Genomic DNA, 72,089 nt, shown 5'->3' with positions numbered 1-72,089 from the left:
CATGATATAAGTATGACAATGTGTTTATGGTAATGCTTACCTAACAAATGCAGATGTGATAAATACTCAATGCAGCTTGTAAATGAAACAATCCTTGTCGGATCGAATCCGGATAACTCTCCCGAGAGGCTAGGGACGGTATTCTAAAAACCGTTATGTCACTCTGTAAATGAAACAATCCTATGAATATTTCCCACTCTGTTGGCTAGAGGAGGATAGCTACTGTAGTAGTATACCTAGCATGCATCGGACCAATTCATGTCGTTCACGTACAGAATCTCAACGTAGCGGAACCTACGATGGCCTATGACCTGTGTGTTTTTTTCTCCACAAGTGAATGAAAATATTCCTCGTTGGCAAATATGGACTTCGTACTGTATTCGTTTTTAGCTTATTGTTTTATATGTCAAGTGACAATCGGTTTTCATGTACAATGCTCGTACGAAATAAATGTAACTAATGTATTTTCAAAAAGTTATAAGAGCGAATAAGATGTAGTCTTCGAAAATAAATGGAGCGCGCATTGCGTGATTTATACAGACAAAATTAATGTACATTGCAGTAATATAATTCACATTTTAAAAAGGGGCAATGGATGTTACTGTCAAAATAGTACACCAGCTCACATTATTTGGATACATTCTCATTTACCTGTACGTCATGAAATAACTGCAACGACAAGAACACCAACAACAGAAAATTGACAGTTCACGGTTAGCACCTCATCACTGCAATGCATGACCCCGAATATCCACAGATCTTCAAAACATGAAGAGGTCCCACTTTGTACATTTTGAAATAATCACTCCTACAGCGATGGAGTTGCTATATAAATAGGCTTTGTTCCCCCTTTTCAAAGAACACTTCCACCTGTGTACCATGGAGTGCACTGAATGTGCATGAATGAATTATGTTACATAACTTTCATGAGTGCGTATCCAGTATTTCGTCTCCGTGTATTTCAAAATTTGTTCTGCAATGACCTTTATCTGCCCATGCTCAGACTGCAACCGTCTCACATCCTCTCCCCCCCCCCTCTCTCTCTCTCTCTGTCACTGTCACTCTCAGCCTCTTTCTATTTCTTAATCTAATTTCTCTCTGTCTTTCTCTTTCTCTCCCCACGCTCATCCCCCTCTCTCTCTCTCTCTCTCTACGTCTCTGTACTATTGTGCCTAAGTATACACCGAACAAATTCTATGTCTGTATGCGGGTTCTTTCAGGCACATTATTATGTACTATATTACCCTGCCTTAAAGTGCGGGTTCTTAGAAAATCACAAATATGGCAAATAGCGTATTACTAGAAACTGGTAAGCTAACAGATGGCCATCATGCAAGTTTTAGGTCAACTACATATCGGGTGATTTATAAAAATACAAATAAAACAACCTCCATATAGCATCTAGGATATGCGAGAGATTCGCCGGAAAATAACGATGTTTTAATGCCGTCTCAATATGAACCAACCCTGCCCAAGCAGACGACATTCCATAAAGAATGAACATAATTGCAATGCTTTTATTTCTCAAATTATAATGAGTCTGGTGTATATATATGTGATGGAATTTTACACCATTCAAAAAGGAATATGACCCCCATTCTGATAACTAAATTCTTTTGTTTGTAAAAACACAGGATAGGGGTTAATAAACAATCAAAGAAACCACACTTTCAAATTAAAAAACCTCCGGAATGATAGCATGGACGTCATTTGTTCCCTCTTGAAACCCCGAACGTGCCGCGCGGTGTATGCAGCTGAAAATACAATGGCCTCTTATTTTGTTTACAAGTGACAGATTCCTTTTTTTTTAATCATTGCACTTTACATCAAAATAATACCATGCACGGGGTTTAGAATGAGGCAATAGATTAAACATTTCGCCTGAGGGTAAGAGAAATAACTGAAGAAAAGATAAAAACAGGCACTAAAATTGTGTGAGATGTCATGGGACAATAGGGACTTTTAGATTCGCTCGAAGACATTGTGGATTGCTACGGTTGACGTCCTCTTAATGCACTGCCTTGAATGGACGTCACAGCATTAGTCCACGCAAATCTAAAAGTCCCTATTGTCTGCTTGTGCACATCATGTTCAACATGTGACGTCATATCTCAGCAGCGACCGGAAATCTTTTCAGGTGCTATGTCGGGGATGTATCTAAGCGTTTTGTAATTGTTAATAATCATTACTTCGAATATTTCCAAGCATTGGCTTTTGATATCCTTGGCCAATCAAAGTGTCACCTTTGCAATAATGACATTAATGTTAGTTTTTTAAATCAACGAACCTTCTCTTTAAGAACTTATACCCTCATTGGTAAACATCGGTCTTGTGTTATTAAAGTGCACTCTTCTTTATTTAAATGTTAATTGTTTTCAAAATAAATAAGAATTGATTAAAAAATAAAAATAAAAAGTGACTAGTAGGACCCTATTTTTCATCCCCTTCAACTTGAATACACATTCTCGGCAGTTTCCATCTGTACTGCGTGATAAGTCGCTAAATTAAACGAGGGAGACCTCCTTGGTTACACCGGACGTTGTGAAATTACTATCAAATTGTGTACAAAACTCGCACACAGCGAAACTCCATCACTTGCCTTTCAGTCTAGGAGAGCGTTAGGTGAGGGAAATATATGATGATAAATTTTTCTTAGGGATTGGTAGTCCAAAATCTGGCCGGTGCTTCATATAATATTCCCTTCATTTGATTCGATCCGCCGAAGGTGGCGTTATAAACAAACTCATAATAAAGAAAAAGTATATACGCTCACCAGCCTAGCCTAATTTAATGATTAGCGTCCTGATTTAATGAGAACGTCATCTTCGGCTGGCAGCAGGTAAGTAGGGGAAGGTCGCATATTGCGTTGGTGTGGTGGAGATCAAAATTAAATAGGCCAGATTCTGGACTTATCGATTTTTTTTTTTCTGAAGTCGATGGAGGGTGTGTAAGTTACGTATTAGACCTGTCGGTCGCAAAACTGAAGTCCACTCTTGCATGGTGATTGGAAACACCAGTTATCGAGTAAACACACTATTCGTGTCAAATTCTCCATGACAACCCATCTTCTTCTTCTTCTGATTAAGTCTGCCTCCTTCAGTTGATTGAAGATTCTTGCAAACTATGTGCGTGTGTGTGTTCACCGCAATTTGCGTCCATTTCAGTGCTATTGACATTATAATACATTTTATTTACCAATGTTTACAAGCTTATGTATAGGATGGAGGAAGACTAGCCACTGTCACCGACCGTCTGCAGTCAATTGCGGAAGGCTCACACAGATGGCGCTGCAACAATTTCTGAGGGCAGGGAATTCCAATTCCTTACTTTTCAATTGCCCCCGGTTTCATTAAATCTAACTCAACCCAAACGAAATTGTCCTGTCGGCAAATTCGAAGGTTATTGGCAGTCGACAAAAAAAATGCAGAAAAAAAGGTCGCCAAGCCTTTCTTCGTGAAATCAACTTTAGTGAGATTTCGAAACCCTATATTCATGGTATTCCACAAAAGAAATCATGACGGTGATTACGTAATGCACCATTGTAATTTGTGCACATATCGTAATGGACAATGCTGTGTTCTCCTTGATTGTTTTGCAAACTTTAAACTTCAATTTGGCAACTCTTTTTTCTTGCAATTATATTCACTGAGACGAGTAAAGGCTTGTTCGGACATGGCGCAAAAAAGTCACTTCCCCCCTCGTTTTGTGTGTACGTGTAAATGAATGACAAATGCACGCAACAAAAGTCCTGCGCGTATTCACTGAGCTCTGTGTTATTAGATATATACATAATAGTGCATTACACTTTACATTCATCATTTTAAAAAAATGCCGAAGTTTCGCAGCATGTCTGATTAGAAACTAAAAGATACTTAATCGCTTAGAGAGCAGGCGCCCTCTAAAAATAAATTACAAGAGAAAGGGAGAGAGATAGAGAGAGACAGAGATAGAGAGAGACAGACAGAGAGAGAGACAATGAGAGAGAGAGAAAGAGAGAAAAATAAGATGGCCCGATCAAAGTTCATATTGAACAAACGAACAATATCTACAATCACCATGCAATTCGTTGATTTTATTAGTGTGATTACTTCTCAACTTGAGCTTGGTTGAACAAACACAGGTACGTTGAAGCCCAAACTGCACAAGGCGTACGCTACAGTCCAAAGGTAGGTATATTAAATTACCCTTTCGTTTTTCATACACCTCAACGGTCTAATGTAAAGTGTATATTTAAAACGGTTTAGGCCAATTATTTTTTACAATATGACTGTAATTCGATCGCACTCTTATTTGAGGTGTAGTGAAAACACTTAGTTGATATGTTTGTGGGAGTGTGTATGGGGCAGATGTCTTGTCTGCGTTAGCTGAGTGTGCGTTGAGTATTTACCGTTACTTGTGCACTCTCCAGCTTACTTTGAATTAATCTATTAAAGATAGTTTTGAGAAGCATACATGCCTGTACTCTTAAGTCAGACTAACATTATAATAAACCCCTCTTAAAAAGTTTGGAGACTCAAGTATGATCAATTATATCTCTTTTGTCATGTGATAATTATCGCTTTGCTTAGTATCATTAAACAATACGTTTAACCCTCTTTAAAATGACGCCACATGTGTTATGACTTTGCAGCCATGGAATTAGCAACACATCAGAATAAGGGGCAGGGTCATAAGTGAAAAGTTGCAAAAGGCACTGGTAAGCACTGGTATCGCAATATGGAATTCACTACGCAAATGGGGTATCATTTTAAGGAGGAAAACATACACTCTCCAATGATACTAAACATATAGCGTCGATCAGTGTGCTCTCTATATTCTCGTCCTACCTTATATACCCCTGGGTGTCAACCCATACTGTGGATAAAATGATTTATCTCTTGATTGGTAGACGTGTTTTTTAAAAACCTCTTTTGTTTGTATTGCTTTTAAAGATTCCCCGTGAAAATCATTTTAGGATACTGGTAATAGCTATCAGTCCATGTGTCCCCTTTCCCCTCAGAATGGGGGCAAGCTTTGGTACACCACCCCAGCTTCCTGATATTGAACTGAAAGGGAAGACGATTATAGTCACAGGTGCAAATACTGGTAAGTTAAAGGCATAACTTAAAATCACATTTTCGCATTACAGGTTGATGTTAAAACGTGTATACCATAGAACGGATAAAAACCAAAAACGCTGAGAGTATACAAGACAGAGTAGTAAAATAAATAAGACGTGTATCGGGAGAAAAATGGTTATACGCCTACCGGTATATGAAGCTTGTAATACTTACTTACTTAAGTCGGGTCAACTGCCCAAGATGTGATGGCCTTCCACACATTCCTGTCCAGCATGGCTGCTTTTACCTCTGACAGTTCAAGTCCCGTATCCTTCTTGAGTAGGTCTGTATAGGTAAGAAAGTAATGTTTAATGAAATGGTACAGTATAAAACTCCAAAGTAATTTAACGGATGCAGAAGTTTGTAATGATACAATCATAAAAGAACTATATATATTCCACATAGTCTACGTAAATTAGGATTTGTTTTCTTCCATCAAATGATATAAATCATTATTGTTGTACACTTAAGGACGGTATAAGCGGATTCTTCTTATGTTCACGCTATAGCAAAAACCGTGCTGTGATATATCTAAAACCCCCTAATTTTTTTCTGCTTCTTTCAATAATGAAATCATACTTCTCACCTATAGGAATTGGGTATGAGACAGCGAAGACTCTTGCCCAACTCGGGTCAAAGGTCATTCTAGCATGCCGTTCAGAAGAAAAAGCGAATCAGGTATAATTTTGAAATAATTACTTTGATAACTTTTGTTTAGAGACTTGTATTTTTTTACACTAATAGTGTGTGATTACTTAAAATCATTAATCATAATTTGTTTTTAATTACTGAATAAATGAATTGTTTCAGTCTGCACACATTGGTGAAACATATGAGTATATATAGCTTATAGTCCTATATAAAGTATACACTATTACAAAGAACATAACTATAGAAAGTATACACCATTACAAAGAACATAACTTCCCTTTGGGATCTGTTTTTATGTTATATGTGGATGTTAAAGTAATCATAAAAATGTCTTTCTTTTTAAAAATGTCATTTCTTTGGCAGGCTATACAACGAATGAAAGAGGAACACATCCAAGAAAGGTCCTCGGAGAAAGATGCCAAGATTATTATCAAGGTGAGAAATACTTTCTCTTATACCCCTCTGGTGGTATGGTTATTGTATTGACGATATATTTCGTAAACGATATTCAACAAAAGTGATTGTGTCACGAACAAAGTTCTAAAATATTTGTTTAAAACAAAATTGCACAAGTCGTAGAGAAATGATGAAGGAGGGCATACAATGAAACATTTATAGTTACAACATATTCATGCCATGATCTAGGCAAAACCAAAGAGTATCTCTTTGGCAAAACAACCGACAATTATAATATATTGCCTGAAATTGGAAACAAGTGAGAGCACTCGCAATAATGATAAAACTTATTTCCCAATTTTACTTATACAGGCTGATGAACTTGATGTAGAGTTCATGCCCCTTGACCTCGGGTCATTGGCAAGTACTGTGACCTTTGCTAAGGAGTACAAGGCCAAGGGATATTCTCTCCACGTGCTCCTATGCAACGCTGGAATGGCCTGGGGGCCGGATGGTATGTATCAAGATGTATTATTTCGTCTAGGGTTTAAATCCCAGCCCGACACAATCGTTGTTGTTGTTGTTGTTGGGTTTAGTTTGTTGGCGCTATCTATCGATTTCGATGATTTCCGCCAGGCTAATTGGTGTGAGAGGGCGTCTTGCTCTCTGTTCTGCAGCTCTACTTACGTTTCTGTGATTATGATACTTGCCCGGCCCGGCCTGTGTGAGATAAAGACTTGTCTTGACCTTTGTTATTGGCGTAGTGCAAGGCTATGGAGGATCTTTTGGCAAGACATTTGTCACTCTCCATTCAGGTATAAATGGGTACCTGGCTAGTGCTGGTGTGAAATTTCAGGGCCCTCATGAATAACAGGTTAGTGTGGTGATGAGGTTTCCCGGGCATGCCTTGGTAAACAAAATTATTATCATTTTTATTATCATCATTATTACAATTATTATGACTATTATCATAAGAATGAAATATGTTAGCCAATCAGAAGTACAAATGGTCCACAAACAAAGACCCGTTTTCAAAACCCGTTATTTTAATTGAGTCACAAGGCTTTCATTGCGATTTACCATTGACTTTCCTCAATATCAATGCGCGGCACAGCATAATTACGAGAGTAACCATCGATTACCGGACAAAGAAAGGGAGAGTCAAACATGGAGGGGCTTTCAGGTAGAGCCAAAGAGAGCAAGAGAGAGAGAGAGAGAGAGAGAGAGCTGTAGTTTGTTTATGTGTTGTGGGTGTGTACGATGGAGAAAGGAAGAGACAGAAAGGAATATTTCCTTTTGTTTAAATTATTTATTTTGTATAGTCAAGCAATCTTCATCATGTCATTGCTTACCGTATTGGTGTTGAAGGTAGGTCTTTGTATAATGCCCTCCATTATATTCATTCTTCCATAATCGCAGTGGAAAAAATTGTATCAATGCCACTTATTTGCGACAAACTATAGGTTTGAAACGATGATACTTAAATCAATCTAATAAATACAACCAAATTAAATCAAATCATATATGTTTATGAAAAAAGTAATGTTTATCATTATAATCATCCTCACTTCTAGATAAGTATTTTGTTTTGGTCATTAATATAGAACCAACCGCTGACGGATTCGAGATTCACTTCCAGGTCAACTATCTGTCACACTTCCTGTTGATCCTGTATTTACTTCCGGTGTTGAAGGCGACAGGTAACGATACACGGATCGTTTTAATATCGTCGTTGATGCATCGGTTCTCAAAATGGGACCCTCATGATATACAGTGCTTCAACGAGAAAGATAAGATGACTGTTTATGGAACGACAAAATTATACCAGGTGAGTGTCACGCATATATAAATTGGCGCTCATTGGGAATTCGACACCATTCGGGTGTTAGCCTATAATAACATGTGTTGTCGATCACCAGGATCGAAACAAATTCAGTTTTATATGTCCAACAGGCCTTATGTAATGCTCGTTATTTTCCACTAATGGTCCCATGTGGAAAGATCATGTATTACATTTTCCTCCCCCGAAGACTCTCTGAGAAAGTATTTTATTATTATGAGACTACAGATATTCTGTGTGCAAGATTTCCACCAAGTCTGGTGTCAGTTTACTATGACCTAATGCACATGGAAAGTGATGACCTTCTCCCTTTAAGTGTCATGACCTTAAGAAAATTGTATTCAATAAGTTCAATAAAATAATTCCGGGTTTTACTTCAAGGTCAAGTACAAGGTCAACGAGAACTTACTACTAACTATAAACTAAATCTCCTATTAGGGTACATAGTAATATTAAACTTGTGATTTGCTGGTTAGGCGTCTTGTGTCATATTCGCCTGTGTTCTAAATCTCCCCCGCCAGGTGTATGTATATCTATAACTTAACGATACGAGTACCTAACTCCTTAGACATGTGCATGCAAAATCGAAAGCGAGAGGGAAGTCTTGAGAGTCTTGAACATAATTTATTTAGAGCCCTATCAAATTTCGTCAAATAAACGTGAATTTTTTTAAAGACGAGTTGATGTATGATCATGGATGCAAATATATGTATATATTAGTAAATAGATTACAAAGATTGTCAAGAAATTAATTTTCAATACCCGGCAAATTGTATTACCTAAAGAATATCTTTATGACTTAATTGCCATTGTCGTGCGATTATCTTCATCACCATGAAGCGGCACTTAACTGGAAGAAGTCTCTTAAAATATTGCCTTTGGTTTAGTTTTCTGACCTTTTTTCAATTGTTTTTTCCTCCATAGATTATGCAGATGTTTTCTTTAGCGAGAAGATTGAAGGGGTCAAAGGTCAGCGTGTTTTCTGTTCATCCTGGGGTCGTTGCTACAGAAATCAACTCCAGGGAAGACCAGCCAGTCACACGAAGTACCAAGATCTTCCTGTGGGCGACCAAGTCATTAAGTATGCCACTCTTTAGATGAAGTTGAGTTCTGGTCATGCGATTGCATTGTGAAAGAAACGGTGTGGAATCGACCAGAAAAGATTAATCATCTAGCATATAAGAATTTGTGTGTATTGCAAGGTTCTGGAATCATCAAAATGATAAGAAATTGGCCAAGTCTTGATAAAGTTAAAAACACTGTACACGAAAAGATGTATATGGGACTACACGAACACGTGGCGTAAAAAACCTACCCCCCGAGTTTTACGATGTACATGACATATTTAGAATATGAAGGCATTTGAAGAGCCATGCTTTTCAGAGAACATGTCTTATCTGATGTTCTTCCACACTTGCATAATACGAATGATAACGCTCACAAATTATGTTTTACCTCTTCTCAGAACTCAACCTTCTCTTTAAACAAAATTACCATTTATACTAATGGCAAAAACGTGGGTTCTTGATCATTCGATCTGGTGTTATGATGTGCACAAGCGCCCCTGTCAGCCAGCCACAAGAAAAAACAAGATTTTCCTGACGGCAACTAAGTAATTCAGTATGCCACTCTTTATAGGGCCATTCAAATTTGGTAAATTACTATTTGCACTACTGGAAAAATCCATACTGGAAAGAAAAAGAAAACAAACATCGTCGATCTTTGATGATAAGCCAGTTCATAGTTGCAGTCTGAGCATGAGCAGATAAAGGTCATTGCAGACAAAATTGTGAAGTACATGGAGACAAAATATAAATACTGGATACGTGCTCATGAAACGGATGCATATTTAATAGTGGTAAATCGATCTTATTTTGGAACAAAATGTGATATCATTTAATATGAACATGTTAATTTAATGGCCGAGGATCTAAATTACGAGGGGTTTAATGCTTGTTTGGAGAGGGAAAATTAAATCGGTTTGGAGTCGATGATTTTTTTCCGTTATTCAGCAAATTATAGTGCTTACGTATCAAATAAAAGTGTTTGGTTATTTTGCAGACATTTTTCTGTTACTTTATACACTATAGGAATGATGAGAAATCCTTTCGACGGAGCGTTGACGGGACTTCACGCCGCGGCTAACCCGGTGTACGATGGGAAGACAGCGCTGTATTTTGAGAGTTCGAAGCCACAGACTCTCACCGCTCTGCCAAGGTAAACCTTATATTATATTAATTATGATTTTGGAATTTGGGGACCACGACAACCTCCTACTTAAAAAAGAATATATTGACATCCATCAGCTTAACAACAGCCAAGTAATGTAATATTCTAAAATATGCTTAACTATATGCTAAAACATAATGCCTAACAGTTAATTTTCCCTAAAACATGTTTAATCAATGTGTCTTTCTCGTGTTCATCCTGATCATACATTCATAAAACATTTTGAACTCACCGACATCTTTTCGTAGTTCAAAAACATTAGCGTTACAACACCAAAACGCGGAATGTGCTATGTCCCATAAAAGTTTAAGGTTTAGCCCTTAAAACCTCGTCTTTTTATCCTTCTTTTCATTTTCCTTTTAGAGACGAGGCGAAACAGGAGATCCTATGGAATTACACCTTAGACTGTCTCAAGGATTACGTCACAGAAGAAATGCTTCATGAACTAAACGTAGTCTGAAATTTGACAAGAATGCGTTTCGTATAATTATTTACATTAAATTATATCATCCACACAAATTATATTGGAAAAATTAGTTTTTTTTTTTTAAAGACGTCATAATGACATCGTCACTGCATGAATGCGACAAAATTATCTTGGAAAAAATAGTCTTTTAAAGATGTCATGATGACGTCGTAATTACGACGCGTCTTCCGTACGACGTGTTTACCACTTTACGACCAATTTACGACAGTCTTCTATCACGATATATGTTAAAATTGTATTAATATGTTATGTATGCCTGGCTTTCTAAAGGTAAACGGGTAAGAAATACGAAAGAAATACAGGATAACATTTTTATGTATAATAGGGAGCGCACGGAACCTAAGCCGGACAGGATGAATTTCATGTTTCCATTCCATCACATTAGTCATCTGCACAAATAAATTAAGATTACATAAATATATTTTGAAAGGGCGTACGATATACTATGTTCATATGCTTTATATAATAAGAGAGAGAAAGAGAGAGAGAGAGAGAGAGAGGGAGAGAGAAAGAGAGGGAGAGAGAAAGAGAGGGAGAGAGAAAGAGAGGGAGAGAGAAAGAGAGGGAGAGAGAAAGGGAGAGAGAGAGAGAGATAGGGATAAATAAATGATATGAGGGAGATGGAAACGGTCACGGTCGCTGATACAACTATAGCTCCTTGGTGTTCTCAACGCTGCACTTTGCATATCGACTTCGTCTAGGGTCACAGATCACCTTCGGGCTGCGGCAAAAAATGATCTCATACCTTAGTCACACCGACAAGACCGACACCGGACCGACACCGGACCGACACCGGACCGACAACAGACCGAACGAAATATGTCATTACTTCTATAGCCAAGAATCGGTCGGTCGGTTTGTAGTCGATTTAAAGTCCGTTTGGTGGTCATGTGAATGCATTGTGGAAGAAACGTTGTGGAATCGATCAGAAATGGTTGATCATCTAGCATATATAAGTATTGGTGTGTACTGCAAGGTTTTGGAATCATCAAAATGATAAGAAATTTGGCCCCGTCTTTGTAATGTTACAAGCACCGTACATAGAAAGATGTATATGGGACCACGCGATATTTTAATATATCTGGATAGATAATAATTAACCAAATATATTAGTAGGCGGTTTCCCGGCAAAATTGGTATCATCACGTATTAGTCAAAACATATCCTTTCACATGATTGGTAATAAGAGCTTTCATTTCATTTTTTGAGAGGGGTGCGTTTCCAGTAGCTTATAATAAAAACTGTCATTTGTCACTGATGACAAGTTTTGTGAAACACCCCCCCCCCCCCCAGGATTTGTTTCAGAATCTGAGGCAAAGTTACCGAGTCACTTTAAAATCACGAGTGATCCTCGAAAGTTCAAGTTGATAACAAGCACAGGTTATGTTTACAAACCACGGATATTTGATATTTACTTTATAAATATATTGCCTTGACAAAGAAACCATAATAGCCTGGACTTTGGACCGTGGTCGGAAATACGTTCAGGGGGGGGTGTTTCACAAAACTTGTCATCAGTGACAAATGCCAGTTTTTGTTATAAGCTACTGAAATCCTTGCTTCTGATTGGTTATCAGCAGATTTGTTACTGAATTTTGTCATTTGTCATTGAAAGGAGGCTTTGTGAAACGGGGCCCACGTGTTCTGAAAGAGATACAATATCGTACAATACAATTATAGGGACTAGCTCCTTTTCACATGCTTTCGAAACTAAAGTTCGAAAGTTCTAGCTGTTTTGATAGCAATTTATTAAAGGGACAACAAAATTATTATATTCATGAAACTCTTCAGAAAAGGAAAAGGATGAGAATTTAATTTACTCCCACGTTATAGGTTGTATTCACACATACATGTATACTGCTGTATCCAATTGGAACGTTATATATATATCAATATTAATAATATTTTTATTAGAAGTAGTAGTAGTAGCAATAGTAGTAGTAGAAGTAGTAGTAGTAATGATTGTAGTAGTAGAAGCAGTCGACGTCGAAGTCGTCGTCGTCGTCGTAGTAGTAGTAGTAGTTGAAGTGGTAGTAGTAGTAGTAGTATTTGTAGTAGTAGTAGTAGTAGTAGGAGTAGGGGTAGTGGTAGTAGAAGTAGTAAAAGTAGGCCTAATAGTAATAGTAGTTATAGCAGCAGCAGGACAGAGCTTATTTGTCAAGGGTCCATTGTGCAAACCATAAACCGACCTTTAAACCAATTTCATGTAGGCCGTCTCCGTACAACGAAACATAATGCTAGTCAATATTAAATTGGCTGGTTGTGTGCTTACAACAACAACGAAATGATCGGGGTATGTATTATCATTGTGCATTCATTTTTCGAGTTTGTAAATGATTCAATGAATATCATAATCTTTGGAAACAGCGATGAAAAATGACTGTCCGTTTGCTTGTTTGAAGTAGGATGAATGTTATGCAGTTTGAAACAGAGACAACGCGCAACGCACGATGTTTTTCATTTATCTACAGACTTGCGTTATGAAAATAAAAATCAGTCTTTCATTTGAACATGATTGTATATCCGATAATGTATTGTTTCTAAATTTGTGTAATGTAACATGATGCTGATTATAGCGTAGTGCTAAACAAGCCACCCAATAAAAACTCAACAACAACAACAACTACTACTACTACTACTACTACTACTACTACAACTACTACTACAACAACTACTACAACTACACTTCAACTACTGATACAACTGCTACTACAACTACTCTTCAACTACTACTGCAACTACTACTAACACTACTTTCACAACTACTGCTACAACTACTACTACGACTACTACTACTACTACTACTACTACTACTACTACTATTACTACAACTACACTTCAACTAATGCTACAACTGCTACAACAACTACTCTTCAACTACTACTGCAACTACTACTACAGCTATTTTCACAACTACTGCTACAACTACTACTATGACTACTACTACTACTACCACTACTACTACCGTTGCTCCTACTACTACTACTACTGCACTGCTACTACAACTACTACTACAACTGCTACTACAACTACAACTACAACAACTACTACTACTACTACTACTACTACTACTACTACTACTACTACTGCTGCTGCTGCTACTACTACTACTACTACTACTACTACAACTACTACTACAACTGCTACTACAACTACTACTACAACAACTACTACTACTACTACCGCTGATGTTACTACTACTACTACTACTACTACTACTACTACTACTACTACTACTACTGCTGCTGCTGCTGCTACTATTACTACTACTATGAAGGGGTGACCAAAGTTCGCGGACATTTTAGAACAGCTTACAAAATGTGATATTCGATCTATGATTTCTCACATTCTACACAAGTTTATTTATTTCAATTATTACCAAATGGACAGCAAAGTTTTTTACTACAGATTGGTTCAACTAGAAAAATTTACCGTCGAAGGATTTCGGAGATATCGCGATCTAAAAATTCGATGTCCGATCGTGCGTGCGCGCTGCATCTAAAAAAGTCATAAAAACAATGAGACCTAACTTCACGCACGGTGGTTTACAGTTGATTTATCAAAAAATGCGATCCATCAAAAATAAGGTAATATCATAATTTGCAAGGCAAGATATCGTACAATCAGTTAGTACCACTCTTTACTTACAATTTTTAGGATTTCTGATCTCAAAATGAAGATTTCCAGACCCTTATCGGTAAGTTGATAATTTTTCGGAACGGACGCAAATAACTGCAAAATTTGCCGATCTTTTGTCAATATTTTCACAATTTCGCACCCAATTCTAAAGAAAATTTCGTTTCAGGGTAATTTTATGACCCTCTTTCCATTGGTGATATCAGATTTTCGAAATCTTACCGATTTTTTGAGAAAGCGAACTTTGGTCACGCGCGAACTTTGGTCACACCGCCATACTACTACTACTACTACTACTTCTGCTACTTCTACTAATTGAGAGTTTCAACTCTCTATGGGCAATAACAATAATGGGCTGGAGTGTGTTTGTAGTGATACAAAAATGCAGGAAGACTTTACGCTCACAATATATCGTCTCAGCTTTGGTGTTAAATGTTTGAACATGCGTTATATTTGTGCAGCCCTGCGAATTGAACTGCTTTGAGTTCATGCGTGGAATACCTCAGTCATGTATAGCAATGTAATATTGCCTGATATTTTGCAGAATCTTCATGTTTTAAGCTACGAACTTAACTATCCCAATTTCATGTTAAAACAAGATTCAGCGTTAAGCTTCATGTTGTCACATACATACAATATAACATGCAATATAACATACATGGCTGTAGAGTACCATATTGACGTATAAAATAGTAACTATCATAAAAATCGAATAATATGCATGCTAAAAGACACCTATAATAACGAGGGGGAAAAATACAGTGGTGAGCATTTATTGAAGTAGATTGATTTACGTTTATAAAGTGTACTCGTCATGGACGTCTACACCTAACCTATTCGAGAATGCCCTCATTGCAATTTAGTTTCAGCCATGCAAGACTTACTCAATTGTTTACCAAAAAAATAGGGTTGGAATGGAATACAACTCTATACGGTTGGTGGTATATGAAACCGGGATACAAGAACATTGTCGGACGACCGATAAGGGATATACAGATAAAGTTCAGGTCATTCGATTGCATTGTGAAAGAAACTGTATGGAAGTGATTTGGAAAAGGCCGATCGTTTAGCAGATATGTATTCGTGTTAACTATGATAAGAACACTGTGCGCTTAGAAACATCAGTATTAAGCGCCTAATAAATGTTATGTATTATTATTATTTATTATAATAACTGCCCAGTTTTGCTAAAGATCCCATGCTTTGTACACAGATATGTGTACACGGGACTACACTGTGACTTGAGATTGTGTTTAACAAATTTTACCTGTTAAAGGCCATTTCGAATATGAGATATTTTCAAGAGATGATTTTTACTATGATGCTCTTCCACACTAACATAAAAAAACCCGAAACGTTCACAAATGATATGTTTACCTTTCCCAGAACTCAACTTGCTCTTTAAGTGTAGTTTCACAATTTGTAATTTATAGCGAGTCTGACGAAATGCAATATGGAATAATGTTGCTGGCAGGTAGTTACAAATTGTTTTTTTTTACCACTGTCACCTTCCTGTCAGGCACATCTGAATGCGATGGTTAGGGCGGATTGATCCATACCGGATTGTCAGAAAGAAGGGGGGGGGGCCCGGTCCTTCGATTTAGGAAATCCTATTCGCCTTTTTCTTAATTTTCTCCATTTCCCCTTTTCCTTTGTAAGACTATGTATTACGGGGGAGTTGGTTTGACCCTTCCTGGATCCTTATGAGCCTTTATTGTCAGTAGTTTTATTAAAAGAATACATATATATATATATATATATATTGGGGGGCTTTTGGCGACCCCAGGTTCGTGAATTCATACTTTACTTGTGCAGCGCCAACATACATTTATAATCTTTGTTTTTTGTTGGAAGGGGAGCTCATTGTTTTACTCTTTTTGTTGGGGAGGAAAGAGGTACATTAGCCCCAAGTAAGCGCCCCTCCAGAACCATTACTGTGTTACCCAATGAGATAGAACGACATACTGAGGTTTTGCATTGACTATTTTCCCCAGGAATGCTGACTTTAACCTAACCCAACCCAACATGGGTTCCAGTCTCAGCTCCCAGCCAGACCTTCCCGAGGTGGATCTGAAAGGGAAAGTCATCATCGTGACAGGGGCCATTTGTCCGAGATATGCCAATCTTCTCTGTAGCGTTCCAATTTGGCCGAGATATGCCAATCTTCTCTGTAGTGTTCCAATTTGGCCGAGATATGCCAATCTTCTCTGTAGTGTTCCAATGTGTCCGAGATATGCCAATCTTCTCTGTAGCGTTCCAATTTGGCCGAGATATGCCAATCTTCTCTGTAGTGTTCCAATTTGGCCGAGATATGCCAATCTTCTCTGTAGCGTTCCAATTTGGCCGAGATATGCCAATCTTCTCTGTAGTGTTCCAATTTGGCCGAGATATCCCACTCTTCTCTGTAGCGTTCCAATTTGGCCGAGATATGCCAATCTTCTCTGTAGTGTTCCAATTTGGCCGAGATATCCCACTCTTCTCTGTAGTGTTCTAGTTTGGCCGAGATATGCCAATCTTCTCTGTAGTATTGCAATTTGGCCGAGATATGCCAATCTTCTCTGTAGTGTTCCAATTTGGCCGAGATATGCCAATCTTCTCTGTAGTGTTCCAATTTGGCCGAGATATGCCAATCTTCTCTGTAGTATTCCAATTTGGCCGAGATATGCCAATCTTCTCTGTAGTGTTCCAATTTGGCCGAGATATGCCAATCTTCTCTGTAGTGTTCCAATTTTGCCGAGATATGCCAATCTTCTATGTAGCGTTCTAATTCGGACGAGATATGCCAATCTTCTCTGTAGCGTTCCAATTCGGATGAGATATGCCAATCTTTTCTGTAGCGTTCCAAAAATAAATCATGAACTCGTCCAGTCAGTGGCTGGATCGTCAAAAGTGGGTCAACATTTAGAGTTTTTTTTTTGGTGGGGGGGGGGGGGGGGGCAAAAGATGTTGATGTGTCGTGTTATGGAGGTCTATTCACTCGACTCTTAATCTAAAGATCGAGTTCTAGAATTTCAGGCCGTCAAGAAATGTATTCACATTATGACACTCTCCATCCGCGTGTAATCTGGCAATTGCTGGGTAATAATTGCACGGCCCTATAAGAACAGCGTTCATGATGATGAGGCTACTTCCCTAGGTAAACAACATTATTATTACATGTACACTATCATCTGGGGCCTGGCTTACAAAGAGTTGCGATTGATCCAAATCAATCGCAAGTCCTCTAATCAAATAATAGAGTTCCGATTGAAATCAATTGCAAATAAGTTGCGATTAATATCAACTCTTTGTAATACATTGCCTTGGTGCATATATATATATATGTCGTAGTACGTGTGAGACGATAAATGAAACTCGGGAAACGTGTGTTAGCGTAACCGGTGCTTTAATTCATAAACCGTTGATTCTCGGTGATTCATGCACGCAGAAACGGGAAAAAACCCTGCAATTGGCAGAATAATAAAACAAAACATGTTTTAGTATTTCAAACAATTACAAATGTCATCTTCACAAATACATGATTATATCAATGAAATAAATCAAAGTAATTACTAAACAGAGATATTGTATATCCTCTTGATTAAATGTCATATTAAGTAATTACAACTTGATCTCCAAATCAAATCTGTTTCATCTTGATTCTCTTGTAAAATCACTGAAATCAAATATTATAATCATTAACTGGAATGACATAATTATATCTAAACATCAAATCAGCTGTAAGAATCTCAAACAGTAATCAGAGCATCATACTTGCATCAGACAAACAAGAATACATGTATTTATCTTTAAGTATTTATAATACGATGGAACAAATATAAAATTGTCCCATAACATCAATATACATATAAATTGTTAAACACACTGCAATATTAGACTGAGTAAAGTTACACAAAGTCTGTTGCAAACTTTACCAGAATATCATTAAAACATACCCAAAGTCTTCAGCAATAAACCACTGAAGCTCTCAACTACAGTGGAGAAGGAAGTGAAGGGGAAAAGGGAGACACCAAGAAACTACCAGCAATCAACTCAGCTCAGCAACAGAAGCTGCAACATGCAAGTCCTGATCTTGCCCCTATAATAATGTAACAACAATAACAGTTACAAGTATTTGCTCTCTAAATCACACTAATGTAAATTCTCATATCATCTACAGCTAATAGTAAATAGCGAGACATAAACACCACAGGAAAATATCAACAATATTCTTCATATCATACACCCAAGGTGTATAAAACTATCATCAACTCACATCTAGGAATCAACTATGGGCGCCGCCATCTTGCTAGCTTATTTACATCTTACTGCCCTCAACGTCAAGATACATTTTTACTTCACATGTGTGTGAAATACAAAATGGGATAATTAATCCTTAAATTATCTTTGCAATCCCTCAAAATATCTTTTCCGAAATATGACGAAAGAAAATGTTGCATAAAACAATTTTAGCACAAATGTCTCTGACATTTTATCTATAAACAGCGTAATATGACCAAATTAATGCCCTAACCAAAACTTCTGTTCAACATCATAAACAGGCATTCTTATCATCATAATTACTTCAAACAGACATCTATATCCACCTCAAACTATGCATTATCACTCACTATGATACAGGATTAAACCAAATATCTATTTCAATAAGCATAACTTACTCGAAAATACTGCCAAACAGTTGAACCAAAACCCTCGCTAAAACAAGGAAACCGCGTGACTCTGTAATACACAGCTACAGGCACAGCAACAACGTCCTCTCCGCAATTGAACGTGACATGAATGTGATTCAATACTAACATGTATGTTAACACATTAACGTGGGCGGCGTACCACACAATAAATCATTCATCCGCAAAATCATGTGCAACACGCGTAGCGAACTAATTTGCATAATCGGACAAGTCCGCGATCTACATAAAACATAAACTAGTCCACATTCCCACATATACATAAAGTTTTGCTTATTCATGGGATCAGTGAAAGATGCGGGAGTCGTCTTAAAATTCATGTTTTTGACTGAAATATACCCCAATGTTCTCTTTTGTTGGTCAATTTTATGACCCAAATTTTCGTAATCGGTTATGTTTATTCTTATATATATATGCATATATATATATATATATATAAGTATAATTTAATTGAAAAGTGAACAGTTTTTATGCTGGTATCGAATGTCTTCAATGCCTCTCTTCTATCATAGCAAAACATATGATTACAATGATCTTTTATTATCATGCTTATTAATTATAGGCCTCCAGTATTATTGTTATCAAGCCTTTGCGTCACCCGTCCATGGGAGACAAAAGGAAATTTATCACTGTGACTGTGAGCCCCGTGTCTCTCCTCCCAGTAGAATTACTGACTGGGGATGTGAAGGTGGAACACTTATCTGAGGTCCCCCCCTACGAATGTAAGGGTAGGGGAATATATCTATAAACATGTATGTACATGTATATAAAGTGTAATATTTACACTGTACATTTATATATATATATATATATATATATATATATATACACACACACGTATATATGTATAATAATACATGTACTTATAATAATACTGTATTAAGCACTTTGACTCTCGGGTACGCTGTAACATGCAAAGCCTTTATACAAGTTACCATGGGCGTCAATCCTTACGTAATACCTATTCTTCAGGGGGGATGCATGAATAGATCACCCCCCCCCCCCTCAACAATAGGTATCAATTACAGATCTACGCTTTACACAAGTTAACCTTTATTATCCCGGAGTCCGGCTTATTTTCAATTCACTCCAAAATAAATGAACACATACACATCACGTTTCAGGCGTTTATTAAAGTGAGAATAGTGAAACAGAATACAATTACAAAGTTATTTACAAACATAAAGAGGCTTACAACAAAATAAACATTACATATAGTTTCATACAATCGGTCGAAAATAAAAGTCACTACTGCTAGTCCTACTCTTACTGCAACTACTATCACTACTACTAATGGTTCTGTCATGATACTACTACTGCTTTTTGTACTACTTCTGCTACTTTTACTACTACATGTACTGCTACTACTACAACAGAGGGTGTTCTAGAAGCTTAACAAGAAACATTAAGTACGAACATGACAGCTTAATGTCGACGGGCTCACAACTGTACGTTTATTCAATTGTTATTTCCTGAAACGATACATCCCCTAACACTACTCTTCTTATAAGACATGAAATATGACTACTAATATGTTTTTTTTAATCAATAGACCTTGTCAAGAAAGATGTCCATTAGGTCTCAACAACAAATCCTTTTTCCTATCGTCTAGTTTGACTTCCTATCTTTACGAGCAGGGAAATACATGTTCATGTAAAAGGGATATTCCAGTCCTCTTCCTAGCTGGCAAAAGACTCTTCTCTTATTTCCCTGTGACTGTTAACTTATTTGACGGTCTACATTCAACTCGGTAATTGTATATAAGGTCTCTTAAACAAAATACATTTTCCTTTCTAAAGTCTAGTCTAGTCTGACCTCCTATCTTCAGAACCAGAGAGTAATTAAGAAACTTGTAAAACGTGTACAAAATAAAAATCTTCCCCAAGTCTCAGTATCTGAATACGCATTTGACCGTCACAATTCAGCTTGGTATTTTTTGTTGTTGCGAGGCAGGCATATGTTTCTACTCCAGTTCGTTGAACTTCTATTGAGGTATAACACAAAGTGAGTACATTCATAATTGTTTCAGGCCTGTTCCCACAGTCTCTGTTTCTAATCACTACCTGCACAATTGTATACATGTATATCATCGGCATTTCTTCACATCATGGCCCTGTTTCATAAAACATGTCATCACTTACAAATAATAAATTTATATCACAACAAAATTTGCTCAAAGCTAATCAAAAGCCATGCTTTCAGTAGATTACAACACTTATTACAACTTGTTATTGATAACAAGTTTCATGAAGCAGGGCTCTAGCTGGATCTTATTAAACGGCATCGGACCTATCCTTTATCAACGTTTTCCAGTTTCAGTCTCTGTCGTGAAACACCTTAGCTCGATCGGTCATTGACCTTTCCATGGTACAGGTACGTTTTAACAAACTGAAAGTTGTTGGGTACAGCGGCAGATCCATGGCTCGGTGCTTCAGTGACATCACATTAGGAAGATGTCATCCCTTGATCTTGACCTTGAGTCTGACCTTGATGGAGACATAAGGGTCGGCCTGGTATCACGTGACGAAGACATGACAGTTCTAGTCTAAATCGAAGTCACAAGACACCCAGACCTAATGCACAGAGGTAAGGTAAATTAGCAAATTTTATCTGAACATTGTTACGTTTCTACCGTTGGTCCTACTTTAGCAGTTAGGCCGATTTAGGTCTTTCAAGTAGGTCTCTTGGGTTTGGTATCATCTTTTCAATTCTTAAAGGTTCCCATGCAAGACATGATTCTTTATATCAAAGGTATGAAACTAGTCTTTTGCCCGGACAGTATTCTGAAAATACCTTTTGATCTGTTTTGTAATGCTAAAAACACAGATTTTCGGCCATTTAAAGGGCACGTTACAGGTTTGTGGTGTGACCATGGTTTCCCTTAAAGGACCCCTCCTCTTAACCATCATCTGTATATGTTATTAAAGGTTAGATTAGCCTTTGCTCCAGACCCTCATTTTGCAAAAACTCATTTAAAGACGTTTTGGGGCCTAAAACGTCAGTTTTGGGCCGTTTTAAGTAGGGATTTCGAGAAATTATGGAAATTAAATGATTCTACAACGCAAAAATATGGAACGCTTCACGATTTTGCGTGTCATCCTTGCGCAGGGGCCATGCTAATCTTCTCTGTATCGTTCCAATTTTAATAGATGTGTTGCCGAAGCGAACACGAAAGTACCTGAGAACAAGCCCCTTTAAGAACTACCAAGCCATAAACTCCAAATTCCGAGCAGTTGTTGCGTTTAAGCACCCGTTGCACGTACGTAGCTGTTTCCCCCGTAGAAATCGATGGTTCTATTGAGCAAATTTGAATAACAACTAGCGACGGCACACACAACCCTCTGTGTGTGCGAGACACTCACGTGGCAACGACGCACACAGATGCTCACACAGTGTGTTAGTGATCAAAGTGCAAAGGAAGCTATCAATTCGCTATAAAGGTCTGTGGAATTCACAAGACTATATAAATTCCGACGTCCATGGCGCACTGGAACATCTAGTTGACTGCATAGTTGAGTCAGCAAAGTAGCACGTGGCTGTGCAGTGTGATCCAGACATCATACTGACATACATATGTAACAGGTCAGCCACCATTCCATCATCTCCGACTCTCTGGTCCTGGCATGCAAAAACAAACAAGACGTACAACACATTGGTTACAAGACTATTCATGAAAGTATGTTATACTTTTCATACAGATGTATAAATACATATACACACATATGTATATCGTTCACAACATATTAAGAACAGAGTCCCAATAATATGCAGTCTTAAATTAAATATGTTGTAAAATATCGAGTCACTCATAGACAACTGTAACAGGGTGGCGATCTAGGCTTGGCAAACAAACAAAACATACAGCACCTTTGTTACAAGACTATCTACTTATACAAGCATACGTAAATAATCATATCTGATTGATACACGTCTGTAAAAACCAAATACACACACACACACATATAATATATAGAGAGAGGGATATGTAGAGTGATATGTATATATATATATAGAGAGAGAGAGAGAGAGATATGATTATCTTTCCTCCAATATACAACTTTGGATCAACCTACACGTTCGATACATTCATATACGGTAGAGTGAAGTGAATTCTGGGAATAGGACAAACTAACAGGGGGGCTCAACTAAATGAAAATTACTTTTGGCATCTGCAAGACTATGAACAGGAGGAGGGAATGCAATGGTAATAACCCGTCCACAAGATAGAAAATCTAAACAAAGTATGCTGTTATAAGACCATCTGGGATAATAATCAAATGCATGGTGAGATAATAAAAAGGTGCAAAGATTTGAGTGATATTGCTGCAAATTTTAAATAAAATCTGCCACGCTGGAACATTTAAGGCGTCCTCCTTTCAAAGTAGAGATTATTATGTTATCCATAACACATCAAAATCGATATCATAAGTAGGTTCATAACTAATCAACTATTTAATATTCAGGAGCACTGGTTCAACCTAGTATCACAACCCATGCTTTTATCAGTCTTAATACAGGTAACGACCCAATCACAATAAATCCCCTAATACCCCCTTCACATACACACATTTTTCTTACGAGTCCTTACGGATCGCACAAATTAACGGATCTTTCACGGATCCTTACAATTTGGCCACTTTTACGACTGGTTTAAGAGTTGTTACCAGTTATTACGAGCTATTTACGGTTTGTTACGGATTATTACGAGTTATTACGATATACTTACGGCAGAATTCCATGATTTGTTATACGTTGTCACGGATAACTATGAGCACCTTACGTGTTAGAAATGACCTGTTAACGTGTTGTTACGAATAGTTACGAGATAGTTGTGAGTATTTACGAATCCTTACGATTTTTAACCCCAAAATAACAATTGAAAATGAAGTGTTCAAATTTGCAGCTTTTATACCTTTCCCCCAAAAACGTAAACAATAGGTATAAAAATACTTAAAGTATACGTATCTATTTGTAAAATAATCGTAACTACTCGTAAAGTGCTCGCAATAACTCGCAACAATCCATAAAGCCATTGTAACACTACCCAAATGAAATCGTAAACAACATGTAAGCACTTGTAATAATCCGTAACTAATCCGTAGATAATCTGTAAACAAATTGTAAACCGACCAAAATAAATCTTTACGAGTCATTTACGGATTCTTGCGAGCAGTTTACGAATGGTAACGTGTTGATGTGAGTGGTTTACGATAGTTACTGATTGTTACAACCTATTTACAAGTTATTTACGGACAAATTTTTGACATGTCAAACAATTTGGCTTTCCTTTCACGGTTCCTTACGAGTGTTTGCGAGTTGTTGCGAGTTGTGACGAGCTATTTACGGATACCAGCGAGTAATTAAGGATAATTTGCGATTGACTACGAGTTGGCGATCCGTAAGAACTCGTAACGAAAATCTGTGTATGTGAAGGGGGTATAAGCCTGCATGAGACAGCAGTTATGTCAGTGGTACGGTCAGCTCTCTGTCCGGTTCAAGACTTACATATAGTCTCTGATTGATACACGTCTGTTAAACCCCAAATTACACAAACGGCCTAAACTTCCCATGCCATGCAGGCTTACTCTTAAACAAATTAAGGAAGCAATCTCACCCCATCCAATCAAAAGGCGTTAGGCTGAGTTTGAGTCTGCAGTTTGTAGGCTAAAATTAAAATCACCATGCTTTTATTTGAGTAACGACCCACTTTACATAAACCCGACCTCACAATAATCCTACCTCATGTTTTCATTTTATCTTTAAAAAAAATAAATCAAATTCCCATCCTACTACCATGGACCTTCTACGTCCACGCTACTTCTAACATAATACATCCCTCTCATATGACTTAGACCCCGTTCTCATTCACTTCGTTGGAGCGGTCTAACTAAGACCCGTTCCTCAGGAGCAGTTCTTAGGTGAGTGAGAACGGTCAAAGTGGTCCAGGAAGTGGACTTCTGGACCGCTCCAGAAGAGCACCTCGGGAGGTGGTCTTGAGGAACGGGTCTTATTAAGAGTGGTTTGGACCGCTCTAACGTGCAATGTGAATGGAAGCGTAATTTGACCGGAAGTGAGCTAGTGACGTTCCGTGCGAAACATGTAGTACGGTACATACGATTTGTATTCCGCGCATGAAAAAATTGACCTGCTGACCTGAGCTGCCATAGCAACAAGACCACTTTGACTCATGGAGCGGTTTGAGCCATAAAAAACTGCTCGGAGTGTGAACGCTCGCAAACCGTTCCTCAAGACCCGTTCCTCTGGAGCGGTCATTGGGCGCGTTTATCAAGGCTTGCCACTAGATATGTACATATCGTACCCCACTATCAAACCCCACTATCGAACCCCACTATACGATCGTGATTTGCGGGATGTCGCGTTTATCGTCCCTTCACGATTCAAAATAAAGGCCTTGTGTCTGCCCAGCTGTTTTGACCCGGGAAGCAGACAGTTTCTCGGAGGTCATCTTCACACACATGCTTGTACACAACACCTGGGGGTCCTATTTGTATGTGAGGTTCAAAACAGCTTTGCGTTTATCGATCTCTCAGAAACGTGATTCTGGCTGTATGTCACATTCAAAACGCACCTTTTTGCGTCTTTAGATATGCCCATATCTAAAGACGTTTGAAAAAGGCTTTGCGTTTATCAACTTCCAAATTTGCCTGAAAGACGTTTGAGAAACCTGATTCTAACCAAAAATTTGCTAGATAAACGCAACCTAACTAAGACCACTTTCAAAGTGAGTGAGAACGGGGTCTTAAACCGTTCAGAACACGCGTATTTTAATTTCAATTGAACATCTGTTTGACCTCGTTCTGGTAAGCCCAAGCAGCATTTTAATTCATGCCACCGTGACTCTTATGGGAATGTTGCCCCCTACCGTCCAAAGTGCTCTACATGTACATCGCGCTTATACCTGTCAGTAAAGAAACTACCGTCGTATATCTTGGGTTTCTGAAGTACCTCTGAATGGCGAGTGCGGATTACAAAGAAAACACTTCACACACACACACCACTATTCAAAGTTGACAACTTTGTAAAAGCAGCAGACTGTTTTTACGGATTCAGTGCTTTGGCGATTCAAGGATCAAGATCTATACCGTCATTTGTAATGTTTATGCAGGTATATGAAATGATCGTCGATCGTTGACTATACAATCTATAAGATTCTAAATCTAAAAACTATCCCCCTTCATGTTGTCTATCAAAGCGACGGACAAATGACAAATTCGTAAGAGGTTACCGTTGGGCAAGTCCAAGGAATCGGTGTTTTAACCGTGATCAAATTTTGTGGAATTCTGGGCATGAATAGACATAAAATACGTCCCTTCACTTTATATTTGATTTTATATTAGAAAGACTTATAAAGCGGGTCTATTATTTTCGGAGGACCTATACTGTGCTATCCATGATATATATATATATATATATAGGCACTATGAACATGACTTACAAAGAAAGCGGACAAAATATACAGTTCCTCAGGTAGACAAAGGAACATTCCTTCACTGCTATTATGTAAAAAGTGAATATGCATGTGACACCTGTTCTACACATTTTTACATAATAGCAGTGAAGGGATGTTCCTTTGTCTATCCGAGGAACTGTTGTCCGCTTTCTTTGTCAGTCAGGTTCATAGTGAGTACCCCTAGGGAGAAGGTCCTAAGGAGAAAAGCCTAAATCATTTATATTTGTGTACACGACAAACGTGAGACAGATTCGCAACTACGGCAAACCAAACCAAACTGCTAATTAGAGATTCGCTAAGACTTAGGGATTTCATATTCAAACAGTCATGACTTTCTGATAATTGGTCAGATATACAGTATATTTATTTATATCACACTTTCGCCATTCGTTTTTTTTTATAATTTCTGCTTTATACCAATTACCTTATTACAAGGGTTGCATGGAATGCCCTTTAAAGGTGTAATGTAAGTAGCGTCAGGTGGTTTCCAAGTTTATATCATAGGTTTGAGAAGCAGCAACGGGAGAGTTTTCAATTTGAATTGGTTTGAAAATGCTTCAAAATAAACAATATACGTCTCAGAGTGTTCGATGTAGGAGGTAAAATACTTGACATAATAAATTGGACATGTCCAGATGGACATACCTCTTTATCCAGTCATGGTGATGAGTGACACAATTTCGGGATAATAGTCTGTAGCCATGAGGTCTGATCTCAATGTGATGACAGACACCATGCATGCAGACACCATGGCTCACCACTGCAGCATGTGACATTCTGCACATTGAATGCACATGCAATAACAGCGGCAGGTCAACACACGCAGGTCTTCGTGGAAAAGGGTTAAAGAGTGATCAAACTGTGTCAATAAACATGTGAAGTTAATTACATGAGTAAAATTTGATACACCTGTACACCTATCAACTTACAATGAAGATTTGAGACGAATATACTTATGAAATGGTAATTGAGCGTAATATAGAATGGATCAGAGGGAGATGAAGGTAAAGATAACAGAAAAGTGAGAGAGGACGGGAAGACGAGAGGATGAGGGAGAGTCAAGATACAAAGAGTGTAAAGGAGAGAAATATAGATATCAGCTGTTTGGTCAAACCACGTGTAGTAGGTCCATGGTCAAACAAACATTATGGCTCGCCTAGCTCTAGTCTGCAAGCACAGACCCTAATTTGACACTTCATCAACAAATCATTGTGCCTTGAAAGAAACCTAGCCCAGCCACCTACTGGCACTATGAACATGACGGACAAAGAAAGAGGACAAAATATACAGTTCCTCAGGTAGACATAGGAACATCCCTTCACTGCTATTATGTAAAAATGTGTAGAACAGGTGTCACATGCATATTCACCTGTTTTACTCATTTTTACATAATAGCAGTGGAGGGATTTTCCTGTGTCTACCTGAGTAACTGTATATTTTGTCCTCTTTCATTGTCCGTCATGTTTCATAGTGTGGTTGTCAGGAGCAGCTCCAGTACATGGCCTATGGTAGTCTTATAGTGCGGACTCTCTTTTACGACTGACCAGGGTTTGTGCTTGCAGACTAGCCTAGCTCCGTGTGATGTATTCAATTTGCCTTGAGTGTAAGTTAACCAGGGCTAGGGAGGTGGACGGGATACACAAGTCCCTGAATGCACAAAGCCGCGCACATGTACAAAGACATAGAGCGTATTGTTTCTCGATACGCACCGCAGCGTAAACAAAATGAATGTACATGTCTGCGGTATGTCAATCAGCTGTTTTCGCACAGCCTCGAGGCTTATTTGTACTCCACGTGTTTCGCACAATCATAATGTTTATCATCTCACTTACAGCACTGGCTAGTCTAAAAAGGCGGCGCAGGGATCTGTGTAGTTTGCAGGCACAAACCCTGGTCAGTCGTAAAAAAGAGTCTGCACTATAAGACTACCATAGGCCTTGTACTATAGCTGCTCCTGACACAGGACACAACCAGTAGGTAGTTGGGCTAGGCTTCTCTCAATACACTATGATTTGTTTTGATAAAGTGTCAAATTAGGGTCTGTGTTTGCAGACTAGGATCTGTGGACGAAGGAGCGCGCAAGATGAACATCAACATTAGGGACTTTTAGATTCGCACGAAGACAATGGGGATTGCTACGATCGACGTCCTTTTAATGCACTGCCTTGAATGGACGTCACACGTATCAGTCCACGCAAATCTAAAAGTCCCTATTGAATTAATGTACCCCACCCCTTTCTATCTCCCTCCCCCTTTCTCTCCGGCTCTCTCTTGAGCTCCGTCTTTCGAGCTCTCTCTTTTTTTCTCCCGGTCTCATACGGGAAGTCCTATATACTAGGTACATATGCTCAAATCTGTAGGCCTAGAAAAATGAAAATTTGTTAATCATAAATGTTAACATCAAGCGTGGGTCTAGGAGCACTTACTTCCCTTCTCGTGTCACGCAAAGATTAGTATGTTATTTATACATATAAAGAAAAACGTTATTCAGCATGTTCAGTGCGAAAAGACAACACAAGTTGAAGGATATCTGTCTGTCTGTCAAACACCACAGCAAAAATTAGAAAGGTTTGAGAAAAGAGAGGTTATTATATTCATATATAAAATGAGTTTGAAGGTCAAATACTATGAATAATTCTTCAAAAATAGTAATGCACATAGAAGGTGTAAGTGTGGAAGGAGAGCTAATAACGTAACTTGACCGAGAGAGAGAGAGAGAGAGAGAGAGCGCAGAGAGATGATCAGACCTGTCTTATAATTAGCCCATGAATGCAGGTCATTGCAACAAAAATATATATCAAACGAATCTCACCATGATCAACGTTGTGTGATAATCCAAATAATAATCCCAAACTGTGTTCATCCCAAAAGATGCCCTTCACTGTGTATACAATGTAGATAATGCGAGGCGCTCATTCAGAAACCATCAACATTGAGCGGCTAGTTGATCCTCCGCATCGCCGGAACGATAGGCCTGGACACGCAGAGAGTGCACGGTCTTTCCTGCCGCATCACAATGGTGGCTCGTGTAAAGTTTAAGAAGTTGGCAATGTTTTACACATCGAAATTCTTGAACTTGAATGGATGCAGCCTATAAAGACACTCTACATCCATCTCCTTTAAGTAACAACTTTCTAATCAGCGTTTGAGCTGTAGGCTAAATTATCGAGGAGCCCTATCATCAGCTGAGGCAGGCAGGCTTATAATCCGAGATGACTTAACACACTGCATGTGTGAAAGCTTACTGACACATAGTGCATACATACATGTGTGTTTGTTGTCTAAATCATAAACTACATCATGTTCAAAATGGCTAATATTAAATTAAAGGCTTAAAGACCCAAAAAATTGTAAACGGGAACATGCATCCCAGCAGTTCAACAGTTCACACGATTGACAATGTTCGTTGAGTGTAAATGAGAGGACGCAATAAGTCAAATGAAAATTAGTTTGAAGGTCAAATACTATGAATAAATTGGATTTGTTGGTACCTCTATTAGGTCCAGGCCTAATGTGTCGAAGTTAGAGCTCTAATATGGCAACTACGTCGGGCTGAGGAGAGACATGGGCAGACAACGAGCAGAGAGATGACGAGGCTAGTCCTAAACTATAAGTAGAGTATACAAGCGCAGGACATATGATTTGTAGCTCATAATTAAATACAGCTCATGGCAGTTTTAAAATCTTATGCTACAATATGAACAATTGTACATTGAGGTAGGCTATGTCGTTACAACAATATAAATCAAACAAATCTCACCATGTTCGACGTTGTATGATAATCCAAATAATATTCCAAAACTGTGTTATGATCCAGATTCCCGAATGACGCGATGCCCTTTACTGTATCACTATCAAGATATTGCGATGCGCTCATTCAGAAACCACCAACTTTCAGCGGATAATTGCTCCTCCGCATCGCCTGAACGATGGGCCTGGTCACACGGAGAGTGCACGGTCTTTCCTGCCGCATCACATTGGGCCCCGTCGATCGTTTGAAGTTTAAGAAGTTTGCAATTTATTAAATATCAACATTCTTGAATTTACATGGCTGCAGCTATCAAAGACACTGTGCATGACATAAAAACTATCTCCTTTCTATTATAATCCTTCTATCCAGCGTTCGAACTGTAGGCCAACATTAATTATGAGGAGGCAAGATCATCAGATGAGGCTTGTAATCTGAGATGAACAAATTAATAAATTACGGACCGGTCCGTGCGCGTGCACGTAAAACCGAATAAGTTAAAGGTAAAGACCAGTATTGGAAACGCCCCAATTTCAAAAAATGAAATGGAAGCTCTCATTACCAATCATGTGAAAGAATATGTTTTGACTAATAGATGATGATAAAAAATTTGCCGGGAAACCGCCTACTAATTCATATATTTGGTAAATTTGTTTCTCTCATGGTCTGTGAGAGATATAGGGTAGTCCCATATACATCTATCTGTGTATAGTGCTTGTAACTTTACGAAGAATGGGCCAAATTTCTTATCATTTTGATGATTCCAGAACCTTGCAGATGCTAGATGCTAGATGATCAACCTTTTCTGATCGATTCCACAACGTTTCTTTCACAATGCAATCGCATGACCATAACTGGTCTTTACCTTTAACAGATCAGGGCGTAACAATTAGGGGTGAAGGTAGTAGGTGAACACCAATTAACAGGCATTTTTTAAAACCTATTAGCAAACAATTCTAAAACTAGGAAGAAAAATCACAGCAGACTGTGGAAAGTTTGAACGAATACTCAGAACAAAATAAAATATTATGAATTTTTGAGAGTTGTGATAACTGTTTCGTTTATTGATTGTTATGTTTGATTATTGTTGTGTTTGATAACGTTTGTTAATTGTTTTGTTTTATGATTATTTTGTTTGATAAATTGTTTTGGTTTGATGATTATTTTGTTTGAGGATTGTTCTGTTTGAGGATTGTTTTGTTCGATTATTATTTAAGTTTGTTTGATGATTGATTTGTTTGATGACTGTTTTGTTTAATGATTGTGATGTGCAACTGCCTTAAATTGTATTCCTCCAAATGTATCGTGTGATTTTCTTTTGTTCAAGTGTTACATGTACAAAGAGCTCAAAATGCATTTAAAATGGTGTGAATGTGTCAAAGACAAATTTGTCTTCTAATTTTATTATTGCATGAAACAAATATTTGATTAATATAACATGCATGTGATGGAATGTAATAAAAGTGTTATTCATGTGAGATTTTTTTTTTTGCTTTTGTCACAAATTAGTCGATTTTTTGTTTTCATCATTGATTTGATGAGTGAAAATCACACATTGCTTTAAACATTGAACATCTTTTGAAAAAGACAATTTATTGATTTGAATCGAATTGAAAAGTTATTTATTAAAAATTGCATGGAGTTTAACTGATAAGTAAAATAATCTGTCTTACAAATCTATTGATATATCGTAGTATTACAATGAAGGAGAGAAATAAAGAGAAAGAGAGAGAGAGAGAGAGAGAGAGCAAGAAAAAGTGAGACAAGACCAAAAGGAGAGAGAAAAACAAGAAAATCAGACTACAGTGTATACAAATATATGATAAAAAACAATTAACTAAAAAAATGAAAAAGCTGAGTAAGATAGGGTCTGTCGCTCTCCACTTGTTCCTATCCCTCCCCTCCTCTCCGTCTCTTTTAGTCTTTCTTTATTTCTCTCTCACTCTCTCTTCCTCTCCATCCCTCTCCCTAATTTTGCTTGTCTCTCCTCTCTGTCTGTCCATAACCCTCTCTCTCTCTCTCCCTCTATCATCCTCTCCGTCCTTTTCCCTCTCTTTCTCTGCTCTCTGTCTGTCCCAATCCCTCTGTTTTTGTCTCTCTCTCCCTCTCTCCCTCTCTCACTCTCTCACTCTCCGTTCTTTTTCCCCTTTCTCTTTTCTCTTCTCTCTGTCTGTCTCTACCCCATCTCTCTCGCTCTGTACCTCTCTTTTCCTCTCCGTCCTTCTCCCTGTCTTCCTCTCCGTCCTTCTCCCTGTCTTAATACTCTTTTTATCTCCTCTCTGTGTGTCTCTACCACCCTTTCTCACTCTCTCTCTCTCTCTCTATTGTCTCTGTATCTTTATCCGTCTTTATATATGTGCTATTGTGCCTATGGCTCTCAGAAACTCTTTAAATATTATGCCATATTTGTAATTATGTAAAATTATGAGAGTGATTCATAGAGACGCTTAAAAACAATTAATGAAAGAAAGAGAGCACACAGCTGGTCGTATGTTATGGATCCATTTAATAGAACAGAGCTCTTGATTATTTCTTCGAGGCCACCGACAAAGCTAGACAGTAATTAGTCCAGAATCTGCCTGGTTCTTTATATTCTATACAGTATACACACGTATTGATTCATGCCGCCGAAGATGGCGTTATCAACAAACTTATATTTACGCTCATCAGCCCAGCCTTGGCTTTAAGTCTGCAAGCACAGACCATAATTTGACACATTATTAAAAAATTATTGTGCCTTGAGAGAAGCCTAGCCCAGCTACCCACTGGTTGTATCATGAGCAGCTATTGTACACCGCCTATGGTAGTCTTATAGTGCAGACTCTCTTTTACGACTGACCAGGGTTTGTGCCTGCAATTTTGAAAGAAAGAAAGAAAAAAAAAAAGGGCCCTCCTCCTTCCTACTTTTTGAAAGAACAGGACGCTAAACATGTTTTTTTTTTTAATTTGGCCTAAGTAAGGGGAGGTAGCGTTGGTGCGGTGGAGATCAAAATTAAATAGGCCAGATTCTGGAGTAGACAGAAATATTAATTATACCTTATTTTGTGTAGAATATATTATCATTAGACTTTTAGTACGTGCACTTAATTACTCTCTGATTTAACATACGAAACTATGACTGTTCTTGAGCAATTATAATTAGGATCGTAGTAAGCCTCGATCGTCCAGTAAGATCGCCGTTAACCTCGGCAATTTTATTTTTATGATGACATAAATGTACTACAAGTACGCTTTGTTATATAATAGATAGCTCAGTGAATTCGTAAAGGACCTTTGTTGCATGTAGATTTGAACGTTGTTAACAAAAATATAGCTGAAAGAGCCGTTGTGTCTTCTCCATTTATACAAACACTGACATTAAATATATATATATCGAAACAATAAAACATAATGTTGCGAAAAAACGAGCCTTTAAAGGTACTATGTCCCATTTGCAGGCCTCAACAATGAAAAGGTTAAATTCAAACGGCATTTAAAAGATAATACTAATTTAGAACTTCCCTAAAAAAAAAAGGGGGGGGGGGCTTGAAAATGTCTTTATGTGGAAAAATAACGACTATTAGTTTTCGAATGCTACTATGCTTATCAACTAGGGGACCTACGCCCTTAAGTCATAAATGACAGTAATGGGAATTAATGCTCCACAAAAGGGTACTAATATAGCACATCGACACGGTTTTGATCCTGGGGCCTCACAGATACGAGGCCATTGCTTTGTCACTGAATCATGACTGTACGCAGCGGGGGCTAGGGTAGGGGGCAGTTTCCATAAATAAAATAAAAAACAAAGAAAATGCAATAAGTTTTCAATAATTTATTGCATTTTACCTTTGTTCCCAACATAAACAAATCGTATGTGTTTCCATGCCTTGAGCCATAATGCACGGCTGTCCAGAGGATTTGTTTATGTTGGAGACCGGGGTAAAATGCAAAAAATTATTGAAAATTTATTGCATTTTCTGTTTTTTTTAAAAATAATTCCATAAATTGGGGTAAAATAAAAATATTCCAACTTTATGAGCTACAGTGTATCTTTAATTTGCGTCTTCTTAATGTATACCAACACTGAAATCGAATAGATATATTGATACAAAATAACGTTATGTTGCGAAAAGAAAAGGTTGCTCTTTTAAAATGTGATTTCCGTTCTGATTTCAGAGGTGTGTTATATTTCAAGATTTAACTTATACTACACTTGTGTCCATGAAGTTAAAGATAAAGTTGAGTTCTGGTCATGCGATTACATTTTAAAAGGAAAGGTTTGGAATGGATCAGAACAATTTGATCATGTAGCATGTGAGTATTGGTGTGTACTGCAAGGTTCTGGAGTCATCACAATCATAATAAATTTGGCCCAGTCTTGGTAAAATAACAAGCACTGTACGCAGAAAGATGTATACGGGACTACACAAAATGGTGTCGGGCTTACTATTACCTTGAAATCTTATCTCTCTATGTTTATTACTTAGCCAGTAAACATTTTCTACCAATTGAAAATTGTTTGGCAAATTACATTTATTTGTAATCTTCAACATTCAGTATAAGTTTCATTTGATCCTGTGAGAATTCTTTTTTTAAAAACCAGAACTGAAGTTTTTCTTTAATTAGATCAACTATGTTCACAGTCCCTCATAAAGGACTTCACGCCGTGGGTCCCTTTGATAATCCCTTGTGATGGATTCCTCGGATTGGTGGAAAAATGATCTACAGAGAAAGGTCAAACACTTTTCTCGAAGGAAGCGATGATCTTCAAAAACAAAATACCACTAATTGAGTTTTACCGTTTGGAACGCATAAAGGCATTTTGTACTTTAAAGCCCGTCTGTCTAGTTTGGCCAGGAGGGATTAGACCACTCAGCTTGGTCACTGACAGGTGGCTAGCCCATCAACTCAGCTCTCATTAACATGAGAAAAAGAGTATCATGACGAAAACTCGTCGTTTAAAATTGAAACCCCCATTTGACTTTCACCATTTCTACTTGTACTAGAGCTGAGATTGTGATAAGCCCTAAGTAAACACTAGCGCTGTAATCCACCCCCACCGAGACCTTGATGAGGTGATAGCGAGAGAGAGATAAGCATGGTACAAGGGGAAAGGAAGGGAGAAGGGAGAAAGAGACACATGCAGGGGTTCGCTGCCAGAGTTAAAATTGTTGTTATATCGCCAATTATGGGTCATTTTGCTTCGTTCGAACTTTCATTTTGGTCTTCATCTAAATTATTAGTGACTTTAGGACATGAAAATATCTTAAAACAAGTAAAATACTTATTTCCTACTTCTCATTTCCTTTCAGGCAGACCCCAGTAAGAGTTTGTTTACACTAGTATTACGTAAGATGATGTAGAGTCCAGCTGCAATCCAATATCTTAATCTCTCACTCAGAGCCTCAAGGCTCTGTCCAAGTTTTTAACGAGAGAATTGAAAGTGGGGTAGTGAGACCCCATCAGATTCCCATTGGTGCCTGTGTAATAGTAGTAGCTCTCTCAAAGTTTTAACGAGAGAAACGAAACTGGGTATTGCATGCTACCCCACCAGATTACAAAGTTTTAACGAGAGAAACGAATCTGGGGTAGTGCTACCCCACCAGATTACATTGACTGCTGTGCTATAGTGGTGGGGTATAGTTTTAACGAGAGCTTTTCGTAATGCATGGGGGACCAATGGTCACCGCTTAGGCATTGTTTTCTATATAGAGGGAAGCAAGTAGCTACAAGTAGTACAGTGCATGGGGCTGTAAGAAAAAATAAAAGCAATGCAAATCTAGTCTGCAAGCACAGACCCTAATTTGACACTTTATCAAAAAATCATTGTGCCTTGAGAGAAACCTAGCCTAGCTACCTGGTTGTGTCAATGTAGGTGTCAGGAACAGCTATATTACATGGTCTATGGTAGTCGTATAGTGCATACTCTCTTTTACGACTGACTAGGATTTGTGCCTGCAAACTAATACAAATCAATCAAGCACCATTTTCAGTGGAATCCCTTGGAATAGCGCAGGTGAGGTAGGGTAAGCTACTTCTTGTACCTCCCAGGACTGCCTTAAAGGACAATGGTGGTGAGTTGTCTGGCTTCTTGAATGTGAATCGGTGAAGGAGGCTGGTAAAACCAAGGAACGTCTCCATCCGGGCTAGTTGCTCTCCGAGACAAACACGGCGACCTGAAAAAAAAATACAAAATAGAATTTTAGAAATAATAATAACAATAATGATAGTGAACATATTACGCGCCATGTCTGTCAAAAATGACACTCCTGGCGCAGTTGTGTGGAAATTGTATAACAGTGGGCAGTAACGAGATAGGAATGCATTGACAAAATTAGCTAAGGGTTATCAATAAGGTAAAAGGAAATTATCATGACGATCATCGGTTCAGCATTGAAGAAAATGTAGTTCTACTTTCCATGAAGACGTAGAGAGCGCAATGTCGACAGGGCCCCGAATTTCTGGCCGGAATATGAAATCTCCAGTTTCGAAAATTTGGCGAGCAAGCGAGAATCACAAAAAATGATTCGAGGTACATAAGAAAATAAAATAAACACCATCTCGCAGCCCAAATTTAATAATAGAAGATTATACAACTTATGAATTATACAACACCCAGCACCTCTGACGTCCTGTATAATTATGTATATCGTACTTTTATTCAAATATTTCCGGTGACACACAATGACATGTTCATAATTAGGCCCATTATAAAAGATATTGGGTGGTATTCTCAAAAGCGGACTAACTTTAGTCCATGGTTGAATCCACCGACAAGGTATGGAATAAAGTGTCCAGATGAATATGTTTTTGAATAATTTAATCTGTCACTAAATTAGAATAAAATGTAATAACATAAGTAATAAACAACAATATAACTATGGTATAATTATGTTATCATAGTAATTTGGGGACATATCAAATTATTCAAAATATATTCATATGGACACTTGGCATTCCTTATTTAGTCGGAGGATTAAACCATGGACTAAAGTTAGTCCGCTTTCCAGAATACCACCCTATATTTATAGTGGTGGCAGCGGTGGGATTACCACCCATTGCGCTCACCAGTACTGAAAAATATCAGCTCTTCTCTCTTGATCAACGTCCCATCATCACTCAGAAACCTCTCAGGTGTGAAGGCGTCAGAGTCGTCCCAGAAGTTCTTGTTGTTCAACACATTTAAGATATTAGGAAAGATGATAGTACCCTTTGGTATGGTGTAGCCTTTGATTGTGACGTCAGCAGCAGCCATGTGAGGCACCCCCATTGCAACCACGGCCCCCTTGCGCTGGACCTTTAGACAAATACGACATCAACAGAAAATTCTAAATTGGTGTAACTAATAAACAGTAACCAAGTTTCACGTGGAAATTAAATTTTGATATTTTTTTTTTAATGGTTATGGCTTTGCATCCGCCACTGATATTGGTAAATTTAGATATGAATATTTTTTATTTAAAATCATTTTGCGAATTCTATAATCTGAAAACATTCAGTGCAACACACACGATTAATATCTTCGCCAACGCCCTACGATATTCATTTTGTGGATTTCTCCAAAACACAGACAGACACATACACTCACGCAGTCAACCACAAATATTCGTCGGATTATCTCTCCCTCTCCAAAGGCAAAATATAGTCTGCAAGCACAGACCCTAATTTGACACTTTATCAAAAAATCATTGTGCCTTGAGAGAAGCCTAGCCCAGCTACCTACTGGTTGGGTCAATATAGGGAGCAACTATGACATATGGTAGTCTTATAGTGCAGCCTCTCTTTTACGACTGACCAGGGTTTGTACCTGCAAACTAAAGCCAATACACCACTGACCTCCATAAGCACAGCACACGTGTAAGGAAGATTCTGTCGATCGTCCAACCCTGGTAATCGCTCTCTTCCAACCACCTGATCCATCTCGGCTTGAACACGTGACTGGACCTCGGGGTAGGCCATCATGTAGAGGATAAACCACTTGAGCGTGGTGGTAGTCGTCTCCATCCCCGCGAAGAAGAGGTCAGAGATGACGGCTTTAAGACTACTGTGGCTGAATGAAGATTCCGTTCCCTGGCAAGCAAAAGGGACAAACATTTTTGCTTTAAACACGATGCCCTCATGATGTAAATTATATGTTACTCTCTACATCAACCGCATTTCTTTTATGTATTTTGTTTAAAGAGAAGGTTGAGTTCTGGGAAGAGGTAAACAATAATTTGTGAGCATTACTCATTCTTATTATGCAAGTGTGGAAGAATATCAGATAAGACATGTTCCCTGAAAAGCATGGCTCTTCAAATGCCTTCATATTCTAAATATGCATGTAACATCGTAAAAATCGGGGGGGGGGGGGGCGGCTTTTTACGCCACGTGTTCGTGTAGTCCCATATACATCTTTCTGTGTACAGTGTTTGTAACTTTACCAAGACTTGGCCAAATTTCTTATCATTTTGATGATTCCAGAACCTTGCAATACACACAAATTCTTATATGCTAGATGATCAACCTTTTCTGGTCAGTTCCACACCGTTTCTTTCACAATGCAATCGCATGACCAGAACTCAACTTCATCTTTAAACTAATGGTTGCGGGAGGGGGCATATCCGTCCAGTGCCCCCTCCCCCCTCCTGCCCAACCCTAGTGAACTACCTTTTGGACACAGCTCAAAGATTACGCTCTTGTTACCTCATTCGAGGTGCTGGTACCCCCGCCCCCTTCCTCACCCTCTCTCTCTCTCTCTCTCTCTCTATTTCCCTCTTTTATAATTATCTTTAATTCTGCGGGCTTGTCAGAAATTTCCGGCATAGGCCCTATTTCGCCTTTTCATCAAGAAAAAAATTGACCTCCTGTATTCGTAGACACTCCATAGGAACTCAAAAACGTATACGGGTTATCCAGAATTAGCAAACAGCATATACCCATTGTAATGCATTTTCATAAATTCATCGCTGTTTGTCGGACACTTTTCGGTCAAATTTTCACCAATCTGCGCCTCTGAATTTTGCAATCTATTTCATAGGATGGGATTGTCCTTTAAATACTCGAATGAAACATTACAAACTGGAATTAAAATATTTCACGATATATTTGAAGTCCTGATAAAGATCTATAAAGACGATCTGGGAATATATTGACCTCAATCGAGTCAGCAAACACATAACGTTCGCAATACATTTGCAAAACGTCCTGTGAACATTTACAGGTGCGTCCGTTGCAATATTTACCTTCATTTCTTTCAACTTAATCAAATACTGGTCGATGAAATCTTTGGGGATATCGGGCCCTCCATTCTTTTGGTGAGCTTCAATATGGTCATCGATGAAGACATAGAATTCCTTGGCATTCGACGTCATAGCCTTGATGACTTCGAAGGGAACCTTTGAAATGCCTGGTATTGGAATAAAAAACATCCATCCTCCTGCTCCCGATTGACTCATGTTGAAATTCAACAAGGTAAGAACCTTAAAACAAAACATTGGAATGAAAATCGGTCAGGACTGAAAACGAACTTTCCTTGATTAAAGCCCCGCTGCTCTAGTTTGGCCAGGAGGGATCTGACCTTCCTCCATGGTTAACTGACATGTGGTTATCTCATCAAATAAGCTCTCAATTAACATAAGAAAAAGGGGACCATGGGGGACCGATGCACAGTGGCCAGGGAGGAACCAAAGTGCGCCAAAACTAAGTTTGGGTGATTTATTTTTTTCAATTTTTTTCTTGCCCAGTTGAAAGGTAATACATAGAGGAATACCTCAGTGAAATATTGAATTCCGGTATGCACAATAAGGGTATAAATTTACAACTTCAAACAGCAAAATCCTACATATTCACAGTTTTAGTGCAAAAGTGACTCATTTTATAAATCTTTCAATTCAACATGAATTTTTTAAGTTATTGATATGAAATTGCTCTCACATATTCCTGATAGTTCATTTCGTTGAATGAATGGGTTAAAATTAATAGAAACACAATCTTCATGATATATTATAGGGTAATTCACTGAAAAATGGACTAATTATCCATGTTTTTTATAAATCCAGAAGAAATGTTTAGATCTCTGCGGTGTACCGCTTAAATTTTAATACCACCATTTTCTTTGATGTCTAAGCTTCAAGTTGATACCAAATTTGGCTACCCGATCTTGCACGTTGTTATGTTAGAGCCGTTTTCCTTGCAACATTGCCCCGAAAAATGTGTTATTTTGGTCCGCGGCTGAATCATGAAGCATTCGTGGTCATAAATCACGGCGCGAGGGGGCGCGTGACACTTGTTCTGACTAGAGTACCTATATATAGAGAGTAGCGACATAGGGGGACCGGAATTTGATGGTCACGTGACTCCTGGCGCCATTTTGTTTCACTCCGCAGCGCAGTGCAGCGCACAGCGCTTACCGCCACCGTGATATCAAACGAGCTCGAGCTGACAGTCAGTGATTTAAAGAACACGACAAAATGACGGGTTGTTGCGCCTTCGGGTGCAGCAATAAATCGGAGAAGGGGTACAAGATGTACAGGTTCCCCGCAGATCCACAAAGACGAAAAATATGGGAGAACAAAGTGAGCAGAGTGGGGTGGAAACCAACTTCTTCATCTTGTTTGTGCGAGGTAAGAAGTGCCATATCGGTCCCATGTATTAATATCGGTGTAGGCCTATAGGTTATGTATGTAAACTTGAACTTGCAGAATAATAGGCATGCCTTTCTTCTGTCTGAATTGGTCTACAGAATTCAACCAGAACTGAACAGAATGTTTATTAAACCTTAAAGAACAACCGACTTTTAGTCTTAGAATGTATAAACACATGAATGGTGAATAATAGCAAGAATTCAGATGTTATTGTTAAAAAGCTTGAGAGTGGATTCGAATTTCTGGGTTCTTGCACTGCCACTGCCACTGTACTGACTACTGGCCACTGTCACTGAAACGTGTCTGCTGCACTCTTTTAAAACAGACACAAAATCACTCTAACCAAGATTTAATTAAAGAAATTGCTAGGTAACCTGATTCAGGGTCTCTTGACAACTTCTTGAACTGGTCTAAGACAGAGTACAAATTTGAAGTTTCAGAGTTGAAAGTGAAATTAAAAAAAAATATCCTCTCACTCCAGTCTTATGAGCTAACTTAACTTGATTGTTAACGTTAGACTGGCAGTAGAGTTGAAAGTGAAATTTAAAAAGAAATGAATATCCTTTCACTCCAGTCTTATGATCTAACTTAATTGTTAACGCTAGACTGGCAGTAGAGGGGCACGGCCGATTTGGGAGACTGAACAAGAGGACAATAAAAACAAGTCAACACCAACAATAAGGCCCTTTTTCTCAGCCAAATTTTTTCCTCCCTAAAATCATTTGATGTGGGGATCATGACAAAAAATGTTATGAAAACAAAAGTATACCATCAGGTGTAATTTTTCATGAAGAATCTGCCTATCACATTTTCATTTTGACCCAGTTTTTTTACCAAAAAAAATGTCAAAAAAAGTAATTTAGGCAAAAAAATGAGTTTCAGAATTTTTTAAACAACAAAGATGTTTCGGTCTTCATGGTTCCGTTTGTAATTCACATTTGAAAATGGTGGCTTTTTAGCGTATCCGCATGTGCTGTTGGTGATGCAACAGAATCAAAACTATTTGATGTGGAATAGTGAGATGTCTGATAAAATCTAGGCATTGGTGCTAATGTCTGGGTCTCAACAAAGAGATTCAGTCATACAAAGTATGCCCTCCAAAGGAGGACGAGAGAAAACTGCTCTCCTGAATTCCGACACTAGCCCTTGTTCATATATGATCAAATCTCTTTCTTGAGACCCAACATAGCACCACTGGAGATTTCATCAGAGATTCTGTATTTGTCAGTGTCACTAAGTGTAGTTAGTTAAAGTAGATTAGGGGATTTTGTATTAGAGTAATCAGCATGTGTATGTCGATGAAAAATTATTAAATTTCAGACAATGAGAAGTTCAACTTTAATATTCTCCCAACTGACCTAGTGATGTGAAGGGGGGGGGGGGGGGGTGACAAGATGCAGTGACATTTGTTGAAATATATAGCACTACCTACATTTAGGACCAGGGAGTAATTAGAATTAACAAAATTGTATCTTCTTTTCTGCAGATTCACTTCGATGAATCACAATTTGAAAATGGAAGAGCAGATGGGAAGAAAAAACTGAAGTGGCAGGCAGTACCAACCATATTCTGCCATCGCAGTGTTCTGAAGCCCAGGCGACCTCTGAAACGCCTTCCCTGTACACCAAACGCTGTTAGTGCTACCAAGAAATTGTGCGTTTCCTTTGACCATACCTACTGTATTAACCCAGCCGACAAAACAACATCAAGTTCAGGTACGTACTGAATCAATGAATCATTTTCATCAAACTACTGTCGTTATTTTAACTTCCTTTGTCCAAACTACAGAAGGGCAATTCCATGGTTACTCACGTTACATTTAGAGAGATATTGAGTAACCTCTTAATCTCCTGTTCTCTGACTATAGGTGTTTAAAGGTAAATGAGTTTTATTCACAACACTGCACATACATGTATATATTAGAGTAGTAAATGCAGCTTCAAAACTTCAGAAGTTGGTTACTCACATTCACTATTTTGGACCAACCAGTGGAATTGCCTAGAAGACAAAATGTGTGCCTTCATTCTGTAGGATTGCATGTATGCAGTTTATCGAAAGTAAAGGGGAGCATTTTATGAAGAGTCTTGTCAGTGATTTTCACTAACAAAGTTGCTCTCAGCCAATCAGATGCATGGATTTCAGTAGCTTATAACAGTTGTCACTGAAAATCACTGACAAGACCCTTCATGAAACACTCCCCAGGACTGTATAAAAACATGTGAAAAATTATTTGTCTTACATCATGGGGGGGGGGGGAGACTGCTTTTGTTATACTCAAAAACAGCTGCATATTGTTTTTCTTATTCATTTAGAATGTTCATTGAAATCAAATAGATAAATGCCCCCCCCCCCAACACACACATACACACAAATAAAAAAGATCAATAATTGTCCATTATTTGAGATGCTGTCCCTTAAATCTGTTTGACTACAACTAGGGCCTCTTTTTCATTTGTTGAAAAATACAAGTTTCCATGATTAGAAAAAAATTAGCATTTATTCTATTTGGAAACTGGTATGTGAAATTTCCATTAATTTCATGAAATTATGCTCATTCATTTCTTGGAGGATTTTGAGGTATAAAATGCCTCTTTTAAGATGTTCATGCTAGCAATGTGATTTAGAAAAGGGATTAACTTGCATAAGTTTGTCTCAAAATGAAGGGTACAAATTACATTTTGTTCTCTTATTATGTTATTGTAATTTTTTCTCTCCTCTGTTATTTGTTATTCCAGTTGAAGACACTGCCACAGAAGACGAGAACTACCCCACCACATCAAGTGTACCACCAAGTAAACCAAGAATGAAAATGCAAGGGCGAATCAAGGCCTTGAAGACTGAACTTCGGAAAACAAAGAAACAGTATAGAGCTATTCAGAAAGCTAAACTGAAACAGGAATCGCGGACAGCACGAATCTTTGGGAAAGATCAGCTAAACGCTATGTCACGACGGGCTATGAATGGGGTACAGTGGTCACCAGCCACAGTTAAGAAGGCCCTACAGCTGAGGTTCTCATGCGGATCTGCAGGATACAAAGTCCTATTAAAACTGCAATACCCACTACCATCGGAACGCACACTTCAGAGGAGGTTACAGTACATGTCTTTTCAGCCAGGTGTATTGACGCAGGCCTTTGAACTGCTGAAGCTGAAAGTTGATGGTCTGACTAAGGAAGAACGACTTTGCTGTCTTACACTAGATGAAATGTCTCTGACACAAAAAGTCGAGTATGATGTCACTAGTGGTCACCTTGTAGGCGATGTGACATTGCCAAGACACTGTGGCAGTGCTGACCATGCGCTTGTGTTCATGCTCGGTGGAGTTACCTCTCGCTGGAAGCAAACGATTGGCTATCACTTTACAAGTGGCTCAACAGATGGAACCGTCTTCAAGGACATCATTCTGGACATCATCAGTCGTGCAGCAGACACCGGCCTGCATGTCCAAGCAGTAACAAGTGATATGGGTAGCGCCAATCGGGCTATGTGGAAGTCGTTTGGGATAATATGCGGTAAACATTGCCAGACGGTCTACAGAATCCCTCACCCGCATGAAACAGAAGGTTGGCTGTATTTTCTCGCTGATGTTCCTCATTTGTTCAAAAACATCAAGTCAGCTCTAATAAGTGGGCAGAATTTTGTTCTTTCCAAAGACACCGTAGAGCGCCATCATCTTCGCTCATCCATCGTCAGTGATTACCCCCTTCATGACCTTGCATGCTTCCAAGAGCACCACGAGTTGAAGCTGGCACCAAAGCTTACCAAGGCCAAACTTGCACCTTCTCACTTCGAGAAAATGAAAGTGTCCAGCGCTACACATGTGATCAGCCATGATGTGAGCAGTGCCCTCATCTACCTTGCAAACAAAGAAAGCAGGGGTGCAGACCATCGTACTGCAGCTTGGTTTATCGAAATGGTGAACCATTGGTTCGAGATCATGACAAGCCGTCATCCTGTTTTGGCCCTTAGCAAGATGAAGCCAGATAAATACAAGGAAACTCTGTCATTTCTTCAAGATGTCATAGCTGTGTTCAAGGGGATGAAGATAGGTAAAGGTGACTGGAAGCCATGCCAAACCGGGGTCATCTTGACTACTACATCAGTTCTTAGCTTAGCTGAGGAGCTTCTTGATGCTGGTCACAAATACCTTCTTACAGGTAGACTAACACAAGACTGTTTGGAAAATCTGTTTTCTGTCGTTCGCCTGAGGAAGCCGGTCCCATCCCCACTAGAATTCAAGTTTGCCCTGAAACTCATCAGCACTGCCCAGTTTCTCACGCTGCCACGTTCAGGGAGTTACAGCCAAGATGATGGCGAATTCCTCGCTGATTTCCTGCAACAGGACGTGCAGGTCCCAGAGGAAGTCGAAGTCTCAGGCATCATCCTGTCAGACAACCCCGATGTCAGTTGTCTTCCTCCAGCAGAGCGCGCTAGCCTCTACAACCTTGCAGGCTACTGTGCCACCAGTGTTAAGAAGAACGAGACAACTTGCGAAACTTGCATGAGTGAGGTGACAGCTGAAGACACAGAAGACACACATCCTGATGCACAGCTCACCATGCTGAAAGAGTTCAAAACTGGATGCCTTCTTCGTGTGTCAGACAAGACATTCAAGATGATATTGACTGTCGAAGCGATGTTCCGCGAGGCTGAAGACAAGCTCATGGATGAAAAAAATGTGAAGAGTGTGCTTCTAGAACGAGCGCAAGAGCTAACTGAAGATGTGAAGTTTGCAGACTGCCATAACATCAAAAGGAAACTTCTTGCGAAGTTTATCACATCGCGGCTACATTTCTTTTGCAAGAAGCAAACCGGCAATCGTAAGAAAGAATCATCAAAGAAGTTTAATGAACTGGGTAGCAAAAGCATGACAATGAGGAAGCTAGCCGCAAAAGTGAAGTGAAATGAATCAAGCATGCAATAAGTAATTTCCATTCTAGTTTTGAACACTTGAAGGGGTGAATATACATGTATGAGGGCAATTAGGCAATGAATATTAACTTTTATTTGAGCTAAGTACACCATGTAGGTATACACATGTACAGTGTATCCTAATACTGGATTCAGGACAAACAAATGTATATTTCTACAAACTCCTTTTTTTTTAAGTATGCAAAAATATTGTGATACAAGTCATTGATATCACTCTGATTATCTGTTCCCTGAGAGTATTGATACAAAGAGGATGTAAATCTGTACCTTTAATTTTTTACATTATAATTGCTGTAAGAGAAATCCTGATATAGTATTAAAAGGAGTGTTGAAAAATGACATTCTGATGTGAAAAGAATGTTCTTTTAATAGTGCTATCCTAAATATTTTGCAATTCTGATCACATTTTGTTAACTTATAGAGCAAAAAAAAAGCACTTTCAAGCGTTGTAAGGGAATTATTCTCACAAAGACTTATGGTTTTTTTTTTTTTCCCTGTATCTCAAAAATTATTCTTGTATTTAACATTTTAAAGGTATTCATAGAATATACAGTAAAGGTGTTTGCAGTGGACACATTCCCTTTAAATAATTGATGATAGATATATCATATTTGTAATATTTATTTGCCAGTTCTTTGCCATGAAAGAAATTCAGTAGAACCATCTTTCTCATTTAGAAAGCACAACTTATTTTGGGAACAATATGCTACAACCTCCTTATAAAGAGCACTGTTAAAAGAAACTCTAATTATGAAAAGGTAATTTTGCTGGTCCTGCTTATTTGTATTCTATTCTTTTTTAGCCCTGATATAACAAGGTTTCGATATAAAGAGGTACAGTTAACTTTGCATTAGTCAAATCTGTTGGGATCACAAGAAATAGTTTGACTTACATATGTACGTATGCAAAATTTGACATAGGAAATGTAAATAACACATGTTTTGTATAGTTTGGTCAAAAAATTTGATTCGACTTAGGGAAAGTTTGACTTATGTGACTTCGAGTTATGCAAGGTTAACTGTAATTTCCTAGGTCCCAAGGAGTTTGTTATAATGAGGACCCACTGTACTGCGTCTGTGCCCTCGTGCAAACGGGGACGATACTATGAATACACACCTTCAAACTGGGGACGCTCGATGATCGGGGACCGTCCCCGGTTCTGATATTAGCATGAGCATGTCATTTTTAGGCCACTGGAGGGCCACTCTACTTTATTTGATGTTTGGGAGGTAGTCCCCTATTTCATGGATTTATGCGCGCAACAACACACGACGGGACACACTGGACGATCTCTGTGTGAAAGGTAGTGATCCTCGTAAGCGATTATATTAAACGACGCCATCTCTTGGCGAAATATATGCACGCGCGTGTTGCAGCTTCCGGTATTCTCACTGATCTCTGTATGAAAAGAATTTCATTCTAGCAGCTAGGCCTATACTGTGCATATAGTGTCATTGGTTTAATGGTGTTGTCTCCAGAGAAGGTTTAACTAAATGCTACATATTTACTGCATTGTATTTGCACTTATTGACATCATTTGTATTTATCAATATTCTGTTTACAAGAGACCGTTTTACATGACACAAATGGTAGGGCTAATAAATCGGTCTATAAAGCATACAGGCGGAGCATATATGTTTTCTTTTAATTTTCTGACACTTAAATCATACACTGTAAAGCACTTTTTGTTATTATTATCAAATAAGTTAAATATACCTCCCTCCTAGGTGCCATTCATTTTTGATGAGTGTCTGTTTGATTATGATAAAAAAGGCTTACCCCTTTTTCAGTTTACCTTTCCTTTTCAAAATTAATTGAGCACTTCTGATTACCTATATAATTTTGTTTCATAATTCGCTCCCACTAACTTTAGGCCTAATCAGAGTAAATATGGTTTTGCAAAAACCCAAATTGGGGACGGGGGGGGGGGGGGGGGGGGAGGACGTAAATTTTAGTTCCAACGGGGGTCACGTACCGTGCCGCGCTAAAGCCGCTAAACCTGTACCCATTTTAAGGATGTCAAAATGGGCGAAAATTTCCAGTTGAACAGTAAAATTACGAAATCATACCCCATTGTTAGTAATTTTTGTGCCCAAAACCATAGCCTGCCTCATGTTCAGAATTTTTTATTTAAAAAAGTCACCCATTATAGTGTCGACTAAGTTTAGAATATGTACGCCTGCATGATGTTAGTTCAGACTGAGACTAGAGTCATAATATCTGGCATGTCTGAAAATATAGGCTGGGGAGGGAGGCCTACCGAGTCCACAATTTTTTATAATTTGACTGCGGGATCGAAGGGGCGCCAAAATTTTGGGCTCCCACCCCGGTGGATGAATCACCTCTCGATGAACTCTGTGATGTTCCCGCCTGCGCCTCACGCTTACGATTCGTGCATGCAGGGAGCGCGGTGGGTATAACCGCGGAGCGCCAAGGTACTAGCTAGGTGACATGATGTGTAGCCGGTCATCATAAGCTAGGGTGAGTGATCTGATGTCTCCGCGTGATTATGGTATGATTTGAGCTTTTTCTGTGTCGTGTTTCCGTCTGTTATATTTAGATTGATATCTAGACTTGTAGTAGGCCTAGTACGGGAATGGGAAAGATTAGAATCTACACTCTAACTTCGATCTAGACCCTAGAGTCTACGGTAGATATGAATAGGCCTAGAAAATTTAACACAACTTCGCCTACGGCCGTGCCCCATATCCATGAGCATGGCCACCATCGCCGATCGGCTAGCAGTGCACAGCCACACAGTGGGCCAGATCGATGCCGTCAAAATTGAGCCAGGGGTGGTATTCTGAAAATTGTCGTAACTTTTCTATTATTGTAAAACAGCTGAGGAACTAACACTTCAACCAAAGAGATATATCCTCCTTGCGCTTAAACAAGCTCTGCTTCAAGATAGTTCCTCTTTTCTCATGCTTTTTTCCCCATTAGATCTAGAATCTAGGTCTAGAGTCTAGATCTAGATTTGTCGTTTCGTTGCATATTTGTTGTGATAGAGTCTATAGACTCTAGAGTCTAGAGGATATAGATCTAGATTTAGGCCTAATTATTCTTATAGGGCCTATAGACCTAGACCTACTTGTGTAGGCCTAGATAGGCACAATATGTTTGCATCAGAAATCCAAAACAAATTAGAATAGACTCTAGATCTAGATCTAGGAGTCTAGATCTAGTCTAGGTAAGACAATTTTCAGAATACTGATTTTATCTTAACACCAAAGATTAGAGATTTATTTTCAGAATCAACCCCTAGTGAGAGCCAAAGACAAAGTGCGCCAAAATAGGGATTTGGTCATTGACAAAAAAAATTGTTTTCTAGATTCTAGGTCTATGCAAAGTTTTAAAACTTGAAGGACAGCTCTGAGCAATATTTTTTCTTTAGGCCTAGATCTAAATCGATTTTAAGCTGGTCAGTTTTACTTTTTGAAAAAGACACAAATTGTTAATGCCTATTGGCTTATTGCATTGCCATTGGCCCCTTTCATGGGTATGACTATTGTAGTGTCCACTATTTTTCAACCTAGCCGTAACGTTAGGGATAAAATGTTCAAATCCAATAACAAATGTGTCGATATGTTTTACTTTTGAAAGTTGGATGTAAATCTTTTGGAAAAGTTGGTTTTGGACCTTAATCTTTTCTCATTCACTAGATCTAGATCTAGACTACATGTATGTTATTTATTGGAGATAGAGGTAAATATTTACAAAAGAGATGTGAATTCTGAAGTCAATTATTCTAGATGTAACTTTACTCAAAAGCTAGGTTTTTTTTTTTAATTCCTCTTCTAGTATCTGGGTGGTAGTATTTTGCAGACAAAAGTCCAAAAGTGGATTCACTACATGTAGATCTAGGTTATATTTTGACAGTTGGATAACTATTTTATGTCAGTTTTTGCTAAAATTTGGAATTTGACACCACAATGTTATTATTTACTAATAGAAATCTCTGTGAGAATAATTCCATCATTTAACTCTTTATAATCAAGTATAAGTAGACTGCTATTGCAAGATATCCCAAAAATTCATTTACTTAAAAATTGTGAGGATGCAGAACGTGACAAACTGATGTGAACAGACATTTTCCCCAGTAAATCCCTTCCAGCATACAGTATACATACAGGCGCATCGGAAGGGTCCCAGCTTTTTTCTTCTTTTTTTTTTTGGGGGGGGGGGGGGGAACACCATCGAGTGTAAGCTCTTGAATTTGTCATTAAGAATAAAAAGAAAGAAAACTAATAATGCTTTATTCGACCACGTTATAAATTGTTTCCCATCATTATCTTTCATTATTGGTATTGGACAAGATTACATGTATTCACTGATGGTAGCATCGGATGGCGTGGGAGGTCAGAGACCAGGCAGGGCAATGTTATGAATGACGTAAGAGCAAATTTCCGTGATGGGGCCCATGCCTTTTGCACGAAAACAACTCTTCAGTCTTAAAACTTGTCCTTTTTGAGAGAAATTCTCAAAACTGACAAACTTTGCATTAACTGTAGTCTCTTTGAGGGAGCCTAACTACTGAATAAGAGAACTTTGATTGCTTAAACATTGCATTTTAGAGCATTAAAATGCATATTTTACATGGTTGTAGTGCAATCTTAATTGGGGGGGGGGGGGGGCAAAAATCGTTGTACTGCAATTGGTCCTTCATGTGTATATATACAGTATCTCATGTCTGATCATCAACATATTTTGCTATTTTGCTATTATTTCACTGTATACATGGCTCTGCTCTGCAGTATAACATCGGCTTGATTAAGCATTACTTTCCTTCTAGACAGCTACGTTCTCAAAACTCTGGCTTACTTGTTACTCCTAGGGTTAAAACAAAGTGGGGGAGCGAACCTTCGCTCATGCTGGACCTTCATTATGGAATACTCTCCCTCAATGGATTAAGAATAGCAGTTCTGCTGAAGTGTTAAAAAACAATCTTAAGAAATATCTGTTTAATTTAGCTTTATAATTGATTACCCTAACCTTTCATGTCTGTACCTTTCCTATCGCACTTTTTATAAATGTATCATGTATGTATTTCATCTTTTGCACAAGCTGCGCCTTGAGCATTTGACTATCAAGTGGATTTGGCGCCTTATAAATCATATGTATTATTATTATTATTATTATTATTATTATTATTATTATTATATTAATCTGAATATTCTTTCATCTTCTTTACCATGATGAGCAGCTACAGTACATATGATTTTTTGGATTGTTGGTCAGTCCATATACACATTTGTAGATTGCTAAGACATCTCAAAAAGAGTAGACCTACTCCAGACTTGAACAATTTACCATATAGCATTCAGAGAGTAGATTGTAGGATGTAATAAAACAAACACTACTTTTGAGAGAGTGTTGGTCCTATTTATTTTGTCAATGACATTTATTTTTTCTTATGAATAATTTCAATAGCATAGTTGACTAATACTAGAAATTTTCATTATTTTGTTCTGTTCTTTGCTTTTCAATCAACAGGATCAACAACTGGATTTGGAACCTGTTGAGGATCAGGAAACTTTTGAAATTCAGGTTGAATCATTAATGCAAGCACTCTTAATTATCATCGTGGGATACAAGGAGGACATACTAGCCTTGAATGACGTTATAACAATGATTGTAGACCTCTTATACCAACAAGAATCCTGAAGGAGTAGGTAAAATTTCTTTGCTTTATAACAGGAACTGATTATTTTTTGATAAACGGGGGGGGGGGGGATAAAAATGAGATTTAGAGTAGCTCATTATACACGTTGTGTAAGCCTACAATCTAGTTGAGAAATATCAATCTTTCTTCACCTCAGAGGTGATTCTGGGGTGGTTTGGTCAGAAACTGAAACATTGTGAATATTAATGATTTTGTACCTTTATGATCTCCAATTCTTTTGTTGTAGGGGGGGGGGGTTCATAGAAAAGCTTTTCATAAAGACTTAAAGACTTAGAACAGAAGGATAGATTAACCATCAAACTCAGGACATGTATGAATCTCGCAGAGCCAATGAACTAATAAGATTTTAGGAACCTGAGAACTAAGATCAAAGGGTCAAACATGTATTTGAAAAATTGCTTCTGTTTTTGTTTGTAAATTTGCTCTATGGTGGTGGCATTTTTTTAACTGTGCAGTCTTGTTGATATAGACGTTGGACGATGGACATAATGAAGAAAAAAAGGTTTCTTTTTAACGTCCAAGAAAAACGTTTTTGAAATATTTTCACAAAAAAGTCCCCAAAATCTAGATGAAATTTTTTAGAATGTTTTAAAATGTCCGTGTGTTATAAATGTGGTAGATAAATGAAATACTGTGCTTGACTGTACCTTTTGCTTTTTTTCAGTAATGGCAGGAAGAGTTACAAGATCAAAAGGAAGAAAGTGTACACCAGGAAATTATGAGAAGTACCTGGGGAACAAATATGAAGACCCAGAAGGATTTGAACCAAAGTTTCTCAACTCTGAAGTTGGTATGTATTTATAGATTTTCGGTCAATACTATACTTAGAAATGAAGAACACCATTTTCCTGTGTCATATTCTCTTGATATATTATTAATTATTCTTCATGGATAGATACTTTGCTTTCTATTTTTTCTTCTTCCAAATTTACCATTCTTCAGTTTCTATAGTTCAGGCTACTGCGATGAGGCATCATCAGTGTTGTCTTTCCACCTAGACTCTACATGTACATTTATATTGTACATTAGATCTTGGTTCAAACCAATTCAGACAGAGTAAACCCCAAAAGTATTTGTATTAGTGTTCCCATGACAGTATGTAAATTTGGAGCTGAAAAGGGGAATTGTCTGTATATTAATATTTAGCTAAATGTGGGGATTATTACTACCATGGTGAGAAAGCATTTCCATACATTGCATTTCCTAACTTTGGGAAAATCAAAATCTTGGGTTGAATGAATAGATTTTGATTTAAAGTGTAACATGATGCTACATAAATTAACCTTTAAATTAAATTTAAATTTTAAATTTTTCCCCACAACCTTCTTTTTTTAATTTTAGAATGTAAGAATCTTATAGGTACATTATTACCTCACTTCTGTTTAATTTCTTGCAATATTAAATGTTGCTGCCCTATTCAGGACATGGATTATTTGCTGTTAAAGACTTCCCGAAAGGTGCATTTCTACTGGAGTACAAGGGAGAGACTATAAGTGAGCAAGAAGCTGGGAGGAGGGAATATACAAGTCACCACAGCTACCAATTTTTCTTCCAGCATGAGGGTAAAACAATGTGGTAAGAATAATATCTGTTACAAAATGTTCTTGTCCATGTAACATAGCAAAAACCCTTCTTTCGAAACTACACTCTCACAGTATTTCCGGAATGGCCCTTATGGATGGTCATCAAAGTGCTTGTAAAATTTTTAGAAAACTTCATTGTCTGCTCCGTTCATATGATACCTCAATCAAGAAAAATGAGCCAGGAATAACAAAGTTCTGTTTGTTTAAAGTAGCCCTTTCATTTTCATAATTTTAACAAACGAATTCGTTTTCACTGGGTGCCTGCCGTAGCAAAAAGCAGATTTGACAAAAGACTTAACTCCGTTTCGTTGACAATCAGCCATGCATAAAGACTCTCGTCTACGGCTGATTGTCAACGAAGCGGAGTTAAGTCTTTTGTTAATTTCGTTTATTGATACGGCAGGCAGCCAGTGAAAACGAATTTGTTTAATAAAATTATGGAAATGCAAGCACTACTTTAAACAAACAGAACTTTGTCATTCCTCGCTCATTTTTCCTGATTGAGGTGTCATATGAAAGGGCAGAAACTCAGATACCGCCCGCCAAATGTCTTTTTGGTTTCCTTCCTTCAAATTGCTTTTAATCACTCACACGTGAAATATGCATTATCTGAGTAGCATCACATGAAAGAGGAGACTCTAAGCTTTCCAAATATGTATCATTCATTAATTATAGTTGTGATTAAGTTATGATAGAACATCGATACTTCTCGGTTTCGTTTTTTCTGGGATGCACTGTATATAAAACATACTTGCATTCCAAAATTGTTTACTATTCAGTGTACTTATCGACGGGTTATAATACAATAATTGCATGTAATAGTATAACTATGGAATGTGTTTGTTGATAAAAAACAACACAACACAAAAGTACCCCCCCCCCCAGTTCAAACTAGATTAATTTTGTATAAACAAGCCCTTTTTGGTGTTGTTTACATGTAAGCGCTGTTGATGTTTATCATGGTTGAGTGAGCACGTTTTTAACTGCATGTACTGTATGAAGCATGAAATGCTAAAAATGTACTATTTAAATAATGCTCGAAAAACGACTACCCGGTATTTTCACATGTGATATGCTGACTCGTGTTGGTTGATGCCAATTCTTTCCATAAACTGAATAGATTGTGTAGATTAAAGAAAGCTGAACATTACTTTTTTCCCCCAAAAAATGGTGTCAGCCAACCGTGATAAAATAAGTGTCGGGGATACATGTAGGCGTGACGCGGTCAAACAATGGAAGAAAGCAACTTCGCCAAAGTTTGGTTTCACAGACACCCCCCCCCCCCCCAAAAAAAAAAAAAAAAATTAAATTGACTATTGTGACTTTTGAAAAGTGACATTTTTGCCTTAACCAGTAATAATTTTAATTGTTTTTGCTCAACAAATTTTGTTAAAAATTTATGCTTTTTTGGTAAGGGGGAGTTTTTTGTTGTGTTAAAAGATATATATCGATAATGATATGAAATGATTCAATTTGGAAAGCAGTATGTCATCCTAGAACTTGGGGCCAAGTATCAAACCATCAATCATTTTAGCAAATCAGGATTGTTCCGATCCGATATCAATTTGACCACACAGACATGTAGTAAGGTCTACAAAAGAAAAGAAAATCAGAATCACTCAACAAATAAAGAGGGATTTGTGATTTGCCTTAAATACCATTGTAATTGTTGACAGTCTGTCGGAACACCAAGTGTGAAATTATTCTCTTAAACAGAGAGCAGAATACTAAAGAAAGTAAGATTATTCCTGATGACAAGCAAAGAAATTACATGTAGCAACAAAATGTATAAATAAATAAATAAATGACCAATAGATGCATGGGAGAGAAAAAGAGCTAGAGATATTTAGACCTAAATTACTTTGTAGAGATACACTGTAATGTTGCATGGATGACCTCCAACTCATGATCATGATCATACTAAAATTAAAGAAAAAAGCAACATGCACAGGATGCAAGTTGTGTGTAAAGCCTAGAGGGAAATGAAGCCAGACTGGAGACCGTCCCCTTTTGCAATAAATATGCTAATCAATACACAAAAGTGGCAAACTCATGTTCAAATAAGCTTAGATTACTAATGCAGCAAGGATGGACTGGGGACCGTCCCCTTTTGCAGTAACTATGCTAGTGAATACACAAAAGCTGCAAACCCATGTTCAAATTGTGTATAAGTTAAAGAGTGCTATTAATGTACCTGAATGGGGACCGTCCCCTTTTGCAGTAACTATGCTGAATACAAAAATGCGTCCAAACTCATGTTCAAATTGTGTATAAGTTAAAGAGTGCAATTAATGTAACCTGACTGGGGACCGTCCCCTTTTGCAGTAACTATGCTAGTGAATACACAAAAGTGGCAAACTCATGTTCAAATAAGCTTATAGGTCACAATGCAGCGAAGATCGACTGGGGACCGTCCCCTTTTGCAGTAACTATGCTAGTGAATACACAAAAGCGGCAAACTCATGTTCAAATTGTGTATAAGTTAAAGAATGCTATTATATGTAACCTGACTGGGGACCGGCCGTCCCCTTTTGCAGTAACTATATGCTAGTGAATACACAAAAGCGGCAAACTCATGTTCAAATAAGCTTCGATCACAATGCAGCAAAGATGGACTGGGGACCGTCCCCTTTTGCAGTAGCTAGTGAATACACAAAAGCGGCCAACTTATGTTCAAATTGTGTATAAGTTAAAGAGTGCAATTAATGTAACCTGAATGGGGACCGTCCCCTTTTGCAGTAACTATGCTAGTGAATACACAAAAGTGGCAAACTCATGTTCAAATAAGCTTAGGTCGCAGCAAAGATGGACTGGGGACCGTCCCCTTTTGCAGTAACTATGCTAGTGAATACACAAAAGCGGCAAACTCATGTTCAAATTGTGTATAAGTTAAAGAGTGCAATTAATGTAACCTGACTGGGGACCGTCCCCTTTTGCAGTAACTATGCTAGTGAATACACAAAAGCGGCAATCTCATGTTCAAATAAGCTTAGCTCACAATGCAGCAAAGATGGACTGGGGACCGTCCCCTTTTGCAGTAACTATGCTAGTGAATACACAAAAGCGCCAAACTCATGTTCAAATTGTGTAAGCTTGAAGGGCAATAGTGTAGCTTAAAGTGCAATAACCTGACTGGGGATCGACCGTCCCCATTTGCAGTAAAGTAACTATGCTAGTGCATGAATACACAAAAGCGGCAAACTCATGTTAAAATTGTGTATATATAAGCTTAAAGTGCAATAACCAGACTGGGGACCGTCCCCTTTTGTAGTAATATGCTAGTGAATACACAAAAGCAGCATACTCATGTTCAAATAGTATAAGCTTAGAGCACAATGTAACCTGACCATAGGGACCGTCCCCTCAGTGGAGCTGACATGTGTAATATGTACTGGCGTATCATTTAATAAATAAACTATTATTTTTTTAAATTTCAATATTTGCAGTGTACGTAGGATAAGAGGTAAACAATGACCAAAAACGTATATAACTAAAAATACATTTACCTAATACTTCCTACATTTTTGATGGGGGGCCGGGGGGGGGGGGGGCAGCAAGGAAACTAGATTTTGGTGTTATCTAGGTTACATCTTTTTTTTGTGTTCCCCACAGCTCTACCTATATGAGTGATGAGACTGAGAGTGATGATACCCCCCTAGCACCTCCACCAACTCCTGTGTCTTCTCCACCATCTACATGTGACAATTCATCTTGCCCTTCTTTATCATCTCATCCATCATCAATTTCTCTTCATCAACATTCATTATCACTCGTTTCAGCTCCTAGTCTGTCTCATGCACCCTCTGTTCCATCACCTTTACCACAGCCCTCTCATTCTGCTATCTCTGTCCAGGCATCTCATACACATGTAGATGTTTTTTATTTGTTCTGTGCAGTTTTAATGTTTTTAATTGTCTTTACTGTCATCATTCTTTTTGTATTATTTTGTCATTTGTACTTGTAAATTTTTTCATTGTGTCCTGTTCTACAAATACCTATCTTCTTTTCCCTACATTTCCTGCTGTCTTGTAATGGTAAGCATTTAAATTCAAAAGATATTCTGTTGCCTTATACTTATAGTTTCATAGTTCATTGTAGAATTTGTAGAATTGTACTGACTCTTTGACCCCCTATTGGGTATGAGAGTACAAACGAACATAAACGGAATGTAATAATCTGACAACTGATACTTGTGCTGTCTGACCATGATCGATGTAGCTATTGTCAATATATTGAATAATAGAATACATAGAATTTTGGAAGTTGTTATCCGAGGCATAAAGAAGCACAATAATTTGGCCAGTCTGACACTCTAAATGAGGTTTTTTTTTAATCCTTTTTAAAAAAAAATACAAATGTTGATAACTACATGTATTTAATCTCTTTGGTGTTCATGGCTGTTGTATGATAGAAAGAGCTCTGTATTTATTCTGAGAGATATATTGCTCTAATACTGTAATTCACATGTCACCACAAAAGTTGATACATGCATGCACTAGATTCCCCATTCTTCTGTGCAGTAGACATACATGTAGCTCGTTGCTTTTCTGGTGGCGGCGGTGGCAGTGTCAACATCACAAACTTTACCCAAAGTTAGTTTTGGAATTTTTGATATAATTTTGAAAGTATAAGTCCTTATTCAATTAAACTTACATGTAGACTAAAGAATTTTGAAGTATCCCCAATCATGTGAGTAGAATTTCAGGTCGCAAAGTTAAAGTCAATCAAGGTCATTTCAGGTCAACAAACTTAGACTATGTTGTGGCATCAACATCAAAACTTACCAAAGGTTAAGATTTTGAATTTTTATCAACATTTTGAAAGTATACATTCCTGTTCCATAAAACTTGAACATAAGGGTAATCATGCAAGTATCACCAAACATGTGATTAGTTTTTAGGTGACAAAGTCAAGGTCAAATGTAATTTCAGGTCTGCAAACTTAAACTTTCTTGTTGCATGAATTAACATCAAGATTTTGAATTTTTAGCATAATTTCTAAAGTACCGTGTCAAATTCCATGAAACGAACCCAAGGGTTATCAAGTACCACAATCATATGACACAAATTACAGGTCACAAATTCAAGGTGAAAGGTCATTTTAGGTCAGTAGACTTTAATTGTGTTTTCACTACTTAATATGAGAATTAATAAATCAATTTGTATTATTTGTTCATATTTCATGAAAGTTATCAATCTTGGTAGAAATACATGTAAAAGTAAATAATTATTCTGATGATTTTTATTCAACGCTTAAAGTGCATTGTAACCTGACTGGGGACCATCCCCTTTTGCAGTAATATGCTAGTGAATACACAAAAGCGGCAAACTCATGTTCAAATTGTGTATAAAGCTTAGAGCACAATGTACCTAGACTGGGGACTGTTCCCTTTTGCAGTAACTTTGCTAGTGAATACACAAAAGTGGCAAACTCATGTTCAATTAAGTTGTGTATAAAGCTTAGAGCACAATGTACCTAGACTGGGGATCGTCCCCCTTTGCAGTAATGATGCTAAAGATTACACAAAAGCTGCAAAGAGTATGCTAGACTGGGGATCGTCCCCTAGTTGCAGTAACTATGCTAATGAATACACAAAAGCGGCAAACTTATGTTCAAATTGTGTAGAAAGCTTCAGGCATGACAATTTTTTGCGTATTCACGGGTTTCTACTTTTTCCCGGATTTTGGATTTTCTTTTCCGCTGATAGAAGCAAAAGGCGGAAAAAAATCTGTGGAAATTAGCCATTTCCTTTTTTTTTTTGTGTGTGTGTCTTAGCGACAGAGCGACAGATTGATATTGGTCACTCTGACTAATCGCTATGAAGTGAAACATAAGAAGAATAAGAAGAAACCACGCAAAAAACACTATGGACAAAAATATATAAAAATTACATCAATATATTAGAAACCACACTTACAATACATTATAATTGTACACGATGGAAACACAAGTGGGTAGGAGTGGCGGTGGTAAATGACAAAGAATTATATATACTGATATGTATAATATCTCTAATAATGATCGCTTATGATGTTTAAGTCAAACAATCGCCCCCAATCTTCCAAGTTGACAGTCTATACAGTTCATTGTTCCTGAATTCTACTGGTTTGACCTCAGCAGAGTTGACTACATTATTTTTCAAGAAAATCATGCAAATGAAAATGCTGGAATTTGAATTACAATATACAGATACTTTGATAAGGTTTAAGTGATTTGAGTGTTTTGTGCATTGCATGTACCTCTTGGAATGAATTAAGTGTGTATTTTTTCTTTCTTTTTTCCTATTTTCTTTTCAGCATTGATGCATCTGACACCAACCATTTAGCTCGTCTTGTGAATGATAGTGCTCCATCAAAACGCTCTTGCAATGCAAGGATGAGAAAGATCATTAGCTGTTCTGGAACACTACATTTGTGTTTATTCTCTCTACGTGATATTGAGCAAGGAGAAGAGATTCGATACGACTATGCTGCGAAAGGTCTCTCATGGAGAAAAAAAGAAAAACTATATAACAAGATAGCATTGAGTGTAGATTCCAGGAATGAAGATGATGGGAACTATGAAACTGTACTGGATTCTGAAGACGATGGTGGCTTAAATTCAGGGTTATCAAATTTCAAGAGATTACAGCATATAAATGAAGCCATTATTGAATGCTGTAATGGTAAGAATGACAAAGGGAAGGCATGTATCAAAGAATCTGGATATAAATGCAGAGATGAGAATGAACAGGGTGGTTCAGCAGCATCTAGAGGCAGAAATGAAGATGAACCAGGCATTTTGACACCATTGGAGGATGTTATTCACACTGATCCTGAATTTGCACCAGATTCAGGAGATCGAGATAAACAAGATCCTGATGTTGCACCAGATTCAGGAGATAGAGATAAACAGAATCCTGATGTTGCACCAGATTCAGGAGATAGAGATAAACAGAATCCTGATGTTGCACCAGATTCAGGAGATAGTGGTAAACAGGATTCTGATGTTGCACCAGATTCAGGAGATAGAGATAAACAGGATCCTGATGTTGCACCAGATTCAGGAGATAGAGATAAACAGAATCCTGATGTTACACCAGATTCAGGAGATAGAGATAAACAGAATCCTGATGTTGCACCAGATTCAAGAGATAGAGATAAACAGGATCCTGATGTTGCACCAGATTCAGGAGATAGAGATAAACAGGATCCTGATGTTACACCAGATTCAGGAGATAGAGATAAACAGAATCCTGATGTTGCACCAGATTCAAGAGATAGAGATAAACAGGATCCTGATGTTGCACCAGATTCAGGAGATAGAGATAAACAGAATCCTGATGTTGCACCAGATTCAAGAGATAGAGATAAACAGGATCCTGATGTTGCACCAGATTCAGGAGATAGAGATAAACAGGATCCTGATGTTGCACCAGATTCAGGAGATAGAGATAAACAGAATCCTGATGTTGCACCAAATTCAAGATATAGAGATAAACAGACCCCTGACTGTACACTAGATTCAGCAGATGAAGATAAACAGACTCCTGATGTTGCACCAGATCCAGCAGATGATGACAATGATGATGACTTTGCACCAGATTCAGCAGATGATGACAATGATGACTTTGCCCCAGATCCAGTAGATGATGATGATAAAGATTCTGACTTTGCACCAGATTCAGCAGATGAAGATGACAGTGATAGTACTGACTTTGCACCAGATTCAGCAGACGATTGGGACAATGATACTGACTTTGCACCAGATCCAGTAGATGGAGATAAACAGGATCCTGACCTTACACAAGATTCAAGAGATGCAGGGCATTCTGTCACTGTGATAAACACGCAAGATCCATCTACTGTAGATGAGCAGCCAACAGTTATGTGCACAGACAATACAAATGGAAGAAAATACAACAAAGGGACATATTGCCCATTTTGCCAACGGTATGTTATGAAATTTCCAAGACATTTAAGGGAGTTTAAGGCACATAAAAATGAACCCCAAGTTGTTGAATGGTTAGCAACACAAGACAACAAGTTGTTAACAAAGATGCGAAACTATGGCAACTTCCTTCACAATGCAGAGGTGCTAAAAAACAAGGAAGGTGTACTGATACCAGTATACCGACCCAACAAAAAAGATGCTGACTGTGATAAATATGTACCGTGCAATACCTGCTATGGCTTTTTTGCAAAAAGAGACCTGTGGAAGCATAGTTGTGTGTTTGATGAGAAGACAGATGAACCAGTCAGGAAGCGCATGCGAAGAAATCGTGTCAAAGCTGGTAAAATGATGTTACCTTTTGAGGGCTCCGAGGCAGTTCGTGCTATATTTGCTGGATTGAGAGATGATGAGGAAGGTGTTGGAAGCTTCATTAAGAATGACCCTCTCATGAAGAAATTGGCTGACAAGTTTGCTCTCAAGTTGGGACATGATAGTGAGCAGTATAATCACATCCGAAATAAATTGAGAGAGGTTGGAAGAATGGTATTACAATACAGACGAAAAACGAAGAACAGTACTACATCTTTGGCTGATTTAATTGACCCGAGCAAGTTCAGAGATGTGGTGGAGGCTACAAGAACAGTAGCTGGGTTTGACGGGAAGAGGCATTTGTATGTCACTCCAAGTTTAGCACTCAAACTTGGACATACCATGAAGAAGGTCTGTAATATATTGCTAGCAGAAGGTATAATGGCAGGTGATAAGGTCCTTGAGGACAGATGCAATAACTTCTCCAAGCTCCTGGACATGAACTGGCATGAGCAGGTTTCGTCCCATGCCCTACGCACACTTACGCAAAACAAGAGGAACAACCCCCAATTCTTGCCAATAACAACTGACATTCAGACCCTGGCATCATTCCTGAAGAAAGAAATGAAACATGGGAAACAAAATCTACTCAGTGATCCATCGAACATTCAGCAACATTGGAAACATCTGTCTGAAGTTACCCTGACTTTATTGTTGGTATTCAACCGCAAGAGATCAGGGGAGGTTTCTAAGATGAGAGTAGAAGACCTTCATAAATGCAGAAAAGGTTCTGAGGGCCTAACTCTGTTGGAAGGCTTGTCAAAGTGGGAACAAGAACTGTGCAAGATGTTATGGCGCATAGAAATCGTAGGGAAGAAGGGCCGCACTGTTCCTATGTTGCTAACTGAGGTAATGAAGGATAGCTTGGATCTACTCAATCACAACAGAGAGAAAGCTGGGGTTTTGGATGACAACAAATTTGTCTTTGCAATGTTGCATAGCAATGGACACATCAGAGGATGTGATACTCTTCGCAAGCATGCTGATCTTTGTGGAGCAAGTAGACCAGAGTTTCTTAGATCAACAAGACTTCGGAAGCATATAGGAACAGTCTCTCAACTGATGAATCTAGAACGGAATGAGGAAGACATCCTTGCAAAGTTCTTGGGGCATGATATTCATGTTCACAGAGAATACTATCGTCTACCAGACGAGACTTTACAACTGGCCAAGGTTTCAAAGGTTTTGCTGCAGTTAGACAGTGGAGATCTAAGTTGTCTGAGTGGAAAGGGACTTGATGACATCCAGTTGGATAAAGGGGAAGGTATGTTTATATGTATATTGTACCTTCAAGTTGATCTACAACTACTAGATTATTTCACAAAACAGTGGCATCTTTCATATTAAACTTCTTCTCTCAGTAAGCCTTTGAAGCTATAAAAGGACAAATACAATTCTAAGCAATATCTGTGTGGTGGGACAAATCTGTTTTCCTCCTAAGCCATTATACTGTATCCTTTTTTATAAATGTTTTTGCAATATTACTATATCTAGAATGCTACAGATTTGATAAAATACTTGAACAGAATTATTAAACATCTCTGGCAAATTTATATTGCAGCACATACATAAAAAAAAAAATATATATATATATATACAATGTACACTCAACAACAATAAACACTTTTTAAAGTTCAGTTTTGTCATAGTAGACTTTCATAAAACTCAATATATTGTACGTCAAATTAAAGGAAATTAATGCTCTTTTCACCTTGTAGGTGAACACATAAAGAAACTTTATGCATGGGTGAACACATTTGTTTTTCTCTTCCAAGGTGCAAAAGCAAAAATTTACAGTTTGCCGTTCATATGTATATGCCTTTCCACATAATAATGGGAACAGAAGATGAAACATACTCGATGAAAGACTCATTTATTGCATAATTGAGCCATAGCTCTCTATATCTCTTTCCAGCCCCCCCCCCCCCCAAAAAAAAAAGTGAAAGAAAACGAAAGAGAAGAAGCTTCTGTTGATAAAGTCCAAATTCTAATTAACTTTGCATTAGCCACAAGGATAATTACATGCCCCAAAATTGATTTTCTAACTTCTTGGTCAAATGGAATGATTATTCAGTGATGTAGCTTGTGGGATTATAAAATACAGTGCATTACCAGGGAACACCACTGTTATGTTCAAAAGCATACCCCCACAATGCATTGTCCTAATTCCCCCATGCTGTGCCACTTTGATTATTTCTAATTGGTAAATTTTAGATTTAAAGATTGATTTTCTTTTCAAGTGGGAGGAACCATGCAAAATTCCATCATGCTTTTTAAAAAACGTTTTTGTTGTAATTTTTAGTGCAATATGACGATGCATATCAAGTTGATTGACTTCACAAAAAATTGTTGCATTTTTAAAACTTACTTTTTGGAACAGATAACTGAATGTGTGAGGCATCAATATTTATTTCATCCATCTTTTTGTTGGTCTTTTTCATGCATCATCATCACCCTTACAGAGGTAATTTTGGAAGACCCTCTTGAGCCAAATGATGACAATGAGAATATTGCGGATGTCAGTGGTAAGTTCAGTTTGTGTTATGTACACCCAAAACCAATAACAAATGGGGGACAGCTGGCTTTTGCTAACGTTGCACGCAAATTATGGTAAACTTTACCATTAGAAATGAGACAATCATCATCAATTGAAATATTTAAGAAGAAACTTAAGCACCATTTGTTTATGTTGTAGTTATTAATATTGTATAATTATGTAGATATATTACAAGAGCGCCTTGAGCAGTCTTTTATAATGGATATGTGTTCTTTACAAGTTGACATTATTATTATTATTATTTGAGGGATCTGAATGTCTTCAACAGTACAAGAGGATGGAGAGTTAATTTGAAACAGTTCAAGATTCTGAAAAATTTAGATTCCATAAATAACTCAACAAAGAAGCACTGTTAAGCATAACAAAAATTCAGTAGACATTCAAAATGCTGTTGTAAAAATCTAAAGCTTAATTGTTTAAAATCTTTTCTTGAGAAATGGTTGCATTGCAAAGAGGGGGAAACATGTTCATTCCTATTCTGATCTTCACACATATGCTATATTCTTTAGTGCCCTTATATATTATACAAATATTAAATGTTTATGAGTGCTATGGTTCCAAATATTACATGATGGTGCAAGTTGAATAGGATAGTGGATAGTTACGTTTGTGAGGTGTGTACTTAATGTTGATTCGTGTGGCATTAACTCATTATTAGATCACAGTGCATTAATGTCCATATAGGCTGGCTGGACTCATTCCTGCTAGTAGAAAGAATAATTCATTTCTCTGTTGGCCTGTGTACGAAAGGGGGGGGGGGGGTTATGTCTCATTGAGACCTATATTAATAGCAAGCACGAACACAACAACAGATAAAAGGTACTTTTTCATCATTAGGGGCGTAACCCGGGTTTCGCATTTAGGGTATCAAAAACAGCAAAATTAAGAAAAAAGGTTGTCAAATTAAGAGCTGATGAGAAGGACAGATCCGCAAAAAGGGTAGGAAATTGGATTCCCAATAGTTTAGGAACTGTTAAAATAGGTTGCAAAATACCAAAATGAGGACCTTTGATCCCTTTTTAGGGGTGCTTTTCAGAAGAGATTTTACAGATACTATACAGGTTTCTATATATAAAAAAAAAAATATATATATATATATATATATATATGAAATTGACTTGAGTACATAGAGAACAATTAAACAAGTAAAACTAAAAAAAATCTTCAAAATCAGATGAATAATGACAAAGTTAGAGCATCTTGAAACTTTTAATTGTAACATGAAACAGTGATATGCATAAAACAATTATTGACAAGATTTTTACTGTATTTTTTAATTTTACTGTCTATTCAACATTTATTCTTATATTTTAGGTTGTTCCCCTACAACATCATCTGAGGAAAAGGTCATCGAGTACACACAGGACCTACAGAAGACAAGACGCAAATTACAGAAGAGAGGTAAAAAGAAGAGGAAATTGATGAATGCTGAAAGAAATGGCAGTATGCTTTTTGAGGTTATGAATGATGAAGGTGGCGTTTGTTGGAAGAAAAAAATATTCAGAAATGTGTAAAAAATCAAATAAATAAACATCAACTTTTGTACTTTGATACGCAACAGTGTACAATCTGGCTGGGGAAGTCCCCTGTTGCTTGTGACGGTACATACAGTATGGATAGGGTGTATACCTTTACACACACTCCTCTTTATCAGACTGGGGACCGTCCCCTGTTGCATGAAGACCTACATAAAATATGTCGTTATCGGATAGCATATCACATCAATCTGTTCAATTACACTGGGGACCGTTCCCTGTTGCATGTACACTTATATGTGAAAAGTATGTTACATGATGGTCATATCTGTTCCATGGACATCCACTTGGGACTGTCCCCTGTTGCACAAATATGAAGAATGTGTTATCCGGCACCTCAATCAGACTGGGGACAGTTCCCTTTTGCATGTACAGGTAACTCTGCCTTAGTCAAATCTCTTGGGACCACAGAAATCTGTTTGACTGAGGAGAAATTTGACTTATGAGAGAGGTAAATAACACATGTCTTGTATAATCTGATCTAAAAAATTGCTTTGACTTAGGTGATTATTCGGCTTAGGCAGAGTTTACTGTAAACAAAATTGTGACATCGGATAGCTTAAAAAAAGACATAAATCTGCACAACTAATAATAATAATAATATTTAATTTTTATTATACTATTTACAACTAGACTAGGGACTGTCTCATGTAGTTGCATGTACATGGAATGTGTGTTACCTGATACTTATTTTTGCTCAGTCAGAGTGGGACGGTCCCTTTTCGCATATATACATTGATATTTTTTGATACCTTTGCCCCATCATTAATCTGCTCAATCAGACTGGAGACTGTCCTCTGTTGCATGTACATAAATATTATGTGTCACCTGATACCTTTACACATTGGTCTCCTGAATCAGACTGGGGACCATCCCCTGTAGCATGTATATGAAATGTGTGTCATCTGAAAGTATAAGACGTCAGTCTGCTCAATTAGAATGGGGACCATCCCCTGTTGCATCACAATATTACATTTCAGTAAGAATATTGTATTGGATTATAAGCAGCATGAACAGTAATGAAAAAGAAATAATAATCTCCAGGCACAACATACTGCCTTGCCATTGTCCTGTATGGTAATTGGACCGCTTTGCTTGCCCAGCTTACATACAGTTAAACTTTTTCTGTGTTATGGATTTAGTCTTGTGCCGTAATATCACTATATCACTTGGTCCAAGATAATTGAGTGGAAAGCTTACAAAATAACCTAGATGGGCATGAAAAGGTATGCTTAAATATGAACAGTTTGATTTAACATGGATCAGTTAGTTACAACCTATCAGATCAAATCCACATGTTAAGATAATAGAATATTTTTACAATTACAAAGCAATTTCTTTTGAGAGAACATAACATTACTGGAATCCTCATATTATAGGAAAATTTTGCTGTTCAGAAATTCCCGAACAATTGCAGTAAAACGTATAACCTTTACAATTTGCTGCAAAAAGCAGCAAATTTGCCCTCCAAGTACAATGTTGTACATAGGGAACCCATGGTTGCATAATGAGTTATCAGAGTCCACACTGGTATCATAGTGATTTGAATAAGTACAGCACAATTAAACAAGCAAAACAGTGAAAATTTCATTAAAATCAGATGAAAAGTGACAAAGTTAGAGCATCTTGAAACTTTTAATTGTTACATGAAACAGTGATATGCATAAAACAGGCTGTATTAGTGAGCCAATGTTACATTACGCATATCACTGTTTCACAAAATAATACAAAAATTCAAAATGCAATAACTTTGATAATTTTCACCCAATATTGACAAGATGTTTACTGTATTTTTTAATTTTACTGTTTATTCAACATTTATTCTTATTTTTAGGTTGTTCCCCTACAACATCAGCTGAGGAAAAGGTCATCGAGTACACACAGGACCTACAGAAGACAAGACGCAAATTACAGAAGAGAGGTAAAAAGAAGAGGAAATTGATGAATGCTGAAAGAAATGGCAATACCGATATGCTTTTTGAGATTATGAATGACAGAGGGGTGTTATAAGATCAAAGTGCTTTTTAAATGATAAACCCTATTGAGTATAAAAGGGACAATCAAAAGACCAAAATAATAACTTGTGATTTAAATCTGCTACATACATGTATGTGCCCTGTAAAAAAAATACAATCAATCTTTTATGTTCCAGGCACAGAATGTAATTAGAATTGACTAATTCTAACCTTTTGAAAGATTTGATGGCATTCCTTTGTTAATTTTAAAATGAACTTACCATACCTTTATTTTGTTCATTTTTTTTTAGCAGGCCCCAAGAGAGTGAAAGCAGTACCTGAAAAGTTGAGTACCGGTAAGAGGAATCAGATCAAGCGACCCTGGACTCCTGACGAAAAAGCTGCTGTCCATGAAACCTTTCACCGTGAGATTTTCCAAAACAGACTTCCAGGTAAAGGTGTGATTCAGCAATGTCTTAACAAAAAGGCAGTTCTTCACAAGCGTACTTGGACGCAAGTTAAAGACTTTATTAGAAATTATCTAAAATACAAGGGGAATAAAGGATTTCTGTAAAAGGATTTCTGTAAAAGGATTTCTCCTGTGGTGCATTTGTGACTTGCTTTTAATTTTGAGGTGTTGGGTCATGTACAATTATAGATTCTCCCTGTATCCTCTCTGCACCAATACTGGATGTCCCAGTCTTCTCTACTTTTTTTATTCTTTAATTTCTTTAATGTGAGATATGAGATGATTGCTCTTGCTAAGCAAACCCAACCAGGCCAAAAATAGTATAGTTTGATCAGTCTCCATCAAGTTCATAGATTGGCAGTGGGAACCTAGCTAGCCTAAGGCTGCTAGTGAGGCGGGGACGACCGTATGTCACTAGCATAGTGTTAGTATTGCTAGGAGACCTGTTTTTGTCAAAAGACCTATCTCATACATTTACACATCTTCTGTCGCATTATATTCCACTAGTAGGAAATATCATCTTAATGCTTGAACTATTATATGGGTATTGATAATACAGTATATAAATCTTTTACCATGATCAAAGACATTAATAATCCAAGTGTTGAGAATTATTTCCAACTATAAATATATATGATAAAATTGTTCTGTACTATTTACCATTTTATTATTTAAGAACCATGTAAATGGAGTCAATATAAATTATATTGATTAAGGTTCATTTAAGAATGAAACATTTTGGTTATTTTTGGTTCAGTTTACCTATGCAAAAAGCGATGACATGCTATTAACCTTAGAAGAGAAAGAAATGGATTTTATAACACATGTAATTTTACCTCATTGTCCTGATTACCTCCTGCCATAAATGTTAATCACTGTTATAGATATTTCTTGCTTGCATTATGAGCAATTGTTTTGGAGAAATTATTTGGATGTTCTGGGATATTCCTTACTGTATCACCATAATTAATTTCCATAATCAATTTCCAATCATTCATATATGTATTACTGTACTCTGGTATCTAGCTGTGTTTCATTTGTCACATTATCAAGCTCTATTTGGAGTGGGGATTCCTAGTGTGTTCTACAGTGTATAAGTTTCTTACTCTTAGCTACATTAACATAAACCAGTTTTTTACCATGATGTATTTTGCAGTAAACTAATGTAAAGGGTCTCCTGCACCAGAGGCAAGTGAGCTATGCTCCCCATTTTGCACCCCCCGTCATCTGTTTTCATGTTTGTCTTCTTTATGGAAACACATTCTTTCATTTTGACTTATTATTATTTTTTTTATTTTTTTTATTTTTTTATTTTTTATTTTTTATTTTTTATTTTTTATTTTTTTTGGGGGGGGACTTAGTTTTTTAACAATGGCATCCTGGCCAGCAAGTAGCTATTAATAAAGACCCCTTTACAAGTAGTAAAGGTATTTTTCACAATTTTTCTTCACATCTAGGAATTATAGAACAAAGTTAACCCTAACTAGGCCTGGGGGAGTGGGGTGGGGTGGGGCTGTTTCCCACCAGCCCCTGCAGACAAAGTCTAGAGAGGGCATTAAGCGTTGCACCTGTCTGTCTCTTCATCCCCAAATTGGTTTCTGAGCGATAACTTGTTCAATATTTGACAGATTCTAATAATTTTTGGTGTGTAGGTAGATCACAATAAAAGACAGGTCAAATTTGAATTCGGAGTCCACAGGTCACAAGTCAAAGGTCACAACTCATAAATTTTTATGCAAATTGGTTTCCGTGCGATAACTTGAAAAATATTGCACGGGTTTTAATGATTTTGGGTGTAAAGGTAGGTGTCAAATTCGAATTTCGAGTCTGCAGGTCAAAGGTCACACTTCATTATATGCAAATTAGTCAAAAATGTGTTTCCCCTCCATATAACTTCAGAAATGTTTGATGGATTTTAATTTGTTGGTATGTCACTAGTTGATTTATTGGTTTTGTAATACATAAATGTGCATCTGAATTTGATTCAGTTTAAAAAAAATGCAGGATCGAGAATGAAATCAACATCTCTTTTTCAGACCAAAAAACTAATAAATGCTTACTATATAACCACATTAAGTGGGGGCATCTGTTTCCTATGGACACAACACACTTTTTCTAGTTTTAATCTTGCACATCGTTTCAGACCATATTTACTACGTCCAGGCATGCAATTAAGTTTCTCATAAATGTGATTTCATGCGTACTTTCAATGCACAATGTGTTTAGTTGATACCATGATTTTTTTTTAAAGCACATTTGCTAAGAATACTATAAAGAGTATCGTGAACAAAAATTAATGTATTTGGAGTGATATGTTGTGATTTGGAGGCAGCAACTCTGATTTCACGCATAAATTAGCATAATTTTTTTTAATAAAATGATTTCTTTAAGAAGAAAAAATTTATATACATGTAGGGCCTACGATTTTGTAGATTATACAATGCAGGCATCGTCCCTGCTAATATTAGTCTTGATCGTTCGGTCGATGGACGACATCTCACGCGGGCCTCAGAAACCTCCCTCCCCTGCCATAAGGCCAAAATAGCCTGGCCTAATTAGGGTCAACCATGCTTGTACTGTGCTATATTGTTTGAAAATAAAGTAGTTCGTCACATGTGGTGGCCAATGTTGGTCAATAGAGGAATTAATATATAGGGGTTTAGAAATCAAATGGGACTTGTCTTACAGTTTATTTGAAATTACATTTAATTCCAACCAAACTTGTCAGGAATTAATTTAAGGGGTCATTTTTATTCCTTTTAGTAGTTGTCTCAGGGTGGGGCCGGATTTGGAAAAACTGAACAAATCATTTCAACATTTACTAAAAATTATTGAGCCAAAAGAGTGTCCATGAGTGCCTTTGTAGTTGAAAATAAAACTTATTTTGAGAAAATGAAGTTAGTCCCTAGCACAGACCCAGGTTTTGAAATTATGGTATACATATAGAGATTTATAGACATATGAGGAAGATTTTCCCCAATATTTTCCTTATTAAAGTCCTTATATGCTTACAAAAGTTTATCTACAATTTCGTTTTTGGAAGGAGGTTTCTCAGTTTGTTCATAAGGTAACAGAACTGGAAAGAAATTAGTATGTTGTGCTGCTACTCCCACTCCTTGATTGAATGTCTTTGGAGAAATAGCAGTGATTATTATTTTATATAAGAGTAAAGTTGTTTATTATTAAGATTAGATTCTTCTGGTCAGTTTCCCAAAGATGTAGGTGTATGCTCAGACGAGGATCACCTATTGGATCTTTCCATGTTTGCATGAGGTTATTTACTTTACCTTTCAGTGTTTATTTAAATGTTTTATCTCTAAACAGAACTGGGGGTAACACAATACATGCATATTTCATGTTCTGAAATGCAATATTTCACCTAGTTTTCAAGGCAGATCCCACCATGTATAAACATGTTTAACTTTTTAAATGAATGCTTGATGTGATTTCCTGTGAAAAGAAAAAGATGATCATGTTTGACAGTGTTCATAATTTGTTGAGTGTTTTCTGGTCTGTTATTTTTTCATATTCATTTCTTGATTGAAAACATACTTGCTGGACTGGGCAATTGTGTTATTAAATGTTCATAAATCATTATTACATTTACATCTTGCAAGTTGAGTGTCTAGTTATTTATTTCTACTTGTGAGTATCAGTCTGTAATGATTTTAAAACCTTTAGGAAAGTGGAGTAGGAAAGAGGTTATTTCATATTCATAAATAAAATGATTATCTACCAATAAACCTGTTTACTAAGTGATTCAAATTTATGGATTTTTCTTCTCTGGGGATGACATAGTAATGAGGTATTCCATTATTACCCATCATTAATGATTGAAGTGCTATACTTGGAACCCAGTTTGCATGCATTACGTGTTGTTAAGTCTGGAAAACTTTCAGGTTGTCAAGAACAACCATATTCAAAAAGTATCCATAACATTTCAAAATGTTAGTAAACAGGCCTATTGCACAAGCTGCCACCTGGCATCTTCAAACTTTAAAACTCCCTTGTTTTCTAAAACAACTCTAAATGTTATGCTAAAGAGAGTCCTGTGCTAATTCAGTGCTTCATGTTATGTGATTGTGGTGATTGCACTGTGCTGGAATGTTGATATCGAGCTGAATGTCCAGTGGTTTTATGTGATTTCTACTATACACAGAATCTTACTAATAGGAAGAGAATTCAATGTACAGATGGTTCAGAAGAACATTCAGGTAATCAA

At 37.5% G+C, this 72,089-nt stretch overlaps 4 protein-coding genes, 1 long non-coding RNA gene and 1 other non-coding gene across 9 annotated transcripts in view; 2 read left to right on the top strand and 4 right to left on the bottom strand.

Moving 5' to 3' along the window:
• LOC764444 (cytochrome P450 2J6) overlaps nucleotides 1–299 on the bottom strand; it is a 10,959-nt gene extending 10,660 nt beyond the window's left edge. The window contains exon 1 of the mRNA XM_030993531.1: nucleotides 41–299. The gene's annotated coding sequence lies outside the window, so the exon portion shown is untranslated. The remainder of the gene's footprint in view (nucleotides 1–40) is intronic.
• Nucleotides 300–4,081: 3,782 nt separating this feature from the next.
• On the top strand, nucleotides 4,082–10,854 carry LOC764462 (retinol dehydrogenase 12). 2 transcript variants are annotated; one of them, XM_030993528.1, is made up of 9 exons: nucleotides 4,082–4,166; nucleotides 5,000–5,085; nucleotides 5,692–5,777; nucleotides 6,114–6,185; nucleotides 6,519–6,660; nucleotides 7,751–7,974; nucleotides 8,911–9,067; nucleotides 10,077–10,203; nucleotides 10,579–10,854. In XM_030993528.1, the coding sequence occupies exons 2-9, from the start codon at nucleotides 5,001–5,003 to the stop codon at nucleotides 10,673–10,675; spliced, it is 990 nt and encodes a 329-aa protein (XP_030849388.1). In that variant the 5' UTR covers nucleotides 4,082–4,166; nucleotide 5,000; the 3' UTR covers nucleotides 10,676–10,854. The 2 variants fall into 2 exon arrangements, with proteins under 2 accessions (XP_030849388.1, XP_030849389.1); XM_030993529.1 differs by lacking the exon at nucleotides 4,082–4,166 and having other exon boundaries at nucleotides 4,983–5,085.
• Nucleotides 10,855–17,706: 6,852 nt separating this feature from the next.
• On the bottom strand, nucleotides 17,707–18,380 carry LOC105444471. The gene is made up of 2 exons (XR_004065692.1): nucleotides 18,274–18,380; nucleotides 17,707–17,780 (listed from the first exon to the last, which is right to left on the bottom strand). It is a non-coding gene; the product is annotated as an uncharacterized LOC105444471 (long non-coding RNA).
• Nucleotides 18,381–22,089: 3,709 nt separating this feature from the next.
• Nucleotides 22,090–22,196, bottom strand: LOC115927792. The gene has a single exon (XR_004065754.1). It is a non-coding gene; the product is annotated as a U6 spliceosomal RNA (small nuclear RNA).
• Nucleotides 22,197–36,017: 13,821 nt separating this feature from the next.
• LOC115927143 (cytochrome P450 2D6-like) lies at nucleotides 36,018–38,246 on the bottom strand. Its single transcript, XM_030992612.1, has 3 exons — nucleotides 38,064–38,246; nucleotides 37,296–37,524; nucleotides 36,018–36,403 (listed from the first exon to the last, which is right to left on the bottom strand). Exons 1-3 carry the CDS (start codon nucleotides 38,229–38,231, stop codon nucleotides 36,204–36,206), a joined length of 597 nt encoding a protein of 198 aa, XP_030848472.1. The 5' UTR covers nucleotides 38,232–38,246; the 3' UTR covers nucleotides 36,018–36,203.
• Nucleotides 38,247–50,950: 12,704 nt separating this feature from the next.
• LOC115927509 lies at nucleotides 50,951–71,473 on the top strand. Of its 3 annotated transcripts, none has more exons than XM_030993526.1 (8): nucleotides 50,951–51,452; nucleotides 52,132–52,257; nucleotides 52,889–53,042; nucleotides 59,347–62,615; nucleotides 63,814–63,876; nucleotides 65,223–65,309; nucleotides 67,278–67,364; nucleotides 67,710–71,473. In XM_030993526.1, the coding sequence occupies exons 2-8, from the start codon at nucleotides 52,134–52,136 to the stop codon at nucleotides 67,970–67,972; spliced, it is 4,047 nt and encodes a 1,348-aa protein (XP_030849386.1). In that variant the 5' UTR covers nucleotides 50,951–51,452; nucleotides 52,132–52,133; the 3' UTR covers nucleotides 67,973–71,473. The 3 variants fall into 3 exon arrangements, with proteins under 3 accessions (XP_030849386.1, XP_030849387.1, XP_030849385.1); XM_030993527.1 differs by having other exon boundaries at nucleotides 50,951–51,456; nucleotides 67,713–71,473; XM_030993525.1 differs by having other exon boundaries at nucleotides 50,951–51,456.
• The last annotated feature ends 616 nt before the right edge of the window (nucleotides 71,474–72,089 follow it).

The sequence above is a fragment of the Strongylocentrotus purpuratus genome, unplaced genomic scaffold (assembly GCF_000002235.5).
Source record: "Strongylocentrotus purpuratus isolate Spur 01 unplaced genomic scaffold, Spur_5.0 spur5_scaffold_20, whole genome shotgun sequence".
Taxonomy (NCBI): domain Eukaryota; kingdom Metazoa; phylum Echinodermata; class Echinoidea; order Camarodonta; family Strongylocentrotidae; genus Strongylocentrotus; species Strongylocentrotus purpuratus.
This window is presented reverse-complemented; position numbering and strand designations above follow the sequence as displayed.

Coding starts and splice junctions, on each gene's coding strand:
- LOC115927143 (XM_030992612.1), bottom strand. CDS start 38,231: ATGGAGACGACTACCACCACGCTCAAGTGGTTTATCCTCTACATGATG. Junction 37,525..38,063: donor CGTGTGCTGTGCTTATGGAG/GTCAGTGGTGTA, acceptor ATTTGTCTAAAG/GTCCAGCGCAAGGGGGCCGT. Junction 36,404..37,295: donor GCTGATATTTTTCAGTACTG/GTGAGCGCAATG, acceptor TTTTTTTTTCAG/GTCGCCGTGTTTGTCTCGGA.
- LOC764462 (XM_030993528.1), top strand. CDS start 5,001: ATGGGGGCAAGCTTTGGTACACCACCCCAGCTTCCTGATATTGAACTG. Junction 5,778..6,113: donor CAGAAGAAAAAGCGAATCAG/GTATAATTTTGA, acceptor TTTCTTTGGCAG/GCTATACAACGAATGAAAGA. Junction 6,661..7,750: donor AATGGCCTGGGGGCCGGATG/GTATGTATCAAG, acceptor TCATTAATATAG/AACCAACCGCTGACGGATTC.
- LOC115927509 (XM_030993526.1), top strand. CDS start 52,134: ATGGCAGGAAGAGTTACAAGATCAAAAGGAAGAAAGTGTACACCAGGA. Junction 52,258..52,888: donor GTTTCTCAACTCTGAAGTTG/GTATGTATTTAT, acceptor TGCCCTATTCAG/GACATGGATTATTTGCTGTT. Junction 65,310..67,277: donor ACGCAAATTACAGAAGAGAG/GTAAAAAGAAGA, acceptor TCTTATTTTTAG/GTTGTTCCCCTACAACATCA.